This window comes from Ictalurus punctatus, chromosome 15 (assembly GCF_001660625.3).
Source record: "Ictalurus punctatus breed USDA103 chromosome 15, Coco_2.0, whole genome shotgun sequence".
NCBI lineage: Eukaryota > Metazoa > Chordata > Actinopteri > Siluriformes > Ictaluridae > Ictalurus > Ictalurus punctatus.
This window is the reverse complement of record NC_030430.2, coordinates 773,466-845,554: the sequence shown is the minus strand read 5'-3', so window position 1 is coordinate 845,554 and position 72,089 is coordinate 773,466. Positions and strand designations below refer to the sequence as shown.

The 72,089-nt window shown below is 39.7% G+C and overlaps 1 protein-coding gene across 2 annotated transcripts; it reads left to right on the top strand.

Annotated features, from left to right (window-relative positions):
* The first annotated feature begins 44,125 nt into the window (after window positions 1-44,125).
* Window positions 44,126-69,804, top strand: LOC108276417 (transmembrane and death domain protein 1). Of its 2 annotated transcripts, none has more exons than XM_053686288.1 (6): window positions 44,126-44,307; window positions 46,866-47,049; window positions 49,707-49,886; window positions 50,315-50,434; window positions 51,705-51,857; window positions 66,868-69,804. In XM_053686288.1, exons 2-6 carry the CDS (start codon window positions 46,977-46,979, stop codon window positions 67,065-67,067), a joined length of 726 nt encoding a protein of 241 aa, XP_053542263.1. In that variant the 5' UTR covers window positions 44,126-44,307; window positions 46,866-46,976; the 3' UTR covers window positions 67,068-69,804. The 2 variants fall into 2 exon arrangements, with proteins under 2 accessions (XP_053542263.1, XP_017343554.1); XM_017488065.3 differs by having other exon boundaries at window positions 45,087-47,049.
* The last annotated feature ends 2,285 nt before the right edge of the window (window positions 69,805-72,089 follow it).

The window sequence follows — 72,089 nt, the reverse complement described above, 5'->3', positions numbered from 1 at the left end:
AAATGTAAATAAAAATAGCAATGATTTGCAAATCTCATAAACCCATATGACCCTGTAGAGTTTGTACCCCGCCTTGTGCTCCATGCTCCCTGGGATAGGCTCCAGGTTCCCCGCAATCCTGTAGGATAAGCGGTATAGAAAAGATTTATCGCCTGGAGAGATAAATCTGTGGCGCGGCGCGGCTCTGCCACTGCCTCGGGCCCAATTCCCTCCCCAGTATCGAGCTCACTCAGTAGGTCTGCTTGGTAGGCCTGCAACACTGCCATTGTATGCAGTGACCCACAAGCAAGACCCGCTGCCGAATAGGCTTTACCCACCAATGCCAAGGTGGCCTTACATGGCTTAGAAGGTAAAGTTGGCCGAGATGGCTCACAAGCGCCTCCTCCACCTTCGGCATCGCTAAATAGCCGTGCTGCTCACTCCCTATCACGGCTGAGTAATCAGATGTCACGGGGTTATAAACACAGCTAGTGTATGGTGTTGTCCAGAGGTGTGATATCTCATCATGCACTTCCGGAAAAAAGGGGTTTTCTGCGGTGTGAGGGAGCTTTATATTTATTTTCACTGGAGAGGAAGCGCTCATCCAGCCTGCTACGCGCCACTTCCTCCTCCCCGGGTCAGACTATATTCAACTTTTCAACTGCCCTAGTGATCACCTCAAGCAGCTCTTTATATGCTTGAGAGCTGCTGTCAGTTTTGGTGCAATGGCACCCTCTACCAACTCATCGGAGTCAGCGAGTTTGTTTTGGCTTTCCATAGGGGAAGGAGGAGTCGCGACGCAATCTCCAAAGTCAGGCGGAGAACCGGACCCGGAAGACAGAGCAAGAGATAGAGCAGCGCTCGTCAACGGCTCCTGTTCCAGATCCATACGAGAACCCCACGACCTTAGCCGGCTGGCTGCCTCGGCAGCGGCCGGCCCAGATCCGCGAGGCTCTGAAACCCAACTCCCTTTGGACGACAAGAGAGCAAGCAGAGAGCGTAGTTGCCTAATCGTGAAATGTTCACAATGCTGACAGACAGACCCCTTGAGGGCTGCTGTACCATGCTCTACGCCCAAACACTTCACACAGAAAGCGTGTCCGTCTCCTCCCGGGATGAAAGGGGAGCAAGGCGTAACACACTTCCTGAATTCTTTCTCGCTCATTATTTCTTTTCTTTTCTTTTCCTTTCTTTTCTTTTTTCTAAAAAAGGTATAGAAAAGTTTAGAGATTTTTAGAAAATATAGAGTAGAAATGAAGCATTTTTTGTCACACAAGCAAGAGACCTGCAGTCTCACTGAAGATAATAAGGCTGGCGGCGTGGTTCACAGGTGCCATATATATATATATCATGAGACGCGCTTAATTGCCACGTCACCTGATCATGGCAGGGCTATAAATAGAGGCATGATTTTACACAAACTTCTGATACCGGTCACGCGCGCAAGGGCGCTACCCATACTGTTATGCTAAATGCAACGACGACGTTCCCTTTGAAAGGGAACTGCGTCTACAATTTGTGGAACAATTTCAGTTGTTCCTCAATATAAAATTGCAAAGACTATGAATATCTCATCATCTACAGTACATATCATCATCATAAGATTCCAAGAATCTAGAGAAATCTCTGTGTGCAAGGGACAAGACTGAAAATCAATATTGCATGCCTGTGATCTTCAGGCCCTCAAGCGGCACTGCATTAAAAACAGGCATGATTCTGTAATGGAAATCACTGCACGGGCTCAGAAAAACCTCTAGAGCATATTGTCAGTGAACACTTTTTTGAAGAACATTTTTATAACCTTAGAAAAACATTAAGAGAATGTTTATATAACAAGGGAATGGAACGTTCTAATAATGTTTGAATAATGTTCTTATAACTAAGCAAGAATGTTAATACAATGTCTAAAACAATGGACATTTTGAACATTCCTACATAATTCAGAAATAAAGTTTTTATAAGTTAATGGGAAAGTTAGTGAAATGTTCTCGTAACAAAATTGTTAGCTGGGTTTTTTGTTGTTTTTTTTTTTTTTTTAAATAGATGTATTGGATGTATAAACCATGCAAAGAGCAAAAAATCTATTGTTCTCTCTACCGACTCATATAGTAGGTGGGTAAATTTAATGTTATACCACAGCTCTATCAAATGTTCAGTTCTGGTTGGTCAGAAAGTGATTAATTTTTTTTATAACAGTGGTCACCAACCCTGTTCCTGGAGATCTACCTTCCTGAAGACTCTAGCTCCAACCATAATCGTGCCCACCTGGCCATCTAATCATTGCCTTAAGAAGTTCTTGATTTTGGTTGGAGATTAAACCTGCAGGAAGTTAGATTTCAAGGAAGGGGGTTGATGACCACTGTTCTATAACAACATGGCTCCTTTCCAGCTGCTAGGTTTATATTAATCAGCTCATTAGGATTATTGTTAGTATTCTTATTTTGTGGAAAGCTACTCATTTACTAGTTCACTATCAGCATTTAAAAGAACTCTTAATGGATTTCAATAGCATGGATAAGGATGCCAGAATTAAATCTTCAATCTTATATCCCGAAATTCTGTTCAACACCATGAATAACATTGTCTCTCTTCAGTTGATGAGTGCCTCAGTTTACTTTCTCTTTTTTTGTGAGTAGGATAAACAATATACAAGATAACATTATTCTTTCTCATTCCCTTCAAATACTTTGTATCTCCAGGCCAATAATCCTGGATAATTTTTCTCTGATAACATTAGAAGTTCTTAGCAAACTGGTTATTTCTATGAAAATTTCCTCTAGTTCCCTTAATGTGGTACCCACTGCTCTGTTAAAAAATGTAATTGACACTATTGGTTCCTGTGTGCTCTCTATAATTAACAATTCACTTATATCTGGTTATGTTCCAATTTATTTCAAACAAGTTGTTGTTCGAGCACTTCTTAAAAAAGCTAATCTTGATCCATATTTGCCCCAAAACTATAGGCCTATTTCTAAGTTACTGTTTATGGTTAAGGTTTTGGAAAAAGTGGTTGTGAATCAACTTATAATGTGTTTTGACAAATTTCAGTCTGGTTTCCGTTGGTCGCACTTTACTGAAATTATTTTCTCCGTAAAGTGCCCAATAACTCAAGATCTGAATGGTAAAAAGTTTTGAAATTTGGCACATTGATACTACAGGCCATGAGTAACTCACACACCACAAATGGCCCACATGAGACCACAGGTGGCACTACAGGCCAAGTGCAAAGTCTACATGATTTTCGGTCCATCCGATTAGTCCATAATACATGGAATGTTTGTCCAAAACTACAAAAAAAAACTTCTCCTCATGAATCATAGATCTGATTGACTTGAACTGTGGAACAAATGTGTGGGATATATGTATTTCTATAGGGTGATAAGCGATAAGGAACCAAATAAAAATTGACTGAAATATTTACATACAGTGGGGGAAATAAGTATTGAACACGTCAACATTTTTTCAGTAAATATATTTCCAATGAGGCTATTCACATGAAATTTTCACCAGACGTCAGTTTTAACTCAAGAAATCTGGAAATATAAAAAATTCACAATATTAAAGTCCATAAATAAAGTTATGTGTAATAAAGTGGAATGACACAGGAAAAAAAGTATTGAACATGCTAAGAAAAGGCAGTTCTCCAAGGCAAGGTTTGGCAAGGAACCAGCTGAAATCCGTAAGTAATTATACTCCCTATCTGTGCAAATTAATATCAGCTGGATTAGTAAATTGATGGTCTATAAAAAGTCTTTTCGTTACCAAGGTGTCACACAAGAAACATCTCATGATGGGTAAAAGCAAAGAGCTCTCCCAAGACTTTCACAGCCTTATTGTTGCAAAACATACTGATGAAATCGTATTCAGACATATTTCAAAACTTCTGAATCTTCCAGTAAGCACCATTGGGGCCATTATCCACAAGTGGAAGCTACATCACACCGTCATCAACCAGCCATGCACAGAAGCTCCTTGCAAGGTTTCTGATCAGGGAGTCAGAAGAGTAGCCCAAGAGCCAAGGACCACTTGGAAAGAGTTCCAGAAGCCCTTGGAGGTAGCAGGTGCCATTGTCACAGAGAAAACAATTGGCAATGTACTCCACTGCTCACGCTCACCCCACAGGACTCCATTACTAAAGAAAAGGCATGTCGAAGCTCGTTTAAAGTTTACTACAACTCATTTGGACAAGCCTATGAAATACTGGGAGAGTGTAGTCTGGTCAGACGAGAGGAAAATTGAACTTTTTGGCTGTCATACTACACGCCATGTTTGGAGAAGAAATGGTACTGCACATCACCATAAAAACACTACACCATCAGTGAAGTTTGGAGGTGGAAGCATCATGGAGTGGGGCTGTTTTTCCTCACATGGTACTGGCAGACTTCATATAATTGAAGGAATGATGAATGGAGCCCTTTACTGGGAGATTCTTGAGAAGAATCTGCTGCCATCCAACAGGATGATGAAGATGAGACGTGGGTGGACCTTCCAGCAGGACAACGATCCAAATCATATAGAAAAGGAAACTCTCAATTGGTTTCAGAGAAAAAAAATCAAGGTGTTAGAATGGCCCAGTCAATCACCTGACTTGAATCAAATTGAACAATATTTAAAGACAATATGCTTAGAAGAATGGGCCAAAATCACACCAGAATACTGCGGCTGATTAATTTCTTCAAACAAGAAGTGTCTTGAAGCTGTCATTACAAACAAAGGCTTTTCCACTAAGTATTAAATACATTTCAGTTAATGTGTTCAATACTTTTTCCTGTGTCATTCCACTTTATTACACATAACTTCATTTATGAAGTTTAATGTTTGGATTTCTTGAGTTAGTACCAAAGTCTGGTGAAAATTCCATGTGAATAACCTCAGTGGAAATATATTTACTCAAAATAATTGACATGTTCAATACTTATTTTTCCCCTTTGCATTGGTGAATTGACAACTGTTGCACATATTTCTTGTGTCTATAAATCAGTGGAACATTAACCTTTGGACTTGATCTGTGCCACACACAAAGAGGACACTACACTATGTTACCACGTCATCAGCGTCATCAACGTTCCAGTACAACTCATTTCTTCCATATCATATTATGCAGTTAGAATGCTGAAGACTAAAATTGAATTAAAGGACTTATCACACATGCACCTATAAAATTGGTACTGGTGTGCAATTCTGACTGTCCACAAAGGCTATTGAACTCCTAAAATAATTTCAAGCCCTGCACATCACAAGTTTATTATTAATGCTATCGCATATAAACAACTTCATAGGGCTAATGGGTTTGTTAATATATCTTTAGCCCAGCTAAGGTTATATGTAATACAATAAGTATTGGATTGTTTATGGGATTTTATGATTCAAATAGTTTCATAAAGGTCTGTGTGACAGTAGATAGGGTTTGTTTTATGTCGCTTTCTTTGTATAGGAAGGATAATAATTAGGCACTGTCTCTTTAAGAGTTGAGGTACGCCTTAAGGTATGTTCACACATAAAGCAATTTTGTTCAATTATTGCCAGTAGGCATTCCTACTAGTAACATGCCTTAGTAACATGGGTGACGCAACTAGCATTCTACTTTTGACAACAAACCAGTTTTTCTTTCCACTAAAATTAAACATTCTGGAGGGAGAGTGATCTTACATAAATTTCACCAGTGTATATATGCATCATATCCTACGAGATTAAGGACAAGCAGTGTGTGTTGCCATTGTGGCAAAAGCGCGAGCGCCAATTAGCTTAGCTTATGGCCTTAGAGTGTTTAAAGCAAAACAATAATAATGAAACACGCTCCTTTTTGTTGCAATCAAGCAAAATCCCGGTGTAGCTCCTATCTCAGTAAGTGAGTATCACCATCAGGTTGTCATTCACTATGTGTTCGATGGTTACCTGGAGCTGGACCACAGCTCTTCAGCTGCAGCCTCCATGTTTGGTGCTGCTTGTTCCCTGGGCGCTGAAGCAGTGACAAGCAAGACACTCTACCCAAGATAGGAGCTACACTGGGATTTTGCTTGAATGTGTTATGTAACGATACTTAGGCAGGGGACATGGAACGGAAACACTAACTGAACTAAGGCCTGAACACTATTCAAACTAAGGTAGGAAACACTCATCTAACTTAAGCATGGCATGAACACTCCTAACTAAGGCATGGCATGAACACAACTATGGCATGACATGAACACTCAACAATGGCATGGCATGGCATGGCATGGCATAAACACTCAACTTGCTTGGCTTGGTGTTGCTTTGCTGCAACTCTTTAGCTTTGTCTCTCTTAGTCCAGTCCCGATTCACGTGGGTATATTCGGTTTAGTTCAGGTTAATGCCGTGCGACATGCGCAGCAACACAAGGGGTTTAAATAACTAGTCACCTCTCTCTTAATTGCTGACAGCAGGCAACACTTGACACAGTGGTAGTGTCCATGCGCATCTCACGCACGTGCGCGCCCTGAAGCCGCTCGTGCACGTTGTCGCCTCAGCGCCCTCTGCTGGAGCTATCGTGACAGATTGCAACAAAAACTGAGTTTCTTTTTTGCTTTTTTGTTTTAGACCAGCTACGACCCTAATCTACACTAAGCTAAGCTAACTGGTTATTTCCACAATGCCGCTGCTTCTGCTAGTGGGCACGGGTGGCTATGGATCACGTGCGCTCTACTGTCTTCACTCCCATTGGTAGTCGCTGCAACAATTCGTTCCATATTTGCATAAAGATAAACTTTTCTTAACTTTGTCACATCACTGGACATGCCAACATCTAATCGCCAATGGTCGAGAATGAGAAAGAGAGAGAAGAGAAGCAGCTGAGAGAAAGCTGTTTAAGGTTTCCTTGTGCGTTAAAGCAATAGAAAAGTGAGTATAACCGCTAATTCAGTATGTTAAAAGTAAAAGCTCATGTGAATAAATGTTTTTAAAAGTATCTGGTCTTTGGTGTATGTTTTTTTTTTCCTCTACATAAAAAAGGGGGGGGGGCATACATGTTCTTGTGAGGATGCATTGCTGTTTAATTATTTACAGTAAGTGAAGTTACACTGATTTTTTTTTTTTACACTGGTTTTAGCTTTGAACAAGAATAAGAGTGTTTGAGACATTCAAGTTTTCTATCTTTCTTTTCCAAATCAGACTGTGCTTGCAAATCATACTGTTTGTAAATTGAGTGTCATTTGGAGTGAGATCTACTATAGCGTTTTGGTTTATTTTATTTTATTTTATTTATTTTTTTGTTCTGTGGGGCCTCCCCTAGCCAAGGCTGTCCCGAGTTTTCAGTGTTCTCTGGTCAGCGAACTGTCACAGGGCAAGGAAAATCTGATGCTTTCCATCCAACAGAATGTGGCAAAGTTAACATTACTGAAAGACCATCTGGCAATGTGGAAACTACAGCCAAATGTGTCTCCATGGGTTCTGTCTACCATAGAAAAGGGTTACTGATGTTAGCACAGGAAGTAAGATCCCTCTTGGACAAAGGGCCATAGAACATGTACCCTGTTCCCTGAGGGAGGGAGGTTTTTACAGCCATTATTTCCTGGTCCACAAAAGAGATGGGAGTATTCGGACAATTTTAGATCTGCATTATCTGTACTCTTCGGACATACAGAGTCAAGATGCTGACACTCAAACTTATCATTCCACAGATTCAGTTCAAGGACTGGGTTGTGATGATAGATCTAAAAGCATACCAATATTGGGTTCTTCCCTTCGGGCTAGCTTTATCCCCTTGCACCTTCATTGGACCCAGGGTTTTAAAGTAGTTGAAGCCAGTCCACCCACCGGTTCCAGAGTGCGGTTTGCTGCCAACTTGTCCATCTGCCATCTAACAGGTCTTGATTCCCGGTCATCAAAACTGATACCCCTTCAGATTATATGGAAGCTCTCCAGAGACATTGTGGCTCTAAAAATCGCTCTCCTTGTCTCAGCATCTCACAGACTTACAGTTGACCCCCCTCTTGACCTATAGGTACATGCAAGGATGAGGATCCCAAAGATGGCCTGTAAATGTTTATTGTCCATCTCTTTCCACTGCTCCCTGAAAATGCATCTCCCCTCAAGATTGGACATATCCAGAAAGATTTTCTGAATTGAGTCATGAATCAGCAACTCAAAGGATCACTTCATATTATGAGCATGAGTCACTGCCATTCGTGTGGGCTCTGGTATCATACTTATTATGATAGCAGAGTAGTGTGCGGGGGGTGTTTGGTTGGGGAGGTGGCCATTCAATCTGCCCCTTCTTGGACATATATATCTGCTGTGGGGCTCCTTCTGGTGTATGCTCTGAGCTAAGCTCATCTTCAAATTCACTTACTCAGAATTTATTTTATCCTCATATTCTGAAACATCCTCCTCCGCCTCGGAACAGCACTATGGAATCAACATGTGGCCAAAAATATATTGCATCCGTAGTGATACGGACTACCATTGAGAATGAACTGGAAAAGTTAAGGAAAGTTAAGCAGAACTGAACATCGGGGAGGGGCAAAACAAATAAATAACTCTACATCACAGTTAACTCATGTCAACTACAATCCTCCACCAGCAATATGAGCAAAAATCCTCCATCAGCAATATGAGCAAAAATGTAAAAGAGTCATTGATCAGAGGGCCTTAGAGCTAATACTGGGAGAGAGTGTGACACACAAGTGTTTTTTTTTTTTTTTTAAGATCTACATTTTGAATTGCCTCTGCTGCCGATCAACCAGTTAATACATTATCGGCTTTATTTTACTTTTTGTTTATTTCTTTTTTTCCCTCCAGATGTTGGATTAGGGTTAGGGTAACATTCGGCATTTTACCTGAGAAAAAAAGTGCAATTAGGCAGCAGGTAAAGTGAAATATACACTTACATTTACATTTATTCATTTAGCAGATTCTTTTATCCAAAGCAACTTACAAACGACAAAATTACTTATTTACTCAAAAGAAACATCTGTATATTATGAATATCATTTAAGTGGTTTGTAACTATATATGTAGGGCCAATTCAGGAGTATTATTATACGTTTGTATGCCAAGTGAAATTTCTATTGTCTACTGTTCAGTAGTCAAACACACAGTAAAACAAGTGAGCAGATCACACAATTATATTAGATTAGGTTATACTATATTTGAGTAGATGTGTGTCTTTTCAATAGTTGTATAATTAAATGTTGGGTCATTGATCTTTTACTCTAACACGAAACCTGTCAAGTCATTTTAAAACAATTAATTACCATAATTTTACTTTACAAAACATTATGCATAACTATGTAAATGCTTTGTATATATTTATTTATGTCAGTTGTTCATATCTATGGGTACTATTCATGCTATCAGCATGAAGATTTTTTTTTTTTCCCTGGGAGAATCAAAGTGTCCTTCAGGCGAGGCCCATCAGGTCATTTACGTCGGGACCCATCCGAAGAGGCAAGAAGGATTAAAGACAATCCTTCTTTGCAAGACAAATCAACACCTCAAAGAGAAGATGTGGTCAGGAACAATGCCCGTTCTATTGTTTTACAGAGGGGAGGGGATGGTTCAGACAAGCAACTAGTGTTAGGAGAATACATTCTTCAATTTGGGAAGTACAAAGGGAAGTCCTTCCGGTGAATCTCCGGCGATACCTTTCAGAGAGGCTAAACCCAGTGCCAGTTTTGTCAGATGATGACAATGTTGTTGGATTTGTGGCACGAGCACAAGACACCTGGAGGAAGATCTAGAATACCAGGGCTGATGGGTATGCTGCCTTTATAATGGGGAAGAGCTGTGTTCCTGGAAGTAAAATGTACCGCTTGCAGCAATATCTTTTAAAGCACAAAAAACAGCTGACCACAGACCACAGCTTCTGCTACACCTTCACCCTCACCATCAATTCCCTCTGCAACTTCCACTTCACACCTTTCCTCTGATTATCCAGGTGAGTAAACCACATTTATATTTGTTTATATTGATTCTTACAGTCTACTGATGCATTTATTTCATTTCACAGTAATGGAGGAGGATGAGGAACTTCAGAAAATGATGCTGAGTCTGTCTCCACCCAAATGTCCTACACAGCAGAGTAAGTGAACCAAGAGGCTGCATTAATGTCATGTCAGTGATGTCCAGAATTATCTAGTTCAACCTGTTTATGTCATATTAAATTGCACATACTAGAGTTATACTAAACAAATTTTATTGTATATTTCAGAGTCACCTGCAGTCACTGGGTGTCCAGTCTTCTCCACAACAAGAGGTTATTTTCCATATCAGTTTTAGAAGCATATCCTATTACCCACAGATTTATCCTTAATAACACTTTTTCATACCTTTTTTTTTTTAATTGTTTTGGCAGTGTTCTTGCCTGTTCTAAAAATTGTGTTCTTTTGTTATACTAACTATTGGTAAAGGTTGAACATACCAGTGATGAGAGTGAGTGCACTTCATGAATTTTAATCATGCTATTTAACATTTGTTTTGTATTGTCTGTATTTTGTAATTTGTTTGTATTGTATTGTAGACAATATTTGTATTGTCTACTCAAAGTTTTTAAAAAGTAAACTTTCAAATTAGGATCAATTTGGGATCATTTTTAGTTTTTAAATAATCTGTACATCTCAATCATATAGGTGAACATTAATTGAACTTGCAGTAATGGAATGTTTAAATAAATATTCTATTGATGAAAGTTCTAACTGATCAAACAAAAGAAAAGACAGGTAAAGACATCTCATTCATGTCATTTACATGAATGTTTTATTAATTATTTTATTTAATAAAACTTATTGTTCCATGCAGTTCTGCCACAGCCACCACCAACACCACATGCAGTCTGCCATCCTCACATACCACCACCTTCTGTGCCTAGCACTTCCTTACAGTGTAAAGCCCCTGCATCACTGCCCAGAGTACCACCACTAGCTGCACAGTCAGTACCTACAGCACCTCCAACAGCTGCTGCGCAGTCAGTAAATGCTGAACATGCACCAGTGCCCTCCACACAGACAGCAGCCCCTGTGTCCAGTTACATCCAAGATATTAACTGCTGGAACTGCTCCTTCCAGCAAAAAATCTGGATGAAAACAGAGATGGAAGCCATGGGGGCCAGGATCACAACCGGTGAGACACCTTATGAACATGGTTTCCTCGTGGTGGTATCCTCCTCAGCCTGAGCTTATAGAAACAACACAGGCCTGCCATCACCAAAATACTTCCAGCTCTATCCATTCTTCATCTGGAAACCAGAGCACAGTATAATGGAAAGGCTCAGAAACAATTATATCCTGCCTTGTTTTTACAGCTGTCCACATCCTCAGGTTGTTTCCTCTGGTGTGGGAAGGCCCAGAGTGATTCTTGGTACCAGCTGGCAAAATTATATCCTTTCCTCTCATCTGTGTTGTAAAGCATGCAAAAAATACTGGTTCGCTGATAAACCCCAATGGCTAGACATGCTACCAAATGTTTTACGAACATCTTGCCAGCCTTACTCACCCATAAGAAGGCAATCTGTAAAACAGTAATGGATGAACTGCGGCGCTCTGGAAAATCACCAAATGATATGACCAACCAGCTGTCTGAGGTGCTTCACCTGAAGTATGAAAGAGCCCACCTAGCCTACCTGCTCAGCATGCAGAATATCAGGGATACTGAAGCAGGGCTGTATGGACAGAGGACCATCACAGGGGCACTGAGGAAGGATGACTCACCAGCACCGTTTGGGGGTTATGAGGACACTGATGGGTGGTATGGGGTGTCTGTGACTGCACACTATCTGGTGGAGTGCCTTCTTCAAGAATATTAGCGGCAGGAGGCAGCTCTCACTCAGGTCCTACAAGGCACTTTTTGACAGGTCTTCAGGTCAGATCACACACGCAAAGTTGCTAGAAAAGTGATTCTCTCATCTGGCACAATGTCATCCTGCGCTGTGATGAATGAGAACTGGATGATCCTGTCCTGGGTGATGCTGCAATTTGAAAGTGAGCGGTCCTTAGAGTTAATGTACTGTGGACTGGCCAATCGCTACAGTGCTGCTGGTATCCCCAAGACCAAATACCAGTGGGTGGACAGGTATGAATCATCACATCACACATCACACATCACACCAAGCGAAGGCAATGAATATATTTAACTGAATTTTTAAATTTTTTTTTCCTTTTGTGTACTTAGGGACTGCTGTGCCACTTTCAGAGTCTGTATAGCTCCTTCTGCCAGTTCCTCTCTGCTGCCTTCTCTGTAGTGGATCAGAGCGACCTGGAGAAACTGAAAAAAGCATACATGTTCTGTGGTATTCAGCCTGCTAATCCCACCAAGCAGCACATCAGACAGCACAGCAGGAGAAAAGTGCCAAATCCCAGAGAGCTGGTCCAGAGAGTGGAAGAAGTGCATCAACATTTTCACCTTGCAAAAGATCCCAACAACATCTTCCTTTTTAAATCCTCAATGCTAAAGGTGTGGTGGATTCAACTTGTACACATCCTTAGAGGCTGCCTGAGTGACCCTGAGGTGGAGGAAGGAATACTCTACAGACATGGGGGAACCTTACAGCTCAATCATGTAAAGGGTGATGGAGCTGCTGTGCCCATTTGGATCCCTGTCAGAAGCACCTTACAGGGTTTCATTTTCACCAGGCTCAGTGGGTAACAGGCGGTTGTGTCTCTCCTGAGCTGTTCCAGGCACAGGGAATGACTGGAGTGGCATGCTGGAATTATCAGCGGCTGGTAGACCTGAAGCAGCCTGGGGTCATCCTACCTGCAATGTTTGACCCTGTGTTAATGATGAATTTAAACAGTGCCTCTGTGAGCGTGACAGGGCAGCCCAAATATCCAGCCTTGCATACATCCAGCAGGGACACAGGAGAGCGGTTTGGCATACAGTATGTGGAGCCATGCTGTCGAACAGTGCCTCTTGACTTTGACAAACATAAGTGCAGGTAGTCAGCCCTAGGAGATGTGGAGATTCCAGAAGAGTCTTCATCTCGCTTTGAGTCCTCAATTCCATCTAAGGTACTCCTTTACACATTGTTTTTATTTGATAATGGAGAAAAAGATTTGTATTACTTCATAATTGATAGTTTTTTCTCACTTGCATACACTCATTTTGCACAATTTCAGGAATGGTTGGATGACTCCTCTTCTGCTGAGACCCCTCTTGCTGGAGGCTTGGCTTGGACGTCAGAGCCTGGAGGCTTGGCTTGGACCTCAGAGCCTGGAGGCTTGACTTGGATCTCAGAGATTGGAGGCTTGACTTGGATCTCAGGGACTGGAGGCTTGACCTGGATCTCAGGGACTGGAGGCTTGACCTGGATCTCAGGGACTGGAGGCTTGACCTGGATCTCAGGGACTGGAGGCTTGACCTGGATCTCAGGGACTGGGGGCTTGACTTGGATCTCAGGTACTGGAGGCTTCACTTGGATCTCAGGGACTTGAGACTTGACTTGGATCTCAGGGACTTGAGACTTGACTTGGATTTCAGAGTTGAGCTCTGCAGGAAGTTGCCTGTAGTAGTAGGTAAACGGCAGGGCAGGTTCGCCTGCCAGACTTACCCCCCTGAGAAGTTGTTCTAGCTCGTCCTTCGCCTCCGGACTCCCGAATCGCACAATGAATTCCCCCACAAACTGTTCTACACCGTCCAGGTTCCTACAGTGCTTATCCAGTTTGAGCTGCACCCATTGACGGGCCAGTCCAAAGAACCGGGACCACATGAATTGGAGCCATCTCTTCTCCTCTGGCTTAGGGTCTAACAGGCTGGCGAAATAGTATTGACAGTCTACCAGAAAATATTCAGGGGCACCGAAAAATCCGTCAAATGGATCAGGCTCCATAAATGTCCGTTGTGGGAAGTGGACGGAGTCCATAGCGGGGACGGTTGGTGTCGACTTCCGGGTTCTGCGTCTCCTCCGTTCTCCTGCTCATCCATGTTTTGGCGGAAGATTCTGTCACGAATCGTGATGGAGCAGAGATAGGACGGATGCAAGTGCAGGATGAACAGTTGTTTATTTGAAAGAGAGACAGGCAGACAAATCCAAAACGTGATCCAAAACGTAATCCATAAACATGCAAGAGGTCAGGCGATTGGCAAACAGGCATACACAGGGCAAGGCTGGAATCTAGGTCGTGGTCACGGAAAACAGGGTCGATAAACAAAACAAGAAACGAACTATGACGAGGGACTGGAAGCGGATAATCCAGCGTGAACTAACTCTAAACATGGACCGTGACCATGACTATGATATGAACTAAACTAACTCTAAAGTAATCTTCCGCGTTGTGTGCTGGGAGGCGCACGGTATATATGCGGACATGATCAGCGTCTAAACCGCTAGCAGCTGAGAGCAATTCAGACCCACGTGAAATCCCAGCCAATGACAGAACAGGGAGGAGACATAACAGAAACAAACAAAACACGTGTCCAGATGTCATTACAGTCAACAACGGAAAAGCAGGTGCTCACGCATTCACGCTCAGAGCACGCCGCTTCAAGGGGGAATCGTGACAGGCAGCAGTTGAGAAGATGGTTAAAGACATCCTAGAGAAGCAGCAGGCAGCCCTGCAACAACAACAGCAGCAGACACCAAAAAAACAAATTAGATCTTGTTTAGCTTGTGGTCAGCCAAAGTCTCTTTATCTTGGTGATGGCTCCTCGGTGAATTTCTCTTATCAGGCTGGTGTTGTTAAATACTTCTACTGCTCCAGGAAAGTCTTTGAGGCATACTCTGCAGAGTGCCTGACCAAGATGCCATTTGAAGATTTTGCAGACACTCCCTTCTTTCAGTGGGAGCTGGAGGCCTCTAAGCAGAGGGGGCAGAGAGGAAGAGGGTGATTGAAGAGAGAGGCAAGAGGAAATCATCAGTGGAGCATCCTTCTGGTCGTCTGTGCAGTTTCTGCCACCAGCCACTAAAACAAGGACCCAATAGCCCTCATATCCACACTGGTTTCCCTGGCGTGGCAGGCAAATACATTTACTGTCCTGCTAAAGTGTTCTCCCTTTATCAGGCACAGGGAATTAATGCAGAGATGACATCTGCAGAGTTTCACTGTGCTTACTGTGTAATACTGTTGTCCATGAATCTCAATCTATTTGTTCTGTGCTCGCTCTCTCTCTCTCTCTCTCTCTCTCTCTCTCTCTCTCTCTCTCTCTCTCTCTCTCTCTCTCTCTCTACCATTGAGGAATTGTGTACAGACTTTGTATTTTTTTTTAAAAGTTATTTGTCTGGTGTATTTGTAAATATGTTTTGTCTTGCTTGTATTTGTAAATGTTTTAAAACTCTTAGTCCTTATTTGCGATACATTTTCAATATATGAAACTCTTTAACACACTCTGCATATATTATTTAGATAGTTATTTTATTTGACAAACTGTTAATTCTCCTTTAACAGTTAATTTTACACTGTGAAAGTGTATCAAGATAGTAAATGTTGACAATGCCTCTTTTAAAAAAGGTACATAGCTACAATATGTAACAAATAATATAATAAAAATATACTAAAACATGATCAAAACATCAAAATTCTGTATGGTATTTCATTTTAAATATAAATATCTAAATATTTGAAATAGTGACTACTAATGTCCCCATCAATAATGGTTTATTAATGATCATTTTTACATTTTGCTCACCTGAGTTTTGGTTTGTTTTAGATCATATTGTTTTCATTTGTTTATCATATTTTTATGGATTCGACATTAAAAGCCACATTTTAGCCAAGGTGGGATTTGAACCGATGTTTTTACGTTAGGTTCATCTGACCCGCCTCCCGGATTTTCCTCACTTACTATTGGATAGTCAGGGCTCTACACCTACGTGCGACTGGCACAGATGGAGAGAGAGACATACACACACATACACCTTCTACATATGCAATTCAAGCACAGAGAACTCTGCTACAGCCACCACTGCTATAAAACAGGTATAGATCAAACACTGATGTATCCATATGACATACTGTATGTAGGCCTATATGAAAAGCTAATGACTGGATTGACATCATGGTGACATTATTGTTAGATTAATGCACACCATAGAATAACCATCTTGTATTTTAACAAATACTATACTTGACCTTTTCTTTAGAGCCACTCTTATGCCAAAATGCCAACTGTACACACATGACAATGACATTTTCCCCTTTACTGTGTTGCAATGTTACATGACCTCTTAGAGTTAAGCCTCTGCCAACAGCAACACTTATTTGCCAACATTGCCAGAATTCCATACAAGCGACAACATTTGTCTTCAGACTTTTATTTAACTGAATGGAGTGAGTCAGTCCATTGCAAAGCCATTTCCAACTCTTCTTGTCTTTATTGTTCTGCATAGCTCTGGGCCAGCCAGGTCCAATGTGTTGACTGCAGTAGTTAGGCCAGGAGCTATCCCTGATATGGGACAATGTAAATTGAAATTGATGTTTGTCCTTGTTCCCTGTTTTTTTTCCTGGTTTGTCCAGGAGTGTTCATATAAGAAGGCTTTGTTAAAATATTCCTTCGGCTTTGACTAAAAATAAAGGGAGTCCAGTTTTGTACTCTAAAAAAAAGACTATGCATTATGTTTGATGTAATGAAAAAAGTTTGCTAAACTTGTATCCAGAATTACAGAGTTTAAATGAAAATTACACATAAATTTAAAACGAAAAAATGTATCTTAAAATTACAAAGAAAAACATTTAATTGTTAGTATGGTCAAAAACCTTTATACAATTAGAAGGAAAAAAAAACAGAAATCTACAGTAAAAATGTAGTGTTAGTTTCCATAAAATTAGGATTTTTTTATTTTTATTTTTTTACAGTGTTACAACTTGTGTAAACAAGTCGCTCTGTAAGTGATCACAAGTGTGTGGAAAACGTTGGGGTTACGCATGTAACCCTGTTCCCTGTGAAGGGAACGAGACGTTGCATTTAGCATAACAGTATGGGAATGCCTTGCGCGCGTGACCGGTATCTGAAGCTTGTGTAAAATCATGCCTCTACTTATAGGCCTGCCATGATCAGGTGACATGGCAATGAAGCGCGTCGCATGATATATATATATATATATATATATATATATATATGGCACCTGTGAACCACGCCACCAGCCTCTATTATCTGAAGCAAAGACGCAATTCACAGGCCTGCCCTCCTATGACAGTGCTATGCAACGTCTCGTTCCCTTCTCAGGGAACAGGGTTACATGAGTAACCCCGACGTTCCCTTTCAAAGGCGTTGCATTTAGCATAACAGAATGGGAATGGGAATACCCACTCCGTCATACCGAGGGTACGGCCTGTTCAAAAATACCCAAGCCCGAGGGTCACTGCAAGACACTCAAGCCCGGGGTGGAATGAATATCCAGGCTGTAATAACGAATGATTGTGTGTGGTGTAGACCACCCTGCAGCCGCACACACATCCTGCAAGGATACCCCTTTGGACAAAGCGTTCAAGGAGGCAACCGCCCTAGTGGAATGAGCTTTTATGCCCAGAGGCGTGGGGAGACCGCGTATCGTAAGCCCTAAAGATTGCTTCCACTATCCAAGTAGAGATGCGCTGCTTTGACACAGCATCACTTTTCCTGTTGCTGCCAAAGCAGACCAGTAGGTGCTCCAACTTACGCCACTGGCCGGAGCAGTGGATGTAAGTACAGAGAGCCCTTACTGGACACAGCAGGTGTATCCTCTCTTGTTCTGGTGTGAGGAACAGAGGAGGGCAGAAAGCCTGCAACACCATAGGGTGGGCAGCCGAGCAAGGTCCCAGGAAGGTATGCATGGCCAGCAGATGGGCCTCAGCCATCTGACACCACGCATGAACCTCGAAGTCAGAGGATGTTGCCCCACAGAGGCTCCATCAACACTGGCATGGCTGGCCGAAATGGCGGCCCCGTAACCCTGATTGTAGAAGGGGCCACCCTGCTGAGAAACGTTCTTGTAAGAACTCCAGGACTGTAGCTATTGCGCAGTTCACTGGGTCTAGCTGACGTTCCTCACACCACAAGACAAAAAGCCGCCACTTGAGCGCATACAATTTCCTTTTGGATGGTGCTCTAGCATTTAACATGGTCTCTACCACCTCAGTTGTGCGACCAGAATCTATGAGCTGGTGCCCATCAGGGGCCAGACCCACAGTTTCAATAGTCCCTAAGGGCTCAAATCGGGGCACCCGACAGACCTTCCAGGACCACAGAAGGTCCCAGGAAGGTATGCGCGGCCTGCAGATGGGCCTCAGCCGTCTGACACCACGCATGAACCTCGAAGTTAGAGGATGTTGCCCCACAGAGGCTCCATCAACAGGGGCATGGCTGGCCAAAACGGCAACCAAGTAACCCTGATTGTAGAAGGAGCCCAACCCACTGAGAAACGGTAGATCCCCTCTAAGGGCTCAAATGGGGCACCCGACAGACCTTCCAGGACTACAGAAAGGTTCCAGGAAGGTATGTGCGGACTGCAGATGGGCCTCAGCCGTCTGACACCACGCATGAACCTCCAAGTTAGAGGATGTTGCCCCACAGAGGCTCCATCAACAGGGGCATGGCTGGCCGAAACGGCGGCCAAGTAATCCTGATTGCAGAAGGAGCCCAGCCCGCTGAGAAACATTCTTGTAAGAACTCCAGGACTGTAGCTATTGCGCAGTTCACTGGGTCTAGCTGACGTTCCTCACACCACAAGACAAAAAGCTGCCACTTGAGTGCATACAGTTTCCTTGTGGATGGTGCTCTAGCATTTAACATGGTTTCTACAATCTCAGTTGTGAGACCAGAATCTATGAGCTGGTGCCCCTCAGGGCCAGGCCCACAGTTTCTGTAGTTCTGGCTGAGGGTGATAAATCAGCCCTCCAGCTTGAGACCGTAGATCCACTCTAGGGGCTCAAATGGGGCACCCAACAGACCTTCCAGGACCACAGAAGATCCCAGGAAGGTATGCGCAACCTGCAGATGGGCCTCAGCTGTCTGACACCACACATGAACCTTGACGTTAGAGGATGTTGCCCCACAGAGGCTCCATCAACAGGGGCGTGGCTGGCCGAAATGTCACCCGTGTGACCTTGATAGTAGAAGGAGCCCACCCCGCTGAGAAATGTTCTTGTAGGAGCTCCAGGACTGTAGCTATTGAGCAGTTTACTGGGTCTACAGTGGACCCCTGCGGATGAGAATCTCCCAAGGAGTGCCATCTCGCAGGGATATTATCTCTCAGAACCATGTTCGAGCTGGCCAAAAGGTGCTACTAGCAGACTGTCTTGGCGAACTCTCGCTAGAGCTTGTGGGAGCAGCGCGATGGGGGGAGCAGCATACAGATGTGACCTCGCCCACATGTGTGGACTCCACCCCAAAAGTCTCCCAAGATCCAGCTTTATCTTGCTCAGTGCTATAAACTGGACCTGGTAACCCTTTCTGTCTTTAATTTATTTATCCATTTTCATATGGTTCATTTACATGTGATTCATTTATATGTGATTCATTTAGATGTGATTCATTTACGTATGATTAATTTACATGTGATTCATTTTCATGAGATTCATATTCATGAGCTTCATATTCAAGTAATATATTTTCATGTGATTAATTTACGTATGATTCATTTACATGTGATTCATTTTCATGAGATTCATATTCATGAGATTTATATTCAAGTGATACATTTTCATGTGATTCATTTACTAATTTGCCTCTCTTTAAGACTGTGATATTACAAAGGTCCTACCAGATTAATACTTTCTACACTGTATGAGATAACCCCAGTAAAATTGCCTGAATTCTATAATATAATTTGTTCACCATGTTAGGTTTAAATCCTCTAAAAACAGATTCGCAATTAAATAACATTACATCCTTCAAACCATTGGCATGTTCTGCTTACTCTCACAATCCTCCAAACACCCACATACCCAAAGTCTCCATAAACAAATGAGACAGCAGTGTATCCTACAAAAACCGAACGTTGTCCACAATGTGAAAACAACTCGGAGAGTAAGCTAAACTTACCAAGTCTGATAAACTGTGTGCACACAATAATAAATATAATGTCCTTACCTTTTAAAGACTTGTAACAAATAATATAACAGTGTAGCACGTAAAGCCGGGGAGATAACACTAATAAAATTAAATAAACAGAAACTCTAGCCCGGTCAGAGCATCAAAACAGAGAAGCACATTAATACAGAAGTACATTTTAAGAGAAGTAAGTCCACAAAATCTAGGTGGAGTAATGCAATGACAATATCTTCAATAAAAATCCGAATTCTGTAGAGCTAGAAGGCCGAGTGCAAAAAATAAAAATAATAGAAGAGCGAAAAAGACTCTGCTGTGTAGGTGATGCAGTTCACCCCGATATCAAGTGTTTAACATAGTCTCCTGCTTCCTCTGCTGAAATAAAGTCCTTCTGAACACCGTTATATGTAATGCGAAGCCGAGCTGGGTGAAGTATTCCATAGCGAGCGCCCTCAATACCACGAAGTTGACGCCGAACCTCGTTAAATGCGGCCTGGGCCCGGGCTGTCTTGGCTCTGTAGTCAGGGAAAACGGAGATGGTCAAATCCCTCACTTTAATCCGTTGGAGCTCTCTTTTGCACGGCGTAAAATGTCAACACAGTCACTGTGATAGTGGAATCTGCACACAATAGCTCGTGGTCATTCACCAGGCTTGGGCTTCGGCTGAAGGGTCCGGTGGGACCAGTTCAAAACCGGCTCCTTCTCCAGACCAAACGTTTCTTTTAACAAGGCCGCTACAGAAGCAGTTGTACAGGTGTCAGCGCCCTCTGGAACTCCCACTATCCTAACGTTATTGCGCCATGACCTCGACTCCAAATCCTCACATTTATTCTCTAATTGAGTCACGGTCGCAGTGAGAGACTCGATAGTAGTCTTCATATGAGCTATGTCATCGGTGCAACCGGAGAGCGCATGCTCCATTTCCCCAACAGTACCTTTCAGTGTTGACATGGTAGCCTCGTTAATGACTTTATCACTAGCCAGCTGTGTCTCCACGGCCTGCAGGTCAAGCTGGATAGTAGACAGCGCACCGCTGAGAGTCTCCTGGATCTTCTGGAGCTCCTTTTTAAAAACTATTGGCGATGTCCTTCCTCAGTAAAGCCAACAACTCAAGCCTGAGTGCGGTGAAGTCAGGGTCACCGCTTGGCAATGTGTATTCAGGGGGAGAAGTAGGCTTGCTCGTGGCACGCACACTTGGCCTCAGTCGTGTCTGAATGCAACCATGGGTTTTCGTGTTCTTTCCAGACATTTTAACGTACCACAAAGTTTAAATTGCAAACAAGGAAACAGAGTAGAATAAGTCAAAATATAATGTATGATGGAAAAGAGCAAATTAATTACAATTTTAATCGAAATCAGCAGGAGCCTCCAACTTCGCGTCCTACTCCATCGAATTCCGAATCCCCTCAGTAACCCTTTCTACGGTAGACAAAACCCATGGAGACACATTTGGCAGTAGTTTGCACGCTGCCCGATGGTCTTTTAGTGACGTTAACTATTCCACATTCTATTGGAGGGAAAGCATCAGATTTTCGTTGCCCTGTGACAGCTCGCTGACCAGAGAACACTGAAAACTTGGGGACCGCCTTGGCTAGGGGAGGCCCTACAATAGCACTGGGGGCTACCTGCCCTAACAACCTCATGTCCCCAGATACATCCCTCCATGGCCCCTCAGGACCACTCTTCTTTGCCTGCTTGGCCTTTATAACCATTCTCAGATCAGGCCTAGTAGCAGACCGCGACTGTGGCAGCCCGGTTCCCCTGGCTGTCTGCGGGGGTTGGCGGGCTGCCATACTCGCCTTCCGGGTCTCCCTCACACTAGTGCTGGCTCAGGCTCTACTCGTGGATGCCCAGGTGAGCTTGAGACAACAGGGAAGGAACTGGCTTTTTTGAATGCTGCCATATGTCGAGTTCACTCAGCAGGTCTGCTTGGTAGGCCTGCAACCCTGTCATTGTCTGCAGTGACCCACAAGCAAGACTACTATTGCATAGGCATGCCCACCAATGCCACGGTGGACTTACATGGCTTGGATGCAAGCCGGCCCCTGTAATTACCTGCCGTCGGTGGAGAGAGGTAGCCCGCAAGCGCCTCCTCCACCTTGAGCATAGGTAAATAGCCATGCCGTTCATTCCCACAATGGTCGAATAATCCAACATCGTGGGGTTATGAATATGGCTTATGCGTGGGTTCCCCCAGAAGCCTGATATTTTGTCATGCACTTCAGGAAGACAGGGGAGTTTCTGCAGTGTGAGGGATTTACTTTCACTGGGTAATCACTTCAAGCAGCTCTTTATATGCTGCTCTCAGTTTTTAACACATCCTTCTAACTCCTCAGAGTCAGAGAGGAATTATTACCTTTTGGCTTTCCATAGCGGAAGGAGACAGAGCAAGAGATAGAGCAGCACTCATCTCCGGCTCCTCTTCTGGATCTATAAGAGATCCCCCGAACCTGAGACGGCTGGCTGCCTTGGCAGCGGCCGGCCCAGATCCACGAGGCTCTGAAACCCAACTCGCTTCGGCTTCCGTTTTTTTTTCTTGAAGAGCGCAAGTTGCGAGCCGAGCTGCTTAATGTAGGCGTTACCATGCACAGCCTCTCGAGGCGGCCATCGCATACTACACCGCTAACATTTCACCCAGAAATTGTGCACTTTTCCCCGTGATGAAACGGGAGCAAGCCGTAACACACTTCTTGAACTCTTTCTCGCTCATTACTTACCTCTCTTTTCCTCTAAAGAAGGAGAGAAAAGTTAAGAGATTTTGAGAAAATATCAAGTAGAAATGAAGCGTTTTTGTCACATAAACAACAGCCATGCAGTCTCGCTGAAGATAATAAGGCTGGCGGCGTGGTTCACAGGTGCCATATATATATCATGTGACGTGCTTAATTGCCACGTCACCTAATCATGGCAGGCCTATAAGTAGAGGCATGATTTTACACAAGCTTCAGATACCGGTCACGCACGCAAAGCATTCCCATACTGTTATGCTAAATGCAACATCGAAGTTCCCTTTGAAAGGGAACAAACCCCCAGAACTAGGCCTATTACTTTATAACATTAGTCAGCATAGTTGTAAAGTTTCTTACCAAAAGCTTAGGATCCACCAAAATGTCCCTACCCTATGAGAAAGAAAGAACACAGCAAGTGAGCACACATAATGATATTATGGTAAGTTTAAGATAGTCATATACCTCACCAATAAAGCTAGTGAAAAGAGGGGATGTTTTTGTAGTAAAGATATTTTCATTAATTACAGGATCCCTATTGTGATCTTGTTGTATCTCTGAAAAGATTCATAAATCCCAACACTATATTGTGATCAGATAGGAACTAAACTGGAAATTCGTCACATAGAAAAAAATATTACAGTGGAAACACACACACACAATCGTTGACTGACAAAGTACAAGGAGGCACATTCTCTCCCACATGCAGTATGCGTACCTGCAACACGAGTCTTATTTTTTGGTAACATGCAAACCATAACATTGGTCTTAATGTGCTAACATATGAGCAGCTTCACGTGCAATGTTGCCCTACACTACAAAAAAACTCTGTAACCTACAATGTGAATGCTTTAACGTTTAGCATATATTATGCTCCAGCACCACTATTTTCCTTAATCAATCAACTGTTTACTGTATTAAATGGTACTGCATATTATGAAATACATCTTACTTACTGTGCAAATCATTGGTAAATGAAACTCAGAGACTGGAATTAAAATGTCTTAAATTTACACCACATGGTACTGGAAATTCTCTCTGGTGCCAAGGAATGTGTTATATTCACGCGCATGCGCAGAGAGGGCCTCAGATGAAACCATCTTATATTTTTCTAACTGACTTTAATTAATTCATATTGCTTGGTTCAAAACATGAGATATACAAACAATTAATAGTTTTTATTAAAATCAAAAACAAAATTGATATTAATTAAATGAGCAAAATTTAATAATGTTGAATGTAATTAGGGCCAAAATCTTTTTTTTTCAGTGTAGGGGGCACTACATTGAGAGAGACAATGAGAGAGATGTCCACACAATGAGAGAGATGTAGCTTTAACAAAATTATCCGGCTATTATTGGGACCCTCCATCCACCAGTGAGTTATAATATAATTCTGCATGATTTGTGTGAAATAATGATAATGGTAGATGCTCAGGATGGCCATCCAACTAATGAGGAATGCATCCATTGTATTCTGATTATTGTGGCATTTATTAAGTCCTCTTCGCAATTACAATCATCATAATAAAGGGCTGTGAGTGTCAAAGAACCCCCCGTTTACTAAATTCAGTGTGCAATGACCTATAATTTTTGCACTGTAATATGAGACCTTGCCTTGCTGGGGATTTAGATGCATTTGAAAGTATTTTACTTCATTGACTCTACATGGCCTGGACATCCAGCACATAAGGATTTTGTCTGAACTTGGATTAAATTATTTAAATTACAGAAAGATAATTAATACCGGTTTGGGAAATGTGGATTAAGTGCACTGAGGTCACTGGGAAGTCCTTTCATTCAATCAGCTGCTGTACAGTGCATAATTTAGACAGAGAAATAAAAGTGTCTTCACTGTTGTAAAATGGAAGATTTAGTCTCCAAATGCAGGATTTCTAATGAGTCAGCACACAGAGAGAGGACAAGTCTCATCCTGCCTGCATTCATGAACTCTCTGTCCTTCCAGCCAAGCCACGGAACATTCCTTTGTGGGGGAAAGATATTGGGAAAAGGTTCTACTATTAAACATAGAAGTACAACTTACAGTGGGGGAAATAAGTATTGAACACATCAACATTTTTTTTTTAGTAAATATATTTCCAATGAGATTATTCACATGAAATTTTCACCAGACATCAGTATTAACTCAAGAAATCCACAAACATAAAGAATTCACAGCATTAAACTCCATAAATAAAGTTATGTGTAATAAAGTGGAATGACACAGGAAAAAAGTATTGAACACACTAAGAAAAATCAGTTCTCCAAGGTAAGGTAAGTCAAGGAACCAGCTGAAATCCATAAGTAGTTAGAAAGTAATTATACCACCCTATCTGTGCAAATTTATATTAGCTAGTTAGTAAATTGATGGTCTACAAGAAGGCTTTTCGTTAGGTGTCACACAAGAAGCATCTCATGATGGGTAAAAGCAAAGAGCTCTCCCAAGATCTTTGCAACCTTATTACTGAATATTGATGAAATCGGATACAGACGTATTTCAAAACCTCTGAATCTTCCAGTAAGCATTGGGGCAATTATCCGCAAGTGGAAGCAACATCACTCCATCATCAACAGGCCAGGCACAGGAGCTCCTCACAAGATTTCTGACCAGGGAGTCAGAAGAGTAGCCCAAGAGCCAAGGACCACTCTGAAAGCACCCCAGAAACACTTGGAGGCAGCAGGTGCCATCATCACAGAGAACACAATAGGCAATGCACTCCACTGCTCACGCTCACCCCGCAAGACTCCATTACTAAAGAAAAGGCATATCAAAGCTTGTTTAAAGTTTGCTACAACTCATTTGGACAAGCCTATGAAATCCTGGGAGAGTGTAGTCTGGTCAGACGAGAGCAAAATTGGACTTTTTGATTGTCATACTATACACCATTTTTGGAGAAGAAATGGCACTGCACATCACCCTTTAAACACTACACCAACAGTGAAGTTTGGAGGTGGAAGCATCATGGTGTGGAGCTGTTTTTCATCACATGGTACTGACAGACTTCATATAATTGAAGGAACGATGAATGGAGCCCTTTACCGGGAGATTCTTGAGAAGAATCTGCTGCCATCCACCAGGATGATGAAGATGAGACGTGGATGGACTTCCAGCAGGACAACGATCCAAAGCATACAGCAAAGGAAACTCTCAATTGGTTTCAGAGAAAAAAATCAAGGTGTTAGAATGGTCCAGTCAATCATCTGACTCGAATCCAACTGAACAAGATTTAAAGACAATATGTTTAGAAGAATGGACCAAAATCACACCTGAATACTGCGGCCCATTAATTTCTTCATACAGGAAATGTCTTGAAGGCTTCTCCACTAAGTATTAAATATATTTCAGTTAGCGTGTTCTATACTTTTTTCTGTGTCATTCCTCTTTATTACCAATAACTTCATTTATGGACTTTAGCGTTAGGATTTCTTTATATGTGTATTTCTTGAGTTAATACCAAAGTGGTGAAAATTTCATGTGAATAGCCTCATTGGAAATATATTTACTGAGAAAAATGTTGACACGTTCAATACGTATTTCCCCCCCACTGTAAGTTGTCTTCAGGCTGAACATAAGATTAGTGTGTTACATTTATCACTTCACAAGTGTCAGGTTTCAAAGAGGCTTTCATTTTGAGGTGGAGCATGTAATGGACATGTTAATTTGAAAACCTTTATATTTAGCTGCACATTCAAACTTTCTCAGAATTTCAGTCAAATAACATTCAAGAAGTAATGTTTGAGTAGTGTTAAAAATGGTATTTTAAAGTACTTGACATCATTAATTGTGTGCATACATTCATGTGAAAACATAAGTACACCCCATGGAAATTGTTGCCTTTTTTAATATTTGGACAAGCAAACATTTGATTCTCTTTGAAACCGTGCCTATTAATGAAGTTGATACACTATCAAATGACAGAATTGACATTTTGTAAAATTGTTTTATTCACAAGTGTTACAACCTGATATCTTTGGGATGGGAAGTTGTTTCTGTGTGCTGTGCCATGTTTTTGTGTGCAGGTCCGAACTCCCTCCCAGAGTTTCTGGCCTGCTCTAGCCTGCTTTGCTCCCGCCACCCAGGATGACCCTATTTAAAGAGGAAGAGGAGTGAGAATGGTGTGGGATGTTGGAGGTGGTGACGTGTGCGTTGGTGTTCAGAGATTGTGTTTGTTGTGTTGCTTGTATTCTATATTCTGGTTTTTGACTCTTGCCTGGTTTTTGACTGCGAGTTTGGTTGTCCCTGTACCTGTTGTATATTCTACTCACCATTATATATATTTTGCACTCGGTTCACCAGCAGTAGGGGTGTGGCTGCCATTTCTTTTGGGACAGGGGTTCTTTTGTCTCTGTTTTTGGCTTAGGGAGTTAGGCAAGGATACTTGCTTTTCTTTGTTGTTATTTTCCTTTCAGGTAAACTACCTACCAAACAAAGAATCCTTTTTGTTTATTATTTTAGCCTTGGCCCACCATGAAGGTACACTTGGTGTTGGTTCTTGTACAGTTATATGTATATATCTGTGTGTTTTACAATATACCACAACTTTTTGAACAAACCTTTTGGTGTTTGTTATTCCTGGCTTCCCTTATTTAAAGGTCAATTCCACTGAATCGCGAGCTGGAAACTCTGTGTGGCCCAACCTAGACTGGGTTGTAACACAAGTGTCCTGTTTGTGATTTTTATTCATTATGTAGAATATTTAAAGCAAGCAATGTCCAGAAATAGGTGCAGTTGTATAGCCTACCATTTAATTTTCCAGTTTAACTTTTATTTAACTGTAGATCAGAAAATAATGGAATGCTTTGTAAGATTATTTTACAATGACAGATGTTTATTTTAAGGGTGCATGGTGACTTAGTGGTTAGTGGCATGTACGCCTCACAACTCCAGGGCCTGGGGTTTGAGTCCTGCTGGGGCCATGTGTATGCGGAGTTTGCATGTTCTCCCCGTGCTGCAGGGGTTTTCTCCGGGTACTCCAGTTTCCTCCCCCAGTCCAAAGACATGCATGGTAGGCTGATTGGCATGTCCAAAGTGTCTGCAGTGTATGAATGGGTGTGTGAGTGTGTATGTGATTGTGCCCTGCGATGGATTGGCACCCTGTCCAGGGTGTACCCTGCCTTGTGCCTGATGCTCCCTGGGATAGGCTCCAGGTTCCCTGTGACCCTGAAAAGGAGTAAGTGGTAGAAGATGGATGGATATTTATTTTTATACAATTGACAGATATCACTGCCTATTCTAAATGCTGTTTGATTTTTTCCATCTTCAGAACATTGAACGAATATTGTTCATGCTAGTGGAAAAAATGTTACTATACTGTTTGCAGTTTTATAATGGGTCTTATTGAGCAACTGATAATTTCTTACTGACCTATTTCACTGTCCCACCAGTTACAATTGTGACCTTTTTTTTTTAAAGTTAGTGAAAGTACCACTAACTTTTTAAAACCTTTTTTAGAAAAGGAATGCCATTTGTTTAATCGGGCAATCCAGGATGTAAAATGCATATGCTCACTTACTGTAGCTTCAATAGCTTTGGATTCACAGGCAAATGTACTGGGTGATTAATAAGCAATTATCATCTTAACTAATCTTATCATTTGCCTCATCAAACTGAAGGGGTAAAACTTGGAAGCAGAAGCATAAAACTTGGAGAGTCATATAAATTCTATCCAGGTCTATCCAAAGTTATTTGTATGTATTTGCAGTCTATGACATCGCAGTGGAGGAAAAATCATTTACTAATCATTCACTAATCATTTTCAATGAGAAGCACTTCTGAGAAGTGATAGTGATCCTTTTCAAAAACACAAAGAATTACTTTGTTGCTGAACCCAATCCTACGGAAGCCCTAAGCGACCATGCATTATTATTTTTTTCTTTGACTTTATCTTTCCCGCAGCGAGTGGCCCACAACTTGTATACATGGTATAATTTTTGGGTATAAAAAGAGTATCTTAGAGAAGCAGAGTCCCTCAGAAGTAAAGATGGGCAGAGGTACACCAATCCTTTTTGAGACTGCCATCAAATTCAAAATTTGCTCAGTTTAAACATTTGATATGTTTTCTATGTTCTATTGTGAATAAAGTATGGCTTTACGAGATTTGCAAATCATTCCATTCTGTTTTTATTTACATTTTAAACATCTTTTATATGTTGATGCTTACAGTTGTGTCTTCCTCATTTTTTTTATTTTTAGCTGGAAACCCCCACAGATGCCTTTTCTTTCAGCAGAGGGAAAGTTTGAAATTATGGCCCTGTGCTATACAGGGGGTTTATTCATGTAAATAAATTAGGTTGCTGGTGTTGCCATCCTTATGGAGGTCTGCAAATAGCGTGTCTGGATTTTCAGATATTTTCAGATATTTTCTGCTATTGTTTTGGCTATTGTTTTAAGACGTTTTGACACCTTCAATATGTAGGTCAGCTGGGCAGGTAGATCTGGACCCTCACAGAGCAACTGTTCAGTGGGCATAAAGACATTTGGTGGAAAGTAATAATATTAAAAAATACTTGAGTAAGAGTAATAAAGTATATAATGAGAAGACTACAAGTTACTAGTTACTTTGGATCTGTTTAAAATCGGATAAGATTAAAATCCTGAATTTCAGACAACATGGAGAACTGAGTGTGTGTGTGCTCTGACATGCTTGCTTCTTCTCCAAGATGCTAAAAATGTGAGCGGTTTTTATGTCAGACGATCGCAGCATATCGCGAGGCTCACAACCTCATTGTACATCATTTTAACTAATTATTAAAACTATATATATATTCATTAATATTTAACAGCAATGGAGGAATGACACCAAATGTGGTGACGTAAAAGTACATTTCTATGATTAAACATTAACTTGAGTAAGAGTATAAGTATGGCAGTTAATTAAAAGTTGTTGTTTTTTTTCAAAAAGTTACTAAAGGAAATGTAATGAAATAAATTACTACCCATCTCTGAGTATCTGTGATAATCAGGATGTGTAAATCAAGTTGTGAATATGCTCTTTCTGTAACAACACATTTGATAAATGTTTCCACATGTTTAAATTAATACATAAACTGTTTGAATATTTGGTTTCATTTTTATCAATTCACACAGTACAGTACAATATAACTCAATTCAATCACCGATGTACAAATTTTTACATTTTAATGAAGTAAATTCAATAAGCTTTTTTTCAGTGTGTGAACTTCTGTGTTCATTTTAAACCAGTTTTTTTTCAATAGTGAAGCTTTAAATATAAGAAAAGAATAAAAGTTAGTCCAGAATGCAGCTGCATTAGACTCGTTAATGTGTTAGACTCACACTCACTCTCCACAAACACAAGCATTTCTACTTCATCACTGAACATCAAACTGGTAATGTATAATATCAACTTTTTTATATATTAACATTAACTAGATATGAAATATCTATATATATACGTTTTGTCAACAATATATACTTTTTGTCAACTCAACTTCATTTAAATCTTTCAACAGTATGCTTGCCCTTTAATTCAGCGAGAGCAGCATGGCAAAAAAGTGAGATTCCAAACTGCAGTTTTGTCATCATTTCACACAAGAGACATCTTTACACACAGCACGAAATTGATGTGTTTTCCTGCCCTCTTTTGATTGACAGGATCTAATCGGCCCTGATCATCGGATGTTTTAGTGTGAAAAATTGCCTTTATCGGCCGATACATCTGTGCATTGCTAATATATATATATATATATATATATATATATATATATATATATATATATATATATATATATATTTATATATTTACATATATAAGAATATTCTGTTTTATATGGCAAGACCAAATAAGCAGAAAGGTACAGGTGCTTATTTAGGCTATTCAGTGAAACAAAGTCTACAGCGTATAGGTAATGTGATGGAGCACTTGAAAATACAGAAAATTTAAGTGCAGTTTGTGCTAAATGATCACACAAGAATATTCAACCTTGCAATGGATAACAGGAACTATGTGTACAGAAGACTGATTTACAGTGTCAATAAGTGTAGGTGGTTATGAGAAGGAGGAGCTAGAGTGGAGCAGAAGAGGGATGGAAGATCTGTAACAAAGCATAGTTGAATGAAACAAAAATGTTCAAAGGAATCATTTGATTCTAACTTTACAAAGTTTAATGTCCGTAAAGGTCATGCGCTTTCCTTTGAATAAAGTGCTACGTTTTACATACTGGGAACTACTGTCTGCCTTGATATTCTGATTTGTGCATGGCAAACTCATTTGTTGAAGAGCCATTCTGGTTTTCATTCACAGGTTTTTTTTTGCAATGTAACACACATTTTGATTCATAGACTTGTCTGAACTATCTTTGTAAAGACAGGCGCATGGTGTTGAATGAGCTGAAGGAACACATTTCATTAGCCATTTAAATCAACATCACCAATAAGCCTGTCACACCCACTCACACTCTTGCTCTTTGCAGCTAATGCTTTATCCAAGGCCAAGCTTATTTATTAGGATGATATTTTGGGGGAAGCTATTAGAGCTGCAGAGAAATGATAACCTGTCCATGTTTTTTTCCCACGGTTGTGGTCTGGATGAAAGCTTTCAGCTTTGATGCTGATTTTCATTTGATGATGCTTTCTATTTGATGATGCTTCTCCATCAAAGTCATCTCACGGCTCAGGCAGATTCCCTTCTCTGCTTGTAGACTAAGAAATATGTATGACATATTTCTAACACTCATTTTTACTGATATATCTGCATTGATGATAATAGATGTCAGCTTTTTTTAAAAATCTGCAAGTAAAATAACTATGAGAACTATTCAATTCAGTTCAAGTGAATTCAGTTCAATTTTATTTCTGTAGCACTTTTTACAAAAGACATTGTCACAAAGCACCAGAAATCCAGATGTTGATTTACATCCCTGATGAGCAAGCCAGAGATGACAGTGGTAAGGGAAAACTTCCTGAGATGACATGGGGAAGAAGCTTTTAGTATAACCAGACATAAACCACAACATAAAGCATAAAGCAAAACATACTAAAAATTATATTTCCACAAAGTTTTAACAAATATCTTTGCTAAGTTAAGAAAATAAATTTCTTTAGTGACTACTCATTACAAAATATCAGTTTTGTCCCATTCAACTAAATATCATTTATGAATAACTTGTTAATAATTTTCCTTTTATTCCATGCTTATTTTTCCAGTATACATAGGTTGAAAGGTTTACTGTCCAGTGTGAGTCAAATGTCAGCATGCTTAATGTGCATGTATGATTTTCTAACTTTTAATGCCTGTTATCTACTGTATATTCTAATGTGTGATGTGTTGGATCTGCTTACACGATTCAGTGATTAGGAGAGGACATACTCCTACATATTTCCTATTCAATTGTTCATAGATAACTTTGAATTTTCCCCTTAGCTGCTAAAGGGAGTGGCACTGACTACCATGGGAGAGTTACAGTTTCTCACGCAGCCATCACCTTCCCCCAGCATGTTTTGTATGAGGATCAGGTTGCTAATCTACAGGCAGATGAGCCCAAATTAGTTCTCAGTGACCTTTTTTTCACTTGACTCTTCCAGACATTGTTTAAATTTAGACACTCTTCAGGCCTTAATCAGAGTCCCATCATTCCAGTGGGAATCCAAAAAAAGCTTTTCTGAACAGAAAGAGAGTCTGTCACTCAACAGAATGTTAAATAGAGCTAGATAGGTCATTACTCCCTTCATAAATGTTTAAAATGCTGATAAAAATAAATGTCCCAGACACCATGAAAGATGTCCTTCAGGAAAATATTATAATGAACAAAAATGAGAGCTTTGGCATGTTTTATCATTTTCTTTGAAAGTTATGACTCACATGGCTTATTGTCATCCTGGAGAAAAAAAAACTATGAAATATTTTAAATATATATATATATATATATTTAGGTTATTTTACAAGGTTTCTTGTAAATAGTGTTAAATGATATTCACATTGTTAGTAGGATATATGTACAATGGATTAAGCACAGTAATCCCTTCTGTGTCTGTCAGATGACTGCCACACTTGCAAATTCATAACAATTCTCATAACACAAAGTGCAGTACAATATATGAAGGTTAAAGTTACAGTCCCCACCGAAACTATTGGAATGGCAAGGCCAATTCATTTGATTGTGCTGTACCCCAAAGACATTTGGGTTTGAGATCCAAATATGGATATGAGATGAGAGTTTAGTATTTCAGCTTTTATTTCATGGTATTTACATGTAGATGTGTTAAATAGCATAAAAGATGGAACCTTTTGTATGAGACCACCCAGTTTTAGGCAAGCAAAAGTACTGGAACAGAAGTAAATGAAAGGAAATAACACAGTTTTTCTCAATCGATTTGACAAATTTCTCCAAACTCAGGTAACTGCTCTCAAAACAGTTAACATGGTGATCTGAACACTTTGTAATTGTTCTAAACAGATTGTAAATTTTCCTTAATTTCATACAAATTAAAAATCACATGCATCATTTTCTCAAAACATTGTGCACAAAATTCTCAAATGTTTTCACAGTAGTTCATACAGCCAACCAAAGTTTTAGTATATCAACATAATACTTTGGGAGTGCCCTCACGTGCAACCGGCACCTGAAGCTTGTGTAACATCATGCCTATTTATAGGCCTGCCGTCATCAGGTGATGGCAATTAAGCGCGTCATGTGATATACATATATATGGCACCTGTGAACAGCGCCGTCAGCCTCTATTATCTGAAGCGAAGGCGCAATTCAGAGGCCTGCCCTGGTATGACAAAGCTACACAATGTCTCGTTCCCTTCTCAGGGAAGAGGGTTACATGCATAACACAGACATTCCCTTCAAAGGGAACTCCACGTTGCATTTAGCATAACAATATGGGAACGAGAATACCCACTCTGTCATACCGAGGATATGGCCTGTTCAAAAAGACCCAAGCCCGAGGGTCACTGCAAGACACTCGAGCCCGGGGCGCAATGAATACCCAGGCTGTAATATCAAATGAACGTGTGTGGCGTAGACCACCCTGCAGCAGCACAAATACCCTGTAAGGATACCTTTGGACAAAGCCTTCAAGGAGGCGACCCCCCTAGTGAAATGAGATCTTATGCCCAGTGGCATAGCAACACCGCGCCTCATAAGTGAGAGAGATTACTTCCACTATCCAATTAGAGATGTGCTGCTTCAACATAGCATCACCTGTACTGTTGCCGCCAAAGCAGACCAGCGGCTGCTCCGACATACGCCTCTGGCCGAAGCAGTGGACGTAAGTACAGAGAGCCCTTACTGGACACAGCAGGTGGATTCTCTCATGTTCCGGTGTGAGGAACAGATGAGGGCAGAAAGCCTGCAACACCACAGGCTGGGCAGCAGACGTAGGCACTTTAGGAATATAATCTGGCCTAGGATACAGGAAGGCCTTGGCTAATCCGGGGGTAAAGTCAAGTCAGGAATGGGCCACAGAGAGAGCTTGTAGGTCTCTTACTCGCTTGAGAGATGTCAGAGCCAACAGAAGAGCTACCTTTAGAGTCAGAAGCTTCTCAGAGGCTGACAATAAGGGCTCAAATGGGGCTCCTGACAGACCTTCCAGGACCACAGAAAGGTCGCAGGAAGGTATGTATGCCTGCAGGTGGGCCTCAGCCACCTGACACCACACATAAACCTCGAAGTTAGAGGATGTTGCCCCACAGAGGCTCTATCAACAGGGGTGTGGCTGGCTGAAATGACAGACATGTAAACCCTGAATGTAGAAGGAGCCAACCACGATGAGTAACGTCCTTGTAAGAATTCTAGGAGTGTAGCTATTGCGCAGTTCACTAGGTCTAGCTGATGTTCCTCATGGTGACCTCTTCATTGAGCAAGAAAGAACTTCAGTGCTAGAAATACAGCCCGTGTTTCTAGGCAATTTATATGCCACTCCAGATGAGGGCCGCTCCACAGACCATGAGGGAGGTGTCTGTTACTACTGTCTTGCGATAAGGAGACACCCCTAGATTGTGACCCGAGACTAGAAACTGGGGACAGCTCCAAATACTCACAGAATGTAGGCATCACCGTGTGACACTGATTACTCTCAGAGGTTTTGTCCTCGGAAAAATGGAACATCTTTGGGGGGGTCAGCCTGGCAGATAAACCTGCCCTGCCGTTCACTACCTATTATATGTAGGCAAACAGGATGGCTCCGACAGCAGACCTTGGCCCCCAAGCTCAAGCCAGAGGTCAATGTAGCCACCTCAGCTCCAGGGTTCCAGGCTGAGACCCACAAAGTGGTTTCATCTGCAGAGCTCCAGCCGGAGGTCAATGTGGCAACCTCCTCCCCAGAGCTCCAACCTGAGACCCATGAGGTGGTCTCCCCTGCAGAGCTCCAGCCAGAGGTCAACATGGCAACCTCCTCCCCAGATCTCCAACCTGAGACCCATGAGGTGGTCTCACCCGCAGAGTTCCAGCCAGAGGTCAACATGGCGACCTCCTCCCCAGACCTCCAACCTGAGATCCACGAGGTGGTCTCACCCACAGAGCTCCAGCCGGAGGTCAACGTGGCGACCTCATCTCCAGAGCTCCACCCTGAGACACATGAGGTGGTCTCATCTCCAGAGCTCCAGCATAAAGCCACGTTCCTGTCCTAGGTCCAAGAGATGGCCTCTCAAGCCACGTTCCTGTACCAGGTTGAAGAGACCCAGCCTCTCAATCCAATTTCCTGTCTGAGGTCGAAGAGCCATCCTGCCAAGACACGGTCCTGTCTGAGGTCGAAGAGGCGTCCTCCCAAGCCACGTTCCTGTCCGAGGTTGACGAGGCGACCTCCCACGCCAAGTTCCTGTCCGAGGTCGATGAGGCGACATCCCACGCCAAGTTCCTGTCCGAGGTCGGTGAGGCGACTTTCCACGCCAAGTTCCTGTCCGAGGTTGACGAGTCATCTTTCCATACCAAGTTCCTGTCCAAGGTAGTGAGAGGGAAACAGGGGGAGGGAGGGAGAGAGAGAGAGAGAGAGAGAGAGAGAGCACGCCAGCACAATACATCTCCTGATGTAACAATCGTATTCACTTTCATGGTTTTTGATCTCACTTCTAGTTTCTCATTTTGTGTTTTGCTTTGCCTAGTTTATGCCCATTTGCCGATCGCCTGACCTTTTGCCTGTTTTTGGACCACGCTTTTGATTCACGATTTGGATTTGTCTGCCTGCCTCTCTTTAATCAAGCTCTTATCTGCATTTGCATCCGTCCTCAACTCCAATAGGTGACAGACCCACTCAACATTCAGACTTTTCCATAATCTGAAGCTATCTCAGATCAAATCTCATCTCATTTAAAATGTGTCTTAATAGTAATCATAATATATGCACCTTGTCATGCTACCATGACAAACATACATTCACATCAGCTACTGCACAGTTTTATCAATAATCTTCCAAAGTTATCAACTATGATTGGATCACTGTCTGATCCCAAAGAACTTGATCAACTGAATGCTCAGAGTCAACATTCCGCTACACACTAGATAAGGTCGCTCCACCTTAATAATAATTGGAGAGAAAAAGCTAGCACCCTGGTATAACGATCACACACGCACCTTAAAACAGACGACTTGAAAATTAGAACGTAAATGGCGTCAAACTAAATTGGTAGTATTTCAAACAGCATGGAAGGAGAGCCTCCTAGATTCTTATTACTGTAGCAAAATTAACTAGGAATAAGACCACATCAGAAACTTACCCACAATCATTAAAATATCAGGCAAAAAAAAAAAATCTGACTATTAATTTAAAACCAGACATTTTGATAACTAACCCTGTAGATAATAATATAACAATATCAGATAAATGATTAGAATGTTTTACTCCCCTTCCAAAGACTGAACTAATCTCAATAATTTCCTCATCAATATCATCAACTTGTATACTAGATATTTAAACAGATATTTCCAGAAGCAATCAAAACTCTTCTAATAAATAATAAATTCTTCCCTTAGCATGTACCTAAATCATTTAAACTAGCAGTTATCAAACCCCTGATTAAGAAACCTGACCTTGACCCCTGTCAGTTGTCCAAATAAAGACCAATATCAAATCTCCCCTTTATCTCCAAGATCTTAGAAAAGGTTGTAGTACAGTAGCTATGCTTGTACTTACATAGGAATAACATTCATGAAATGTATCAGTCAGGATTTAGACCTCATCATAGCACAGAGACAGTGCTGGTTAAAGTAGTAAATGACCTACTACTGACCTCTGATCAGGGTTGTGTTTTCTTGCTTGTGTAACTTGACCTCAGTGCAGCTTTTGATACCATTGATAATACTATTCTTCTTGATAGATTAGAAAATATTGTTGGCATTAAGGGACCGGCCCTCTCATGGCTCAGGTCATATTTGACTGATTGTTATCAGTTTGTAGATGTAAATGGAGACTTCTCCACGCATGCTAAGGTAAAGTTTGGTCTTCTGAAAGGTTCTGTTTTAGGCCCACTTCTTGTTTTTTATATATGCTAACTCGGCAAAATTATTTGTAAACATAGTATTAGCTTCCACTGTTATGCTGATGATGCACAGTTGTATGTTTCAACAAAGCCAGACGACAGACACCAGCTTAATAAAGTTGAGGAATGTGTTAAAGGACTTTAGACACCGGATGTTTATGAACTTCCTTTTACTTTATTCTGATAAGACAGAAGTACTTGTACTTGGACCACGTGAAGCTAAAACTAAGCTTTTTGATTAAAAAGTAACTCTGGATGGCCTTTCTGTTTCATGTGCAACAGTAAAAGACCTTGGTGTGATTATTGACTCCCATCTTTTATTTGAAGTTCATATAGATAATATTATTAGCATAGCCTTCTTTCATCTCAGAAAAGATCAGAAAAATGAGTTTATGCTTTCCTCACCTCTAGACTAGATTACTGTAATGTCTTACTGTCTGGATGGTCCAGTAGGAGCATAAAAAAAACTCCAGTTAGTCCAGAATGCAGCTGAAAGAGTCCTTACTAGAACCAGAAGATATGACCACACCACCCCTATCTTATCCACAGAAGATCATTGAGCTCATTGAGGACAATACCACTTTAAAAAAAAACCATGAACATATGAACATGTGTTGAACATATGAACATGAACATATGAACAATGTTATGATAGCTTAAGACTACAATTGCTGTGGGCTTTAGGACTGCAATTGCTACGAACAGTTTAGCACTCAAGTCTCCATCAGTGAACAGTGGATAAGTTCAACAAAACAGACTTAATGTGAAAACTAATGAATTTCCTGGTTACCCAATTGTACTTTTTGACCATGTAGTACACAGTTAAAAGAAGGGATTTATTTTGTAATTGACCTATCCATTGTCACCCAGATGAGGCAGGGGTTTATTCAAATTAGGCCTCCAACTGCTTGGTATGACTTTAGTTACAATAGAGACCATGGTGAGGACTTTCTCCTTCTCTGTAGAGCCCCAGGCTTTTGGATCCAACAGCAGGTTTAAACACAGTCAGAGGCAAGCCTCATCTAGTGGTAATAATGGGTGGAGCAATTTTGGCACACAGAAAGTACAATCCATAAATATACTCTCACAAACATATCTAATTTCTATGCAGACAATCACAGTTCTATAATGCATACACACAAACAGCAGCAGCTGTGGGCTTGTAAGCACAGAGCCAAAAAGGCCTACAGCAGAGTGAAAAGAAAGTCAAAATAATATTGACTCATTCATTAACTAGTTTCTTCCTAAATACAATGACTTTCTTAAGCTGCATCATGGTCAGTGGTCAGATCCTCTTTTTGCAGACAGAAACTGAAAAAAGGCTCACAGAAACAAGAATCTCAACTGTCCCAGAACTTACTGGTTTCTTGAGGTGCTGATAGCATGTAGTGGAATCAGTCGTGTGGTACTAATGTTCTGACTGAGCCAAAGTGAGGCACAGAGAAAATATTTTTTTGATGATGGCCTGCTGGGATGCCAGCATCCACTATCATTACCCAGCTTTTAATTACATCGAGTCTGAGGCAGTGGTAGAAAATATTGCTTTCTCATGTCGCCAAAACAGGACTCTGATGATGAGATGTACATGATTCTCACAAAATACAGTACTGTTCAAAAGTCTTAGGCACATGCAATGAAATGCTGTAGAGCAAAGATGGCTTCAAAAAATAATTAAATTAAATGTTTCTACACTTAAAAAATACTATAAAGAGCAGTAAACAGTAATAAATGAAAAAAGTCAATATTTGATAGGGTGACACTTTGCTTGAAAAAAAACAAAAAAAAAACATGCAGTCTCAGGTACAATTTGTGCAGTTTTATAAGAAAATTAGCTGGTATGTTTTGCTGAGCATCTTGCAGAGCCAGCCACACTTCTTCTAGAGACTTTCTTTGACTGTCGCGCTTGCTTCTTATTTTTGCATGCAAAAAGCAGGAGCCTTCATTATGTTTTTATCTGAAAAAGAGGTCTCTGTAATTTGCTACTGTCTTTGCTGACATACAAACATTTTTCTGTAACATTTAATTTTGTGCTGGAAAAATAATGTTTGGAAATCAAAAATGTTTTTGTACTGACTGAATAATGTAGAAGTCATAAAATAAAAGCAAAGTTTGTACTTTGCATATATATATATATATATATATATATATATATATATATATATATATATATAAAATACAAACTTTACTTTTATTTGATGAATTCTACATTATTGAGTCAGTACAAAAACATTTTTGATTTCCAAACATTATATATATATATATATTGTGGTGTCAACATGCCAAGATCTAAAGAGTTCTATAAGGCCTTCAGTAAAAAAAAAAAAAAGTTGTGGATGCCTATGAGTCTGGCAAGAGGTTTAAAAAGATCTCCAAATTATTTTAAATACATCATTACACTTTAAGGAAAATAATCTACAAATGGCACAGATTTCAAAGAAGTCTCCAAGAACCCAAAACTTCATCACAGGTTCTGCTAATAAGTCTTGCAACTGTTGGTGTCAAAGTGCATGCTTATACAATCAGAAAGAGATTGCACAAATTTGACCTGCATGGGAGGCATGCCAGGAAAAAGCCCTTGCAAGACTGCAATTTGCCAGTGAGCATATAAGCAAACCAGGCCTTTTGGAATAATGTGCTCTGGATAGACGAATCAAAGATACAGTTGTTTGCCACAGAAATAGCAGACATGTTTGGCGCAGACCAAAAGGCAGCTTTTCAGGAGAAGCACCTCATACCAACCGTGAAGCACGCTGGTGGTAATGTTATGGTTTGGGGTTGCTTCGCTTTCTCTGGGACTGGTCAGCTTGCATTATTTGATTCAACTATGAATTCTGCATCATATGAAAGAATGCTTGAAGATAATGTGAGGCCATCTATCCAAAAGTTGAAGTTGAACAGAAAGTGGACTTTTCAACAGGATAATGATCCTAAGCACGCTAGCAAATCCACCGAGGAATGGCTCAAAAAGTAGAAATGGAGGGTTATGGAATGGCCTAGTCAAATCCCGGATTTGAATCCCATTGAAATGTTGTGGGGGGATTTTAAATGGGCAGTACATGCAAAAAAACAAAACAAAACAAAACAAAAACTCAAACATCTTGCAAGTGAAAGAAAATTTCACGGAAGAGTGGTCAAAAATTCCAGCAGGCCTGGCGGACAATTATGCAATCCGCTTACGATAAGTTAATTTGCTGAAGGGGGAAATACTATCTTCTGAGCCCAAGGGTGTACTTACATTTTCCACAGAAGAATATTACATCTATTGATATTTCTGTTGAACAAACGATTGAAAAAGTTTATTTTTACTGTGCTTTTGTTCAAGTATATCAACTATATTAATAGGCACTGTTTCAAAGGTGATCAAATGTTTGCTTGTCAAAATATGTCAAAAAAGCCAACAATTTCCATGGGGAGTACTTATTTTTATCATTGTGTGTGTATATATATATATATATATATATATATATATATATATATATATATATATATATATATATATATAAACATTACACATCTTTATTGGAGAGGATTTCAACAATGTTTTTCATGCTTATATATGAAGCAATTATTGCACATGCACCTGTGGAACAGTCCATAAGACACTAACAGTTTACAGGCAGGAGGCAGTTAAGGTCACAGTTACGATAACAGGACACTAAAGAGACCTTTCTACTGACTCTGAACAACACCAGAAGAAAGATGCCCAGGGTTCCTGTTCACCTGCATGAACATGCCATAGCCCTGCTGCGGGGAGGCATGAGTACTGCAGATGTGGCCAGAGCAATAAACTGCAATGTCTGTAATGTAAGATGCCTTAGACAGTGCTACAGGGAGACAGGAAGGACAGCATGCACTACTCCTTGAACACTTTTTCATGTTCCTCAAATCTTTCCTGAGCAATTGCGGCAGTGTGGCAAGGTGCATCATCCTGCTGAAAGAGGCCACTGACTAGAACACTATTGAAGGAGTGTACTTGGTCTGCAACAATGTTTAGGTTCGTAGTCCTGCTGGAAGGTCCACCCACGTCTCATCTTCATCATTCTGGTGGATGGCAGCAGATTCTTCGCAATAATCTTCTAATAAAGGGCTCCCTTCATCGTTCCTTCAATTATCTGAAGTCTGCCAGTACAATGCAATGAAAAACAGCCCCACACCATGATGCTTCCACCTCCAAACTTCACTGTTGGTGTAGTGTTTTTAGGGTGATGTGCAGTGCCATTTATTCTCCAAACATGGTGTGTAGTATGTTCAATTTTGCTCTCGTCTGACCACACTACACTCTCCCAGTATTTCATAGGCTTGTCCAAATAAGTTGTAGCAAACTTTAAACGAGCTTCGACATGCCTTTTCTTTAGTAATGGAGTCTTGTGGGGTGAACGTGAGCAGCGGAGTGCATTACCTATTGTTTTCTCTGTTACGATGGCACCTGCTGCCTCCAAGTGTTTCTGGAGCTCTTTCTGAGTGGTCCTTGGCTCTTGGGCTACTCTTCTGACTATTCTTCTGACTCCCTGGTCAGAAATTTTGTGAGGAGCTCCTGTGCGTGGCTGGTTGATGACGGAGTGATGTTGCTTCCACTTGCAGATAATTGCCCCAATTGTGCTTACCGGAAGATTCAGATGTTTTGAAATACATCTGTATCCAATTCCATCAATATGTTTTACAACAATAAGGTTGTGAAGGTCTTGGGAGAGCTTTTTGCTTTTATCCATCATGAGAGGTTTCTTGTGTGACACCTTGGTAATGAAAAGCCTTTTTATAGACCATCAATTTACTAACCCAGCTGATATTAATTTGCACAGATAGGAGGTGTAATTACTTATGGATTTCAGCTGGTTCCTTACCTTACCTTGCCTTGGAAAATTGCTTTTTCTTAGCATGTTCGATACTTTTTTCCTGTGTCATTCCACTTTATTACACATAACTTTATTTATGGACTTTAATGTTGTGAATTCTTTATATTTCCAGATTTCTTGAGTTAATACTAATGTCTGGTGAAAATTTTATGTGAATAGCCTCATTGGATATATATTTACTGAAAAAAATTTTAACGCATCCAATACTTATTTCCCCCATAACATGCATATGAAAAAAGCAAATGTGATTCACGTGTGGCCACCTTCTTCTATTGCATGGGTTATTTCCTGGGGTTTATTGTTGTTTTTTGGTTGGTAAAACTATATTTTTATTTATCTGAATAAACACAACTGAGTTTGTGATATAAAATATTTGATGATTTATGTAGATGGGTGTTCAGTTTAACAATTCATTAGCTCTCTCTCTATCTCTCTCCCTCTAAAACACACTTAGAAATACAAACACATTCTGCCTTCTTCTCAGACAAGTTGTATTCACAGAGGGGGCTTTCATTTCATTTCACTAGGGGAAAATGTGTCGTTGTTATTCTAATTGTGACACCTCAAATCTGCATCCAAATAGGGAATAAAATATTTATGATGAAAAATTATGGCACTCTTCACTGTTAATTTACCTGGACATAAAATGCATTAGATGACTGGTGCATTCCAGCATGGGCAAGTCAGAACAGACTGCAACAATGAGGCATCGTATTCCCATTAACTACAAGAGCGAGAATAAGAAAGAGTTAAAGAGAGAAAGGGAGAGGAAATGTGTGGAGTGGTAATCAAGCCTTTTGCCATCCACTATTAGTGCACACAAATAGATTATCTTACATCTTGCATTCCTTAACATATGTTATGTCTCACAGCTACCAAAGCTATCACACTTCAGGAACCTCAAGAGACAGGAAAGTTAGTGTCTCTGTAACTCATAACCCTTCTATGGACCTGTTTACTGTGCTACTCAGCTGGATTAGGTATTATCCGGTTTTCTGAGCTTGTTCTGTCTACATTAATAAAGGAGTATGATTCCTCCCAATTGTCTGAAAGTGAATAGGACATCTAGCTGACATCAAACTGAGACACTGGGCGATTAGTTATATGTGATAAGGATATGAGATTAATTTTACAGTCTTTACATTTTCTTTATACGTGTTGGTATGCAGAGAAAGAACACATTCCTGGGCATGTGGAGGCAGATATCCTGCCTGTAGGTTAGAGTGGCTGTAACCCAGCACCTCCTCACCTTCACCATGTGGAGTTGAGGATAGAAAACATCCCAATTTATATATAACAGCCAGCACAAAGCTAGTAATGGAATGCACTCACCTTGTTTTATTAACAAACAGGCCAGGTGAACCTGTGAACCTGCATCTTTTTCATGACAAATAGCACAGACTTTTAAATATGTCATAGACAAAGGCAATCTACAAGAGGTCTCAGCATTGCTGGTTATAAACTAACTTCCATTAATTCCATATTAAAAAGGCACATTTCTTTTAAAAACGCACTACCAAACTCTTTTAAGCAAATCTTCCCTATCCATGCATATTTTGGGGAATTTCTTTGTTACACTGTAAAGAATACAACTAAGCAATAGTTTGTCACACACATACACACACCTTATTCTTCCTTCAACCCATTATCTTGACTCAGTTCTACTGAAATCCAGAGCAGGGTTGGGTTACTTGATGCTTGTTCAGACATGAGAGCTGAGTGAAATCAAAGGGAACTGTTTCATTAGTTGGACTTGCAGCACTACAAACTTTAATGTTACAATGTACAGCCACTATTACAAAAAAAAGACCAGAATTAAGATAAAGGATAATCAGATGTTTGGGATACAACCGCATCTTTGGAAAAAGATAAGCAGTCTTAATAAATATGATTTATTCATCATCATGCATCATTTGAATGTATCTCCCTGTATTGTACAGTGACCCTGCATTATGTATATTCTAAATAAATATTCTAAAAAATTACTAAACATCATGAATTAATCAAGTTTAGATCCACAGGTCTGGTGAACAATTTGCAGCAACATTAAAAACTTGTTCAGTTGTGTTTTAAGACATTTGCCTGCATCAGGCTTTAGGCTGGATTCAGTCATAGAGCACTGGGTGTGGTTGCACTTTATAGTGGTGAGGGGAGTGGTTTGCTTCAGATTGCACGTTCCTATTGGTCTGAGCAAAGAAGTAAAGCAGCATTACCTGAGGCAGGTAGGCAAATAAAGAGAGAGGACCAAACTGCTGCTCATCTACCCTTCTTTATGCCCAACAGAGGTACACACAGTGTTTACTTTCATGAGGGCCTGTTGCTTTTTTTGGGGAAGTGGTTTGGGGAGTAGGTCTGATAAGTGTCAAATTTCCTGCTTCAAAACTGGATCTAATCAAAAAAGGTGAGTGTAAATTACTATCCAACGTATATGACCCATCAGAGTAGATTGCTATCTATGTTTTTTGTAAGTATTTTAAGACACTTTAACAAGTTCTCTTCACAAATTTTATTATGGGTTTTAAGAAAAGATGAAAAGAAAAAGATAACTGCTCAAGTGCAGAAAGTTTTATTAAATTTTATTAACAGGTAATTAATGTGTATTAGACCAACTGCATGGAGTTAATTAACTCTGTAAAGTCTCAGCTTATTATTCCTCTTAAAGCATATTAGCTAGTGAGTATTACATATAATTCAGCAAATACAAAGAAACTAGTGTAATCATAGGTATGCTGTCACCAGAGAGAGGACCGGGTGTTTAAACCGTTAAAGAAAGTACCCCAACATGACCTCATAAGTGTTGACCTTTTTAAGCCTATGCAGGTGTTTTTGTGTGTGTGTGTGTGTGTGTGTGTGTGTGTGTGTGTGTGTGTGTGTGTGTGTGTGTGTGTGTGTAGGCAGATGGAAGTGTTAGATTTCACTTCATAGGAGTGCTGAAGATTTAGTGGTAGAGGCAGTACAGAATATGCCATGGGCACAGACAGAAAGACAAGCCTGGGCTCGCTGTAGGGAGAGGCCAGGTTACAGAGTGCATACTCATCCAAACGCTCTCAGAACACACCTAACAAATTCTACTATAAACATTAAACATTGTACCAGCCTGACTGTTTTTTTTTTAAGTGTTTATCTTTACCTCTATTTTTTTATGTATTTATTTCATCAGTGTGGCTTTTGTTTTAACAGGGTCCCTCAAGTTGCAGTGTGATGAACTGCATTTATTTTTTAAAAAAATAAATAAATAAATAAATAAATAAAAAAGACTGATATTTCGATTCTGCAGTTTTCTATGGATTCTATCCTTCATTCCACCGGAGTCTGTGTCTCTAAGCAATCAGATTTCAGTGGTGTGAAGCGTAGAAGACATGGAGTAATCACACAAACTTTCCTGCATGCAGAAAAATAAAATCACAAGAGAGACTCACCAAGGCCACATTTCTTAATAATCAATGAGCCAAAATTCTAAACTAAGTAACATCAATTTTGGAGTTGGAGTCAGTTTTTGTATCCTTAGATCAGTATTCTCAGGCTTTTCTCTGTACTGTAGTATGTGTTTGTGTGTGGGCGTGGATATTTGGTTTCAGTTGCTGCTTGAAGCACTTGGAGTATGCTAAACAATGTAAATGTATTCCTCCCCTGACCTTGTGCCCTCCATTTTTGTGCAGAGAGGTTTGAAGTCTATAACTTCCCCACTTTTAACCTCCCCGTAAAGCAATTTGCCTTGCATGTGCCCTTTAACACAAAGCATCAATATCACTGTGCTGTTTTTTTGTTCGTGGGCCAAACAGCCAACATGTGGCACACAAAAATAAAGACACACACACACACACACACACACACACACACACACACACACACACACACACACACACACACACACACACTTAGTTCTTCCAAGATGAGCTTGAATGATGACCCCTCATGCAAATAAACTCGGTACAAACTGTTACATGTTCCTGTCTGGTATGTTTACTGTGTTTAATCCTTGTAAGAAAATGTGCTAAATGCATAATCCGAACTCTATTCTTAACTTAAAATTAGTCCACCATTATTTTGCTCCCTTATAATCTGTACATTTTGAGATGAGTTTCATAATGTGCTATGCTTTCTTTTGAAAATCAGTAGAAAAATTCAAAGAAAAATAAAAGTAGTGGATTTCAACAACTACCCCAGCCTATAAAGTATTCGTATTACTCTGTGGGAAGTTTCAGCCAGTGGTGTGCCTTGAACAGTTTTATATGTGTGCTTAGATTAGTTCAATCAATACTCCCTGTGGATTGGATGTTCATTTATTTTCAGAATAAAATTGCAAATGATTTTTTTTTGTCTTTGCCCTTGGGTTATGGTGTTGTTGTCTTTATAAACAACAAATGCAGGTTATTGCTCTGTTGTCTTTATAAACAACAAATGCAGATTATTGCTCCTTAGTTTCAATAAATCATGGTTGTATGTATGGAACTGCTTTTAATAGCTATACAATAGACATACAATAGAGAGCTGAATGCAACCAGGGAAATATACCATATATGTATGCTTTTGGTGGAAAAGCATGTTCTGCTTCAAAATAGGCTTTCTATTTTTCTCTTTGAATATTAACTGGAGTTTAACATTCTCACTGAATTTTTATTGCTCAGTGAATGTTCTAGCTACATACTTGCAATAAGATAGTATTTTAGTTTTTTTAATGACTTATATTATTACATACTGAATTATGTATTGATATTAAATTAAAAGTTTTCCATATAAGGAAATGTTCATTATACATACTACACTACAAGATTAAAAAGGTTTGAGAAACAAAATCTTATTTACTTACAGTATTATCAGTTATGAATTTTGTTTTAAATGCTTAATAGCAAATTCTCATTAATACAGAGTGCCAAAATCTTCCTTTGAGAGAACGAACAAGATATCCTTGGAAAAGAGCCCAATTCAGGCCTTTAACACAGGATTTTCCTTCAACAGAATCTGATCCAACTAACTCATCCATCCTCAGAGGAATAGAATGTCTTGCATCATGATTCTAGAACACAGAGGCTTTTTAAAAATAAAGACAATTCAAAAAAATATCAAAACATGATTTATACTCAGATGATGATAACTGCACTATTTTTCCTCCTCCTAAGTCCAAGCCTCAGTGAAGATACAGGTGAGAAATGTAGCAGTTTATCAACAATTTCAGTTTTTTGTGTATACAATTTTACATTTTATTTACATGTATTAACATTTTACATTTAATGTTGTGGAATGTACACGAAATAACATTCTTGTTATGATTTATAACTCGTAACAGCTATAAACATTCATCCCTTCATCATTTTTTATCATCTGATGTTAATAAGACAAAAAAATGTAGATTGATAGAGTCTCTGTGTTAGTTATTACTAGAGAAACAATACTATTAGAATGTGTGCATTTGTGCTACAGCTGGCATTACTATCAGAGCTGCTGTAGAAAATTAATCAATGCCTTCAGACCCATCAGATATAAGGATTCAGTAGTACCGTGGTATGATTGGTATTAAAGAATTAGTAATATATTGACAATGGAAGATGAACTAATTCGTAGAAGACAGTATTGTCACTCTTCTCATAGTTACAACTTGTACTGCCATGCCTTTAAAGACATTTCCACACGGGATGTCATCATTTTAAATTGCAATATCATACTGTAGATTAAGGTTAATATAATCATTCCAACATTATCACATATTTCAGTAGGTGAATTTTAATTTTAAGTAATGCATATCAGGTAACATCAGACCACCTGTATATGATGTGTGATCTCATCATTTCATTTTGAAATGTAATTTTACTGTATATCATATTATGAATTTGAACATAAATTTGTTTCAGTACTAAATTTGTTAATACTTTGAAAAAAAAACACACACTATTAAACCAATGTTGCCTGATTACAAATCTTGTTGTCTTTAGCATATTAGCATGATTATTTTTTGACATAGTTCAGGGTTCCAGATGGCGACTAAAATGGTCGCCAATGCGATTAACTTTTTAATTTTGCGACCATGTTTTTTTTCTACCAGTTGCCAGTGGCCACCGTTACCCACAAACAAAATTTTAAAACAAATTAAATAGAAATGACGATACGTCTTGCTGTGTTCGGCTACTGAACGCTTATCTCCTACTGCGCATGCGTGTACCTGCCCAAGCGTGCACTCCTGTATACTTTCCAGTAAATAAACGCTGCACTCTTGTCCTGCAGGGGTTGAAGCGTCGGCTGTGTAGATGAACAGAAACAGCTTTCACGTCACGTTTATCGGGTTAAAAAGTTGGAAGTGTTAACTTTATTAAAGGTGTTTAATTTATTTTGATGTGGTTTAGTTCGTTGGAATTTGAATGTATCCGTTATATGTAGGCTAGCTAACTGCGCAGTTAACTAACGTTGGACAGCTGAGAAGAAAAAATACCAGTCTTTTCCTCATTCCCTGCCCGTCCAAACCCTGCCTCCTCTACATCATGGTATATTATGAGTCATCATTTATGACAATGGGAAAATGTACTGCACCTTTTGGTGCTAAAGCAGGACAAGATATTGCTGGTAAAACAGAGGTCATTCCCAGTTCGAGTCATTTTAAAAAAGAGACCGTGAAGAAGCATGGAGACAGTTAAAAAAAAAAAAAAAAAAAAAAAAACATGAGAACGCCAGGGATTGTGTCATTGCTAGGTCTGCCCCTCGTGCCACAACAACCGTGACAGCAGTGCAACGTGCTAGTGATAAAGTCACAGAAAAAGAGATGAGGGAATTGAAAATAAAATTCAATGCAGCCTACATGACTCTGGAGCCTGAATAAGCAGGAAACAACTAATTGTACATAGTTGAATAAAAGAGTGAAGAAGAAGAAGAAAGAAAAAAAAAGAAACAAATGACTGGACATTTAAGTATTTACGATAATATGATTCAATATGGTATACTGAACATTGCACATATTGTGTATGTAAATAATACATGGTGTAAACTATGGGAGGCAGAGTAAACAAAGGCAGACAGTACAGAGGGGAAAGAAAAGGCAGTGTGAGGTAGCCTTTAACAATGATATCATCATATGTCATATGACATCACTATATTGTGGCAACTGACAATTTGATTTGGCGCCTAAATATTTTGGGTTTAGGAGCCATTCCTAGATTTAAAAAAAAAAAATTTTTTGCCTGGAGCCCTGATAGTTCCAGATATGTTTTAGTCTCATTACCAGCCCCACTGTCACAAGGGGGCAACCAGGGAAGCTGTCTCTGTGTGGGGACTAGGATGAATTTGTCTGAAATATCTCTAATTTATATATATATATATATATATATATATATATATATATATATATATATATATATATATATATATATATATGATCTAGGTAAAGTAATATTTCCCCATTTTTAAAAATGCTTTGGTCTGCTGTATGTTCACAGTAATACCTTCCACACCCACTGAAATGTAGATGGTCTCCGACTATTAGTTCTTTTTTTCCCCATTTGCTAACATGTTGCATAAGACAGTTGAGTTTGTGGATTAGCCTATTTACAAGGCTTAGACGAAATGAACAATCTTGTAATGACACAATATAGAAAAGGGAAGGGGTGATTTACTGAGTTCTGCATTTTTTCAGCTATAGTATTTTTATATACCTCACCAATGTAATTTATTTACCAGATATAAATTAGTCCAAGGTTCCCGTTCAGGTTGAATGAACATAGCACTACACTGAAGTACGGTCCTTGCTATAGTGAATAACTGCATTCAGGTACAAAGTAAGTGGAGGGAATAATCATGACTATTCAATGGCCTCAGTGGAGGAGGAGATAGGATCCTATCAGTTGCAGCGACTGGTGGAGCTGCTGACAGTTCATGAGTGTGAAAAGCTGCTCATGACCCTGTCCAACCCAGAGGAACACATCTTCAATCGGCCCGATCTCGTATATGAAGAGACAAACCAATTCAGACTGCCGTCCCGCACGCCAAGAGATACAGGTACAGAAATTATGTCACAAATTTTTTAACACCAATTTCTTCACAAACACAGAAGCCACAAATCAGAGATTTGATCTGGTGTACAGGATGAAATAGTGCTCATTGTATTCTAATAACAAAACAAAACAAAGACACATCATCTTTATGGTTTACCTGAAGACTTAATGTCATGTGTGTGCTCATCACTAGAAATAAACTAGAGTGCAGGTTGCTACCAATAAAATATTCAGTAAAATCCTCCAGCAGGGTGATTCTGTTAATTAACCCACACAGCTCTAGAAGCAATAGAAGGGAAAGAAATTGTTTAATTGTGTGAGAGGGAGTCATATGAAGGTTTCACTGACAGCTCTTAATGTGCCAGGCTGGACTGCAACTATCTGTGTGTTATACTCTGTGTGTGTGTGTGTGTGTGTGTGTGTGTGTGTCAGATAAAGAGTCCCACTGTCATCCGGCTCTGATAGACTGGCTGAAGACTCATGATGAGCAAATGTACTACGACAGCCTGTATAGCACTCTTCAACAGATCGGAAGGACTGACATTGCAGTAGGTTAGCTATGTGCACATGTGCTCTCTCTCTCTCTCTCTCTCTCTCTCTCTCTCTCTCTCTCTCTCTCTCTCACACACACACACACACACACACACACACCAAATTAGTAATTTTGACTCCTCCCACCAATCCTCCTTGATAAGTTCAGATAAATGTTTAAAAAATATTATACTAATTTAGGATTTCAGTTGCAGTGGAACATTAAGTGTACTAAAGCAGTCCTCGTAATATGTCATTTTTCATTGTTTTTAAAAGTGTACCATTAGTGGAAAATCAACTGGGCAACATTAAATATTCTCATGTTTTTTTCTGGGGCTCCATGATATCCAACCATCTACAAGTATGTGAGGAACTCACAACTCAGTTTTCACACAACCAGAACAACAGTCATACACTTAAGTGTGCATGAAACACAGATGGACACAAGACTGGTTTTCTGGTTTTATTCAAATCAATGAAACAGACAAACCAAAGGGCTATACAATACTCAGAAACGTGAGACAGGCAATCAGTAAACAAGCATTAACTAGACTCCAGAGCATGCACACAACTCTACAGCTGAGTGGCTATGAGAAGGTGTAAATGATCTGACAGCAGGTTTGCTGAAGCTGACAAATTCACTAAATTCATCACTGTCCATCTGTTTGTTCATTAGCCCTTGTTATGGAGAGAGAGAGAGAGAGAGAGAGAGAGAGAGAGAGAGAAAGAGAGAATGACAACTCAAAATAATTCTTCAGTGAAAGCAGTGAAAGTGATTTTCTTGTATAGAAACAGACATTCTCATGTTTGTGAAGTGAACCATGCCGCAATTATCCAAGCTTTTTCAGATTTGTTGTGTGTGTGTGTGTGTGTGTGTGTGTGTGTGTGTGTGTGTGTGTGTGTGTGTGTGTGTGTGTGTCAGATTGTAAATAGTCTGACACAAGGAAGCTATACTGCAGAGGCAAATTATATCCTTATGCTGCTGAGTTTGAGTCTGAGTGTGCTTCATTATACTTGCAAGATTTATAAACTTGGCTGTTAATCTCATTTGAAACTATTCATTGTGCTGCAGAAATTGCACAAGCCAATGTATGAAATAAATGGCAAAGCAACTGCTTAGGCTGAAGGGATCCTTTGACTATGGGAACTACAAAACCTATTTGTATATAATATGAATCAATAATTATTTTGAATTATTATTTATTAATAAGTTTTTAATTCTGTAAAACAATGGCAGTGAGTAATAATTAAGCTTGTTAATTAAAACGACTGCCTGTTGTTGATCTTGTAGAGATGGGAAAGAACATTAACCAGGACAAGATTCTGGCCATGCAACGCTTTGTTGAGGAATACCATGAGCAGGTCAGCAAAATGACATCCCATTTTATGCGCTCACAAGCTGAGGAAACAAGTCACAAAGAAACACATCATTCTGCAAAACAAGGTAAGTACATTGCATTATTAATGCTTTGGAACACTGCTTTAAATGACAGTTTAAAAATGTTCAACATTAGGCCTCATTTATCAAACTGGACACAATCGAATTTATTCATAAATCGTTCACAGGAGCATTATAAAAAAAAAATCCATTGCATTAGAAAAATATTTTGCGTAAATTTACATATGGAGACTCACTAATGTGAACTTTGATCTGAAACTGAATCATATAAATGTGATGGTAACCTTGAAGGGCAAGGAACCAAAAAAATTAGTCGATTTTAAATAAAAAAAGAGTCAAGTTTAAGAAAAAAGAGTAAACCTTAGAAAAACAACTTCTATTTTATATATAAAAAAAGAGGCAACATTAAATAAAAAAAGTAAACTTTAAATAAATAGTCAACTTTTACACAATTAAGTCAACTACAAAAAGGCCAAAAAAAAGAGCAACTTTAAATAAGATCTAGGAATAAAAAAAAAAAGAGTTCCTTCTTTCTCTCTTTAGTAGCAGAGCTCCTGCAAGGGATTTGCGGTGCTGCAAATCCATCCTGTGCTAAAACTTACCAACGGCAGACACCATGTCAGTGCAAGCGTTTTCCACGTGTTTTTAGGCGCGACATGTAAATGGCCCCTAAACCTCACAAGAATCGGAAATCCGCTAATTTCCCATACACTGGAGTGAGACCACAGACGTCTCTCGAGCTGTCGCGACCTTTTTCCCAATACAACATCTTTGGTGCGGCACCTTATGATACGTTTTTTCCCCAACCTGTTAGCACGCTTGTTAGCACGTAAGCTAACGTCAGTCAGTTCCGAATGAATCGGAATACTTTTGCTGAGTTTAAGACTGCCACTGCATCCATATTTCTGTCTGATTTTAACGTCTGTCGTTATCGAAAGTTACTAGGGGAATAAAAACGAACACGTAATGAAAAAGACCCACTGTGTTTTAATGAGTGATTGTGTGTGAAGTGTGAAGCTCACACTTTCCCTTTGAAAGGCAACATCTGGGTTACCCCGTTCCTTGAGAAGGGAATGAGACGTTGCGTAGTTTTGTCATACTGGGGTATGCCTGTAAATTGCATCTTCTCTTCAGAGAAAGAGAAGCTGATGACATGGTTTACAGGTGTCATTTTATAGTCACGCAATGCGTGAAATGCCACATAACCCGACCACGGGAGGCCTATGTATGATAGCGGTCATGCGCAAGGGCACTTCCCACAGCGTGAAGCTCATGCAAAATCTCATTCCCTTACATGCGTTATCCAGACGATTTTTATGGAGTTTTGTGGGTGTCACTAAATGTAAAGCAGCTGTGCCATGAACATGGTAACTGGCATTAATCAACATTTCCACATGAGTATACAGAAAACCAGCATTACTGATCTCCTTTGTAAATTTGTTGGGAACTTGTAGATTGGATTGGTCTATAAAAACATTTTCTAAATTCACTTTACTAAAATTGTTAACATAAATGAAGCACAATGTTTCACTGAAATTTAACAGTTAATGGAAAGATGCATGAACTACCACCACCACTACTACTGATAATAATAATAATAATAATAATAATAATAATAATAATAATAATAATAAGCCCCAGTCCTTATAGCAATAGTCCTTATAACATTGCATGCAGGACAAACAAGATAGACAGTTTATGCAGTACTGTGCAAAATAAGTACATTAAAATAATCAAATTAAATGTTTCTACATTAAAAAAAAAAAACTATAAAGAGCAGAAAACAGTAATAAACTAAACAAAGTCAATATCTGGTGTGGCAACTCTACTTAAAACATCATCTGTAGTCGAAGTTACAATTTGTGCAGTTTTATAAGAAATTTGGTTGGTACATTTTACTGTGGAAAAAGTTTTGTTCAAAAAGTAATGTTTGGAAATATAAAATGTTCCACTGACTCAATAATGCAGAAATCATAAAATAAACATCTATACCACAATTTGTATTAAAAATAAGACTAAGACTTTCGCACAGTATTGTATTTGTTGGCTTTTTATATGCATAAGAATTGCCCAAACAGACTCTGATTGGATATTTCAATCTAACTGGACTATGTCTATGAATGCCAAGTTTGCGTTGTTAAACAGCTGTATACTGAACAATAAGGCTTTGTTTATCTCCAATGCAATGGTGGAACATAACATTTATATGTCTGAATGAAGCATGGCAACGGCCAAACAATTTGCTTCGAACCAAGCCTCACCCACACATTATCTAAACCCGGTTTTATACTGTGGGTTTCAAACAGTCTTTTACGATGATTAATTGTCGCACCATACAAGATGGTCACAATAAGAACTCTTAACAGACTGTGCTCATGTTAATTAAACCATGAAACATGTGTTCATGTCAGATTAAACCATGAAGGTAGCTATTACAGTATCTTGTGTCATACTGGGTGTGCAGCAAAGCAGCACATGTTTGTAGCTCTTCAACTGGAACGTGTACCACAAAGCAGTGGTGGCTTGGTGGTTAAGGCTCTGGGTTACTGACCAGAAGGTTGGGGTTTCAAGCCCCAGCACTGCCAAGCTGCCACTGTTGGGCCGTTGAGCAAGGCCCTTAACCCTACTCTAGGGGTGCTGCATCATGGCTGACCCTGGGATCTGACCCTAACATGCTGGGGTATGCAAAGGGAAGAATTTTACTGTGTATATGTGATCAATAAAGGCCATCATTATAAAAAATAGTTTCACATTGTCATAAAAGTACATAAACTCTATGAAACTCTATTTGCATGCTAATTATCTAGCTACACACCTGAAAGCTATAATTTTCTTAGTGAATTTGCAGACTTTGTCTCAAACCTGGTTGTGTCTGTAGATAAAGCATTAATCGTCGGAGACTTTAATATTCATTTTGATAACCTGGAAGACCCTCTAAGAATAGCGGTTGTGTCCATCTTAGATTCAGTAGGGATTAATCAGAATGTAATCGGGCCTACTCATAATGGTGGTCACACTCTTGACCTCATACTAACATACGGACTAAGTATAGAAAATATTATCATTTTTCCGCAGTCTGAAGTTGTCTCAGACCATTATCTTATCTCGTTCATAATACGTATTGATCATAATATTTCCACCTCGTCTCGCTACCGTGTAAAACGTACCTACACTTCAGCTACTGCACCAAGCTTCATAAATAACCTCGCAGAAACATCAATTAGATTTGGATCACCGTCAGATCACACAGAACTCGATCAGGCGACTGAAAGCTTGGAGTCAACACTCCGCTACACGCTAGATAGAGTGGCTCCACTCAAAAGAAAAATAATTAGAGAAAAAAAATTAGCACCCTGGTATACCGATCAAACGCGAACCTTAAAACAGACAACTCGGCAATTAGAACGTAAATGGCGTCAAACCAAACTGGTGATATTTCAAATAGCATGGAAGGAGAGCCTACTGAAATATAGGAAATCTCTTGGCGATGCTAGAAAAATCTATTTCTCCACCTTAATAGGAGACAACAAAAACAATTCTAGATTCCTTTTCAACACAGTAGCAAAATTAACTAGGAATAAAACCACTACAGAGAGAAACACTCAATCATTACATAGCAGTGAAGATTTCATGAAATTTTTCAATGATAAGGTTGAAAATATTAGACGTGAAATACAGGCCATTAAATTAAAACTGGACAGTACTGTAACAAACCCATTACATGACAGTGTAGCAATATCAGATCAATGTTTAGAGTGTTTTGCTCCGCTTAGAGAGACCGAACTAGCTACATTAATCTCTTCAGCAAATTCATCAACTTGCATACTAGATCCCGTACCTACATGTTTGTTTAAACAGATTGGTCCAGTAGTAATTGAGCCACTTCTAAATATAATCAATTCTTCCCTAAGCAGTGGCTATGTACCTAAATCACTTAAATTAGCAGTTATTAAACCCTTGATTAAAAAACCTGATCTTGACCCGTCTCAATTGTCCAGCTATAGACCAATATCAAATCTCCCCTTCATCTCTAAGATTTTAGAAAAGGTTGTAGCAAAGCAGTTATGCTCGTACTTAGATAGGAATAACATTCATGAAATGTATCAGTCAGGATTTAGACCTCATCATAGCACAGAGACAGCGTTAGTTAAAGTAGTAAATGACCTTCTACTGACTTACGATCAGGGTTGTGTCTCGCTGCTTGTGTTACTCGACCTTACTGCAGCTTTTGATACTATAGATCACACTATTCTCCTTGATAGATTAGAAAATGTTGTTGGTATTAAGGGAACAGTCCTCTCCTGGCTCAGGTCTTATCTGACCGATCGTTATCAGTTCGTAGATGTAAATGGTGAATTCTCCATGCGTACTGAGGTTACTTTTGGAGTTCCACAGGGTTCTGTTTTAGGCCCACTGCTCTTTACTTTATATATGCTACCCCTAGGTCAAATTATTCGTAAACATGGAATTAGCTTCCACTGTTATGCTGATGATACACAGTTGTATGTTTCAGCGAAGCCAGAGGACAGACATAAGCTTAGTAAAGTTGAGGATTGTGTAAAGGACATTAGACATTGGATGTTAATTAACTTCCTTCTGCTTAATTCTGATAAAACAGAAATACTTTTATTAGGCCCACGTGTAGCTAGAAGTATCCTTTCTGATCACATGGTTACTCTGGATGGTCTTTCTGTTTCATCATGTGCAGCAGTTAAAGACCTTGGAGTGATTATTGACTCCAGCCTATCATTTGATGCTCATGTAGATAATATTACTAGGATAGCCTTCTTTCATCTCAGAAATATTTCTAAAATAAGAAACATATTGTCACTACATGATGCGGAAATACTAGTTCATGCATTCGTCACCTCTAGATTAGATTACTGTAATGCCATACTGTCTGGATGTTCCAGTAGGAATATAAATAAGCTCCAATTAGTCCAGAATGCAGCTGCTAGAGTCCTAACTAGAACTAGAAGATACGACCATATCACACCGATATTATCCACACTGCATTGGCTCCCAGTAAAATCTCGCATTAATTATAAAATACTCTTATTAACCTATAAAGCACTAAACGGTCTCGCGCCACAATATCTAAGCGACCTTTTGGTTTTATATGATCCGCCACGCCTACTTAGATCAAAAGATGCAGGCTATCTGACGGTACCTCGAATAGTGAAGGCTACAGCAGGGGGAAGAGCTTTCTCTTATAGGGCCCCACAGTTATGGAACAGTCTTCCTATTAGTGTTCGGGACTCAGACACAGTCTCAGTGTTTAAGTCTAAGCTTAAAACGTATTTGTTTACTCAAGCCTACCCTGACTAGATTCTGTTCTACTTTCTCCCTCTCTCCTTTCGCCGAGCCCCACACGAATTTATGGAGATACTAGAGATCCAGATCCTTTCTGCCTCTGGATGGAGCTCAAATCTTCTTTAATTCCAGACTGCTGGGACTACGGCTGCTCTTAACACCATACAGACTTCATATAAATCCATAATGAACTTTTTCACAATATCTGTTGTTACCCAGATGAGGATGGGTTCCCTTCTGAGTCGGGTTCCTCTCAAGGTTTCTTCCTCTTAAAACATCTTAGGGAGTTTTTCCTTGCCACCGTCGCCACTCAGTGGCTTGCTCAGTTGGGATAAATTCACACCTTTAATATCTGTATACCGTGTTGATATTTCTGTAAAGCTGCTTTGAGACAATGTCTATTGTAAAAAGCGCTATACAAATAAAATTGAATTGAATTGAATTGAATTGAATAATTCATTCTCAGTTTCTTTCCATGTCACGTTTCTTTTTGTCCTGTCATAATACACAGTGCTGCGAAAAAATTTTGGCCTGATTTACCCTGTTTTTGTGCATGTAACACTAAATTGTTTCAGAAATTAAAACAAAATCCAAGATAAAACAAAGGCAACCTGAGTAAACACAACATACAGTTTTAAATGATAATGCTATTTATTGATGCAAAAAGCTTATCCAATACCAACTGGTCCTGTGTGAAAATGTATTTTCCCCCATAGTTACTAATTCCCCAAATCTATGAAACTATATTCATAATGAGGTTCAGCTGGACTAGACACAACCAGGCCTGATTACAGTAAACACTGTTCAATCACATAAACACTTAAACAGTTTTTCAACAGCATGAAGTTGGTTAAAAGGTCTTATCCAGTAACACTTTGCCAAAATTGAAAGAAATTCCAGAAATAATGAGGAAGGTGATTGAAATACATCAGTCTGGGAAGGGTTACAAAGCTATTTCAAAGGGTCTGGGACTCCAGAGAACTACAGTGAGAGCCATTATCTCCAAATGGAAAAACTCAGCACAGTAGTAAACCTTCCTAGAAGTGGCTGATCTTCCAAAATTCCTCCAAGAGCACAGCAACTACTCATCCAGGAAGTCACAAAAGAATCACAACAAAGGACCTACAGGCCTCTCTTGCAACAATAAAGGTCACTGTTCATGACTCCACTATCAGAAAGACACAGGGCCAAATTTCATCCATTTGAAGAGTGGCAAAGTGAAAACCACTGCTAGCCCAGAAGAACATTAAGGCTCATCTGAATTTTGCCAAAACACACCTTGATGATCCTCAAACCTTTTGGGAGAATGTTCTGTGTAGTGATGACTCAAAAGTGGAACTGTTTGGAAGACAGGGGTCTCATTACACCTGGCATAAACCAAACACAGAATTCCACAAAAAGAATATCATAGTTGTGCTCAAGCATGGTGAAGGCAGGGTGATGGTGTGGGGCTGCTTTGCTGCTTCAGGGCCTGGGCAACTTGCAATAATTGAGGGAAACATGAATTCTGCTCTCTACCACAAAATCCTAATGGAGAATGCCCAGTCTTCAGACTGTAAGTATGGACAGAGCCATATCTCCCTGCAGTCCCCATGTGGTTTCCCACTGAAGCTAAGCAGGGTTAAGCCTGGCCAGTACCTGGATTGGAGACATAGTCAGGCATGGCATGGTCACCCTGTGGTCTGTGTGGGGCCTAATGCCCCAGTATAGTGATGGGGACACTATACTGTAAAAATAAATAAATAAGTATATAAATAAATAAATAAATTATTAATAATAATAATAATAATAATAATAATAATAATCCAGCACCGTTAAACAGAGGTCCTGACTCTCTGTGGTCATTAAAAACCCCAGGACACTTATCGTAAAAGAGTAGGGGTATACCATGTTGTCCTGGAGAAATTTGCCCTTCTCTATCTCTATCCTAATAATCCCCATCTCTGAATTGGCTACATCACTCACTCCTCTCCATTAATAAACACTTTGGCTGCTGTCGCATCATCCAGGTGGATGCTACACACTAGTGGTGGTTGAGGAGATCCCCCCATTACTATGCAAAAGAACTTTGAGTGTCTAGAAAAAGTGCTATATTAATGTAACTGTAACTAACTAACTGAAACTCAAGCACAATTGGATTATGCAGCAAGATATTGATCCAGAGCATAGGAGTAAGTCCTAGACCTAGAAGTAAGTGAAAGACTGATCTCCAGTTATCAGAAGCATTTGGTTGCATTTATTGCTGCTAAAGGTGGCACAACCAGATTTTAAGTTCAAGGGGACAATTAGTTTTTCACATGGGTGATAGGTGTTGGATAACTTTTTTTTGCTTCAATAAAAAAAAAACGTGCTGTGTGTTTGCTCAAGTTGCCTTTGTTTTATGTTGTATTTCAATGGTTCTTACCCGGGGGGGCATGGAGAGATCGGAAGGGGGGGCGCAAATTTTTTCAGGAAAAAAACAGACAGGATATCATTTGGGTACTCGTGTAGTTTATTGCTTTTCAAATAGAATGTGCATAAATGAAAAACCATGTTCTTTCTCCCGCTTCATTTTCTTTTTGCTGGGGAGAGGCGGAGCTTAGCCACCTTTTATGTCGCTGTCAGTGCAGACCAGTGTTCCCTACTTAGCCACTTTCAGACCCCTTTAGTGACTTTTTTTTTAATTGCCTAGTGACAAATCTAGCGACTTTTTGGACAAACCTTAGCGACTTTCCAAATATCAGCAGTACTGTCCTGCAAGCACGAGGTCCTGCTTTTCTGCTGCACACTCACCTCTGAGTCTGCTCTGTTCAGTGAGGGGCTGAGAGCCGGAGATTTAACAGCGTCATGGATAATGAGACGCGCCTTTGTCCCAGTTTACATCATTCACATGCGAATGTTTTTAGAAAGCAAGACGAATAGAATGCAACATGTTTTACATGTAAAATAGTCCACATTATTACAGCCTAGTTCTCTTGTTCAAAGTAGTTATAGTGTTCAGAAACATTTTTGATCATTCATGTTCCATACCTGTCCATTATATAGTTTTATAAAAGTCCTAAAAGTTATTTAAAAAAACAAGTTATGAAAAGTAATGAAAAAAGTACAACACAAAAGCAAAATAAAAAAACATATCTATATCACAAACAGATTAAAGATTATGCCACATGATAGGGAAGGCTGGGGGGGGGGGGGGGGGGGGGCTTTAGTTGCAAAAGGTTGAGAACCTCTGTTGTTGAAGATCTAAAACTATTTAGAATACGAGATACACAAAAACAGAATAAATCAGAAAATACTTTTTTCACGGCACTGTAAGTGTGATGAGACATTATAAAAACTGCTGCTACAATGCTCTTCATTTAAATACCCTATGTTTTGTTTACACTGTGCCATTGCCACACTACCATGTTTGTAGCTGTCCCATGAGTTTTGTGTAATCATATGCCATCTTCCTATTGGTACATTTGATAAGTGTCATAACAGAGGTTACACTCTAAGCTTTTAACCAACATTTTGTGACACTGCCAGAACTTTGTCATCAACTGTCTTTGGTCGCAGTTGTACTGAATCTTCCACTGTTGAGCATGTCACATTATACATTCTAAGACCACCAATCTCAATGCATGACCATATCCTTTGCGATGTACAGTTGTGCCTGTGACAGCAAAATTGGGCTGAATATCATACAATGTAAACCAAGCTTGAGTCATTTGAGTGTCTTGCAGTGAAAATCACTGAACCCAAGCCCCTGTTGCATGTTAATTGGGGGAACCGGAACAATTCCTGCCAGGCCACTGGTGTTCTCTCTCTCTCTCTCTCGCTCTCGCTCTCTCTCTCTCACTCACACACACACGCCTGTGCCTCCCTATACAGGATGAGACAAGGAGAGCGGCCCTCTGATATCCCTGATTGGACGCAAGTAAGATACAAGAAATACGCAAATAAATGCGCCAAACTTACAGACTTGTTTATGACCGCAACAAGCCCAGATGACAGTGATGGAGCTGCTGATGTATCTGTGGTGCAAATAATGTTAATTCAAATTACCTACACAGAAAAAGTTACAGTAGATTCTATATTGCGTCAAAAAATAAATAAATCAGTAAATATATTTCCAATGTGGCAATTCACATGAAATTTTCACCAGACATCAGTATTAACTCAAGAAATCTGGAAATATAAAGAATTCACAACATTAAAGTCCACAAATAAAGTTATGTTTAATAAAGTGGAATGTCACAGGAAAACATTATTGAACACACTAACTGAAATGTATTTAATACTTATAAGAAGCCTTTGTTTGTAATGACAACTTCAAGACACTTCCTGTATGAAGAAATTAATGGGCCGCAGTATTCAGGTGTGATTTTGGTCCATTCTTCTAAACATATTGTCTTTAAATCTTGTTCAGTTGGATTCAATTCAGGTGATTGACTGGACCATTGTAACACCTTGATTTTTTTTTCTCCGAAACCAATTGAGAGTTTCCTTTGCTGTATGCTTTGGATCGTTGTCCTGCTGGAAGCTCCACCCACGTCTCATCTTCATCATCCTGGTGGATGGCAGCAGATTCTTCTCAAGAATCTCCCAGTAAAGGGCTCCATTCATTGTTCCTTCAAGTATATGAAGTCTGCCAGTACTATGTGATGAAAAACAGCCCCACACCATGATGCTTCCACCTCCAAACTTCACTGTTGGTGTAGTGTTTTTAGCATGATGGGCAGTGCCATTTCTTCTCCAAACATGGTGTGTAGTATGACAGACAAAATGTTCAATTTTGCTCTCGTCTGACCAGACTACACTCTCCCAGTATTTCATAGGCTTGTCCAAATGAGTTGTAGCAAACTTTAAACGAGCTTTGACATGCCTTTTCTTTAGTAATGGAGCCTTGCGGGGTGAGCGTGAGCAGTGGAGTGCATTGCCTATTGTTTTCTCTGTGACAATGGCACTTTGGTCCTTGGCTCTTGGGCTACTCTACTGATTATTCTTCTGACTCCCTGGTCAGAAATCTTGTGAGGAGCTCCTGTGTGTGGCCGGTTGATGATGAAGTGATGTTGCTTCCATTTGCGGATAACGGCCCCAATGGTGCTTACTGGAAGATTCAGAAGTTTTGAAATACATCTGTATTCCATCAATATGTTTTGCAACAATAAGGTTGTGAAGGTCTTGGGAGAGCTCATTGCTTTTAATCCATCATAAGATGTTTGTGTGACACCTTGGTAACTAAAAGCCTTTTTATAGACCATCAATTTACTAACCCAGCTGATATTAACTTGCACAGATAGGAGGTATAATTACTTACGGATTTCAGCTGGTTCCTTACCTTACCTTGCCTTGGAAAATTGCTTTTTCTTAGCATGTTTGATACTTTTTTCCTGTGTCATTCCACTTTATTACACATAACTTTATTTGTGGACTTTAATATTGTGAATTCTTTATATTTTCAGATTTCTTGAGTTAATACTGATGTCTGGTGGAAATGTCATGTGAATAACCTCATTGGAAATATATTTACTGAAAAAAATGTTCAATAGTTATTTCCCCTACTGTAGGTGTCAAAGATATTTGCTATTTTGTCTCTGAGAAGGGACTCACAATTTCAATATCCTCCATAAATCTTTAGTGGGACCATGCAAGGCCTTGTATTATTTTGGTGGTGTCTTTAATGCTGAGATTAATTCTCTTCTAACATGTCCCAGTAAATCGTTCGATTCATGTTTCCTACGATTATGTATAATGCCCCAGTACCAGAACCAGCCCCATATCATGATGTGCCCACCTCTGTAGTTCACTGTAGGTACAGTGTTCTGGCAACATAAGCGCAACCCTTCTTTCTCCAAATATGACTATTGGCTGAGCCACCATGCTGCCCATCTATTGTAATTACTTAACATTTTCCAAGCTACCCACACATGGAGTAATGAATGGATGATGGTTTAACTTTGTTTTTTCCTGGTGTATATGTAAGTTTACAATGTTTTTGAGTGGACACATGCAATGTTGCAATTGTGCCACTTTGCCGTTACAGTTGTAATTTCAGTGAAAATGTACAGTAAATACTGATAAAAACAAACTGCGTCAGGAAAGAGTCATTTCAGAAAAGGTTACAGTCATTAGAAATCACTAGAATTACAGTGAGGGGAAAAAAGTATTTGATCCCCTGCTGATTTTGTACGTTTGCCCACTGACAAAGAAATGATCAGTCTATAATTTTAATGGTAGATTTATTTGAACAGTGAGAGACAGAATAACAACAGGAAAATCCAGAAAAACGCATGTCAAAAATGTTATAAATTGATTTGCATTTTAATGAGGGAAATAAGTATTTGACCCCCTCTCAATCAGAAAGATTTCTGGCTCCCAGGTGTCTTTTATACAGGTAACGAGCTGAGATTAGGAGCACACTCTTAAAGGGAGTGCTCCTAATGTCAGCTTGTTACCTGTATAAAAGATACCTGTCCACAGAAGCAATCAATCAATCGGATTCCAAACTCTCCACCATGGCCAAGACCAAAGAGCTCTCCAAGGATGTCAGGGACAAGATTGTAGACCTACACAAGTCTGGAATGGGCTACAAGACCATTGCCAAGCAGCTTGGTGAGAAGGTGACAACAGTTGGTGCGATTATTCGCAAATGGAAGAAACACAAAAGAACTATCAATCTCGCTCGGCCTGGGGCTCCATGCAAGATCTCACCTCGTGGAGTTGCAATGATCATGAGAACAGTGAGGAATCAGCCCAGAACTACACGGGAGGATCTTGTCAATGATCTCAAGGCAGCTGGGACCATAGTCACCAAGAAAACAATTGGTAACACACTACACCGTGAAGGACTGAAATCCTGCCTGCAAGGTCCCCCTGCTCAAGAAAGCACATATACATGCCTGTCTGAAGTTTGCCAATGAACATCTGAATGATTCAGAGGACAACTGGGTGAAAGTGTCGTGGTCAGATGAGACCAAAATGGAGCTCTTTGGCATCAACTCAACTCACCATGTTTGGAGAAGGAGGAATGCTGCCTATGACCCCAAGAACACCATCCCCACCGTCAAACATAGAGGTGGAAACATTATGCTTTGGGGTTTTTTTTCTGCTAAGGGGACAGTACAACTTCACCGCATCAAAGGGACGATGGATGGGGCCATGTACCGTCAAATCTTGGGTGAGAACCTCCTTCCCTCAGCCAGGGCATTGAAAATGGGCCAAGGCAACAAAGTAGTGGCTCATGAAGAAGCACATTAAGGTCCTGGAGTGGCCTAGCCAGTCTCCAGACCTTAATCCCATAGAAAATCTCTGGAGGGAGCTGAAGGTTTGAGTTGCCTAACGTCAGCCTCGAAACCTTAATGACTTGGAGAAGATCTGCAAAGAGGGGTGGGACAAAATCCCTCCTGAGATGTGTGCAAACCTGGTGGCCAACTACAAGAAACGTCTGACCTCTGTGATTGCCAACAAGGGTTTTGCCACCAAGTACTAAGTCATGTTTTGCAGAGGGGTCAAATACTTATTTCCCTCATTAAAATGCAAATCAATTCATAACATTATTGACATGCGTTTTTCTAGATTTTTTGTTGTTATTCTGTCTCTCACTGTTCAAATAAATCTACCATTAAAATTATAGAATGATCATTTCTTTGTCAGTGGGCAAACGTACAAAATCAGCAGGGGATCAAATACTTTTTTCCCTCACTGTAAGTTTAACAGGAAAGTGTTGATAAATATTATTAATGTTATCTATAAAAAGTTTGTAATGTGTTCATTTATACTAATTAATTGATATTATAAATAATGTCTGTTATTCAAGACATCCTCGTATTTAAGCATGTGATCAGTAAGCAACAAATAGGCTGCTTGTTGGTACATTTCTACCAGACAGAGCACGGCAATACAGTACAGTTACTAATCCAAATCCACAGCAATACATATCCCACTGAAGGACCTTTGGACATTTTCCATTATCAAAAAATAAATAAATAAATATCAACTTCAGGGTGGCAACATACGATTATATCACCCCATTGTTGATTTTTATACAACAACAGCATGTCCTGAAGTGTATTATTCATCTAATAAAAAGGATAGTCTGGGTTCTAAAATCAGAGCAATGTTCGAAGCCATTGTAAAATCCTGTAAAACATCTCCCAAAGTTTTTTTATTTCTCTTATACCACAGTCATTTCCAAAGGATTAGAAATTTTATTAATTAAACAGCCACACGTCATACTTTTTAATCAGCCTACAGTTCCATTTATTGTGGAACATCTGTGAACAGACACGTATCTACAGGGCAGGCAAGGCAGCCAACTGCATACTGAGAGGGCCCCTGAGGGTTGATCATTTAAATAATCCGAAACGTGCGCAACATCTCAGCAACCCCCTTAATATGGGACCCTTTGCGGGATGCTATCTTGTTTGAGGACTCATTTATGCTCCTGCACCACTCCTTAATGCGCAAACTTTAATTCCTGAAAATGAATCTGAAACATTAGCCTATCTGGCAGCCAGAAGCTCAAGGGAACTCAACAAAAGGAGGAAAAGAGGAAACAGGACAGTTGTATTTGATGGAGATAATGGCAAATGAATTAAGGATAATTAAAGACAAACAAACCCAAAGCTAGTCATCCAATTTCAGTTTTAGGGTTAGCATGTTTTGAATACTGTTAACAGTTCTTAATGTGGGCCGAAATGTAATAAGTACAGGGAATAATGCATGCAACACCTGCGGCACCACTTGGCAAGTACCGGAACTGTTTCTCTTGCTCCCATTAATCAATGCTTTAAGCTAGTTAATACATTAGTTAATTCCAGGGGAGTAACCTGGCTTGGGTATTTTTTGGCTGCAGCCCCGAAGATCTTTTCTTTAGCTCCGAGTAATTCTCCACTTGGAGAGGTTTGTCACCACATAACTGAACATCAGTAAAAGAAGACAGCCTGTAATTTTGTATCTTCAGTGAATGGAGGCAAGACCAATCAGACAGGCTTTACAGGAAAACACATGGAAATACTCCTGCTTTATTGGTTGCCAGGTCTCAATTCTGCTAGCTCACACAGTCATTCTGTGTTAGGGAAATTGATATATATGGATATATGGAGGGGTTTTTGTTTGTTTGTTTGTTTGTTTGTTTGTTATTTACTAGTAAAATGGTTGAAACTGAAACACTAACATCCTCTCATGCTGAGCACGAAAACAAGATGTGTAAATGTCTGTATGAGTTCCAAGTCACGTGAACATGATATGAGCAGGGCATAAGAACAGATAACAATTTGCATTGCACTGTAGCAGCTTAACACATACAATGATGGCTTCGTTTTGCCTCCCCTTGGCTAGCAACACCTAGCCTAGTCTCATGTTAGATAGCCAAAATGTTTTATATTTTATCGGTCTGGTAGTCCTACAAACAGTAATAATATTCGAGGCAAGTTTTATGATAAATTAAACTAAAGCCCCTTTCTTTATTTGTTTTTCAATATTCTTAGGATTGTTTTCAATAAAGAACTGAAATCTTCGAAACACATGTCTACTGCGATTCCTCTACAGAAATAAAGGGTCACAACAATATCTCTGGGTAACATGAAGACATAACATAACATAAATCTGTCAGAGGGGCCCCACGTACTTATTTTGCATGGGGCCCCCACATATTCTAGGTTTGCCTCTGTCTGTGAAACAAGTTAGGTCCTGTTATCACTAATAACAGTTGTAAACAGTCATTCTCCCATTTCTTTGTGTAATTTATGCTGTTTTTGTTGTTTTTGCTGTTATACAGTGAGGAGCTTGTCCTGGAAGGATTTGGACCTGGTCATGGAGCGACAACCAATGCCACCCTATCAGCACCACATGCTGGATGGTGCATGGCCTCTGTTCCATGGACTCATCCTTGGAGTTTGCTGTGCACTGCTCTTAGGCATACCTTTATTGCTATTTATCTTATGTCTACCACTATGTGATCTCTCTAGTCAATCTTAATCTAATGATAATCCCAACACGAGCAACACCATATACACTGGTGTTCCTTTCACCTTGATTTTGTGCTAGCATTAGAGAAGATTACACTGAAACCACAGAACTGAAAGGCAAAAGCTACAGGATGCATTTTTTGTAATGAGTATTAGATACTATAAAATTGATCATAAACAATGTTGTGCTGTAATTGATTTTACCATTATATTTTAGTGTAGAGAGTCACGTAATGGAGGCCAAGATGGACGCAGTTGCAGGTAAAACACCGTCTTTAATGAAACGTAGACAAACAAATCCAAAACAAGAGGCAAGTTGTAAATCAGGCAAGGCAGAAACATGAACAAAATAAATTAGAGCAGAGTCACAACCAGATAAGCAAACAGAGAAATAAGGCTTGGTAATGTCAGGTGCACAAAAACAATACTGAGCATATACTGAGCAGGTGGGGTTACTGAGGTGGTAGAACGTCCCTGGTTAGGGGACCAGGGAAAACTGGCTTTAGTCGGCAGATGTGGAAAGATGGCTGTGATGACGTAAATCTAGTTTATAACTTAAGTGATTTGTTTAAAAAAAGTTAAAGGTCAGAGTTTATTACAACTTAGTGGGTATCTCACATCTTTTGTGGCGAGCCAGACCTGAGCTCCTGGCTAATATTGAGGATTCTCCACTCACCTTCAGACAGCATTGGCTTTGTATACTCGGGCAGCTTGTTCCAGACATTGGTCATTGCTTTTCCAAACCTGTTCACTTTTTCAAAACCAGTCATCCACTGCTGACGAGTCTGTGGGATTGGTATTCCAGGGGAATTGTGGAGGTTAGTATCCAAGCATGGCAGAAACTGGGCCCAGTCTTCTGGATTGGCAGCACAGAATGTTTGAAGGAACTGCCCCACGTCTTGGTTAGCTCTTTCTATCTGGCCATTACCCTGTGGATGATATCCGAAGTTAGGTTCACAGTTAACTACAGCTTCCCATAAAACTAGCCCACATATGGGAAGTAAATAGGGCTGGTCACTCACTATTTTCCCCAGGACTCCAAAATATCTGAACACATGACAGAACAGGAGCTCAGCTGTGGTAAGAAAAAGAAGGTATGCTGGGGAGCAGGATTAACCATAGTGATTTAGCAACATAGTGAAAAGCAATTGATTACTGCCAGGATGGCAGTGTTTCCCTCCGAGTCTGACAGGTCAGTGAGGAAGTCTTTTGTTAAGTGGGACCAGGGCCACTGTGGTGTGGGTAGTGGGAGAAGTTTACCAGCTGGCATGGAGTGAGGCACTTTGGCTTGCACACATATGGTGCAGGAGGACACCACCTGGTGTATGTCAGCAAACATAGGTGGCCACCAATACTTTTCTGTAAGGAGATGATATGTACGATGAGCGCCCAGGTGACCAGTCACCAAGGCGGTGTGGGCCCGTATGATAAGTTTTGTTCTGAGCTGCTCAGGGACAAAGAGCCTGTTAATTGGGAATGAGAGGGGTATGGCCCAGTCCATCTCCCAAGTGATAGCTCATATGAGATAGGAGTGGGGTTAGAATGTGCTCCTCTTCAATGTCACAGGATTCACAGGAATAGACATGGGACAGGGCATCCGCTTTTATGTTCTTGGAGCAACGTGATATGGTACGGTAAACTGAAATTGAGCACAAAACAGGGACCAAGAAGCTTGTCGGGGGTTTAACTGCTTGGCTATGTGAAGATACTCAAAGCTCTTATGGTCAGTGAATACTACAAATTGATAAGTGGCCCCCTCTAGCCAGTTTTTCCACTCTTCCAAGGCAAGTTTGATAGCTAGTAGCTCATGGTTGCTCACATCATAATTTTGCTCAGTGAGGCTCAGCTGGGGAGAGTTTATGTGAAAAGAAGGTTGATGAATGGAGCTTGGGATTATCCCCGAATCACTGAGAGAGTAGTGTAATTCAGTAATACAGTGAGGATTGTAGTCTAATTCAGTGCTTTTTGTGCATCCATAAAAAAATAACACATAAATACTTATATACAATAAAAACTAAAATAAATGAATTATATATATATATATATATATATATATATATATATATATATATATATATATATATATATATATATATATATATATAAACACACAAACACACTATCTCACAAAAGTGAGTACACCCCTCACACTTTTGTAAATATTTGATTATATCTTTTAATATGACAACACTGAAGAAATGACACTTTGCTACAATGTAAAGTAGTGAGTCTACAGCTTGTGTAACAGTGTAAATTTGCTGTCCCCTCAAAATAACTCAACACACAGCCATTAATGTCTAAACCGCTGGCAACAAAAGTGAGTACACCCCTAAGTGAAAATGTCCAAATTGGGCCCAAAGTGTCAATATTTTGTGTGGCCACCATTATTTTCCAGCACTGCCTTAACCCTCTTGGGCATGGAGTTCACCAGCGCTTCACAGGTTGCCACTGGAGTCCTCTTCCACTCCTCCATGATGACATCACGGAGCTGGTGGATGTTAGAGACCTTGTGCTTCTCCACCTTCGGTTTGAGGATGCCCCACAGATGCTCAATAGGGTTTAGGTCTGGAGACATGCTTGACCAGTCCAATCATGTGAAATACTGTAAACTTCTGCCCACAAGAATGTTTGAGATGTTTGAGAATGTTTGAGAGAGGAGGAGCCGCACAAACTCTGAGTGCAACACAGTCACTCGGCTTTACAATCTCAAACAGCAACGAGCCAAAATAAAATCTAAATCTGTTTTATGGTGTTGGTTCAGCTACATTTTTTAAGACCTTTGAAATGTGAATTTAAGACATTTTAATGCTAATTAAGGCCTTATTTTTACATTAAGGAATTTAAGACATTTTAAGACTTTTTAAGGACCCGTGGACACCCTGCTACTATGTGTCAACATTATCTTCCACTATTGTGAATGTAAACCTGTTCAATTATGTGGAATCTGTGTTTTCAATTGAACTAGAGTTTAACATAAAGTATACATTACATAACATAAATTTTAAATCATTAGACATTGTAACCTGCACAATAGCACTCAGAAAGTGACACAAAAGATTGGTCAGGAAGAGAAGAGTATGCTGAGGACAAACTGTGCTGAGGATAGCTCTTTGTTATCAAATTAGCATCTAGTAATCTGTAGGATTGGCAAACTATTTGTGCTAAATTCTTTACATGGTCAAAATTTCCACAGATAATTGAAATATTCTCTCTGTGTGTCTTTCCCTTTCTCTTTTGCTGTCTCTCTCTGCTTTCTATTTCTTCTAATAGTGAACCAATTACTTCATTATAGAAATCTAGCCTAATGTGCTCCTGAACCAGGCAGAACAGATTAATAATGGTGCTAAGCAGCGATTAGAGGCAATTAGTTCATAAATCAAAATCTAAACAAATTACAGTGTGGTGGAGGGTGGAACTGAACATTCAGAAAACTGGTAGGCCAAGAGGGCATGGATTGGAACATGTTTGTCCTGTCATATGGAGGACACCGCCAGTAAGACCTGCTGCTTGGAATTTAGCCTAATCACCACATGCAGAGAATACAGACTACTACAGCTCCCTGATTTACGCTTTGTTTACAAAATTAGCAGATTTTTTAATCCAGGAGGGACAATACACCATGATCACAAAGAAGTACATTATGGCATAACATTTTATATTTTTATTTTTAATTATTGATTTTTCAACTCTAGTAGTCAATAGTCAAACATCTTTTTCAGAAGGTGGTAAATAGGATGTGAGGGAACATTACATTTTTCAGGTGTGCCAACAATGTGGGAACAACACCATTCAGTTTGTGTTCTTATATTCTGGGTAGCATGGTGGTACAGCATGTTGTGTTGGCCTGGGTCACTCTTGAGCCTGGGTTACTGTCTAAGCTGAGTTTTGTATCTTCTCCCTTTGTGTTTCCTCTGGGTTCTCTGGTTTCCTCGCACCCCAAAAAAACATGCCAGTAGGTGTATTGGGTATTCTAAAATGCCCCTCGTGGCGAATGTATGTGTGCATGGTACCCTGTGATGAATTGGCGTTCCATCCAGAGTGTATTCCTCCCTTGACCCATGCAAACTGAGATAGGCTATATATATATATATATATATATATATATATATATATATATATATATATATATATATGCATGCACGTGTGTGTGTGTATTAAAAAACATTGCTATTTTGTAATATTACTATTGCGCTGAATAATACGGATACAAATAGTAATAAAACAATAGTAATATATTTCTGACTTAATTCACTTTTATGTGTTAGACCTTGTGGCTTTTATTTTGGTGAAAAACCACAGGAAGACCTTTAGTTGGCAACAGTTTTTTAAAATTCATGAGCAAAAATAAGTTCAATCAATGGAAATTGTTTTTTTTTTTTTGTTTTTTTTTACATATTTGGACAAGCAAACATTTTATTCTATTTGAAACATGACCTATTAATAAAGGTGACACTCTCAAATGACACATAAAATTTACATTTTGTAGTAATTTTCACAGTTTAACTTAACAAAAAAACATCCGTTGCATGGAAAAAATAAGTACACCCTACTATTATCACACCTTCAAATCCATAAAATTAGAATCAGGTGTTCAAGATTGGGTGCCAGTTATCAGAACCTTCTTAGGGAGTGCAGCTAGAATCTTATTTAAACCCCTCTCAAAACTACTGTCTGGTGTTCCCTTTGTTATTGAGGTGTGTGGTGTCATCATGCCAAGATCTAAAGAGTTCTGTAAGACCTTCAGAAAAAAGGTTGTGGATGCCGATGAGTCTTGCAAGGGATTTAAAAAGATCTCCAAATTATTTGAAATGCATCATTCCACTGTAAGGAAAATAATCTACAAATGACAGATGACAGATTTCAAATGACTGCCAATTTGTCCAGGATTGGACGTTCCAGCAAATTCAGCCCAAGAACAGACCATCTGATGCAAAAAAAAGTCTCTAAGATCACCAACTGTTGGTGTCAAAGTCAATCAGAAAGACATTGCACAAATTTCTTTCTGTGCTCTGTACAGACGACTCAATGAGTT

Bases quoted from the DNA above. Each gene is read 5' to 3' on its own strand.
- LOC108276417 (XM_053686288.1), top strand. From the start codon at position 46,977: ATGATTTATACTCAGATGATGATAACTGCACTATTTTTCCTCCTCCTA. The intron at 50,435-51,704 runs GTTAGCTATGTG...TTGATCTTGTAG, and splicing joins AAGGACTGACATTGCAGTAG to AGATGGGAAAGAACATTAAC. The intron at 51,858-66,867 runs GTAAGTACATTG...GCTGTTATACAG, and splicing joins ACATCATTCTGCAAAACAAG to TGAGGAGCTTGTCCTGGAAG.